The sequence below is a fragment of the Hoplias malabaricus genome, chromosome 18 (assembly GCF_029633855.1).
Source record: "Hoplias malabaricus isolate fHopMal1 chromosome 18, fHopMal1.hap1, whole genome shotgun sequence".
NCBI lineage: Eukaryota > Metazoa > Chordata > Actinopteri > Characiformes > Erythrinidae > Hoplias > Hoplias malabaricus.
The window spans coordinates 8,094,829-8,166,112 of NC_089817.1; the positions used below are offsets into that span (position 1 = coordinate 8,094,829).

The window sequence follows — 71,284 nt, forward strand, 5'->3', positions numbered from 1 at the left end:
CAGATACAGATAAAGATACACACAGATACAGATACACAGAATACACACAGATACACAGAATACACACAGATGCAAATAAGTGCAAATACACACAGATCCATAGATACAGTTAAACACAGACACAAACACACAGAGATACAGAATACACAGAGATACAAATACACGGAGATACAAATAAACAGAGATACTCATGTGTTTATACCTGCAGCTACTCTCCCATCATCCAAGCAGACACACATTCCATTAACCAGTTGCAGTTCTCATGAGAAACAGGCCTTGTTAAACACACTGGACGTTTCATGACCGTCTTCAGAAAATATATTTTTTTCACCTAGTCGTCTTCAGCAAAGTATCAGTTCTAGATAAATATCCTACATCAAACAGGAACAGCCCATAATACTGATAAGAGTAAAGTAATTAATGATCATAAATGTTATGTTATTATTATAATTATTGTTATTATGATTCCTATGAATCATATTATTAGTAACAGGAGAAGGAGGAAGAGATTTATGGTTTTGTTATTCATTAAACTCGGTGTTCAGACGAAGAACACCTGAAACTGATTTCTGACTGTGATAAGGTGAACCACATGCTCAATCTGATGAGTGAAATATTCATAGAGCTTGTCTATAGAAACCCTATGATATGAAACAATACACTCTATCCAACTCCAGTTTTAATAGTAGATTTAACCCCATAAACTGAAGCTGTATTATTCTGTTATTACATTTTAAGCACAAAACAAGTGCAAAAAAATGGCTTACTGTTACGCCATCGTGACTTTTATGGTACAGCATACAAAATATAATATACATCATTATACAGTGAGGAATTAAGACCCAAATATGAATATGAATATGTGTTACTAAATACTTGAGACATATTGTAGAGAAATGTATTGCCTCAGATTTCTTTACAGTGGTTGTAAGTGTATCTGAGGTCACAAACACAGCCATTTTATTTACTATCACTGGCCATTTTATTAAAAAACAGTGAACCTTCACTTCTTCCAAGTTTTTACAAGCTATGTTGATAATGGTAAAAGAAAGGTAGATTTTCTTGAGTGCTATCTCTGCCCTGCACATTTTAGAGCTTTTCCACTTCAAAACATCTGGCCTAATGAACTCATTCTCATGAGTTTATGATGGTGTTGTGGTTGTGTTAGGGTTAGGGTAAGGGTTAGTGTTAGGGTGCAGTCAAGGCTCCAAAATCAAGATAAAGGAAATGGACCATACATTTGTATAAGTGTATCCCAATTCACATGCAGTCCTATTCTCCAACTGCCCACATATTTCCCCTGCTCTACCGCACCTGAACCAACTCATTAACCCTAAAATTAGACCTCTATGACCTTAAAATAGGGATTTTAGAGCTGGGAAAACAGCAACCTGTGTGGGGCAGAGGTCCAGGGTTGGGAACCACTTCTGTAAACAGCCCAGCAACATGGCAGGGACACCTGGCTCCTCTGGTCATATAACTCTCACCATGTTCTGCTGACCACATGTTCTTCATGAGGCGTAATCTAGATCCAAGGTGAGACGAGGCCACTATTTGTTGTTTCACTGTCCAGATGTCTGAGTACAGCTGATTTGAAACGATGATAAAGGTGATTTCCCACTCCTTATATATACATTTGTATGCAAACGTTTGAACACACTTGGCTCAAGTTATAGTTTCTTGATTTCGTGAATGAATAAATTAGTCAACACAGCATCAACAAGCACATATTTTTGTGCCTTTAAAAACATTTTTTCCCTCCATGAGGGGGGGCACCATCTGTGCATCAATTAAACCTCTAAAACCTTGAAAAGTACTGGAAAGAAAAAAAAAGTAGATGAAACTAGGCGGCACGGTGGTGCAGCAGGTAGGTGTCGCAGTCACACAGCTCCAGGGACCTGGAGGTTGTAGGTTCAAATCCCGCTCCGGGTGACTGTATTTGAGGAGTTTGGTGTGTTCTCCCTGTGTCTGTGCGGGTTTCCTCTGGGTGGCCCTGTTTCCTCCCACAGTCCAAAAACACACGTTGGTAGGTGGATTGGCGACTCAAAAGTGTCCAAAGTTGTGAGTGTGTGTTGCCCTGTGAAGGACTCCCACCCCCTCCAGGGTGTGCCCAGTGATTCTGGGTAGGTTCTGGATCAACCACGACTTACAGCGGTTACAGACAATGAATGAAAGTAGATGAAACTCTACACACTCAGTACAAGCAGAGGTATACTCTAATACACTTACACCTCACAAGCTAAAGTGATTGGTTCTTTAGGTTTGTGACATCAAAAACCTATCTAATTTGGAAATGCAAATGCTCAACCAAGTGTCAGCTGCTTCATTTCACTCATGATGCACTTTTAGAGTAAGCAAATCCACATAAACCTGTTAAAGAGATTCAAAAGTTGCTTTTTACTGGAGGAGGTCTTTAAGACAAGAGCAATAACACATTATTGATCCAAAAAGGAACCTGCATCGTTAGTACTTAATTAGCTCATTTATTCTGTTTTTAGATACGTTTTGTCTAAACTGAAGAGCTAAAACTCAAAACCTGTACATGAAAAATACTCAATAAGTTACAAATTACAGTTATTTAAAACAATATTAAGTCATTAAAAGCAACTCTTTTGCCCACCTCACTAAAATCATGTTACACGTTGTTATACTGTATTTTTGGAATTTAGATAAGTGGTATATGTTTGAAAGAACTGGTTAAAATATGTGAAATACATAAATATACAGCTATCTCATGAGATATTTTGTGCTCACGGGCTTCTGGGCCCCTGCACACACAGTAAATAAATGAACAGGAAACGTGTGGGACGACTCTCGTTGATTGACAGGCGGTTTGACCAATGAAATGTCAGGAAGGCGGTGGCTGCTTGTGTCCTTAAACCCGAACTGTTACTACGAGGATACAAACTTGTGCCAGCTAAAACTATGGAGGGCAACCGCGTCAAAATGCCTGTATAACATCAGAAGAGAACTAAGGTAAGCTTTTACATTAACGCTGATAGAGATAGTTACACGTAAGCTTTAAAGATACAGAGAGACTGGTGAGAGCACAGGAGGTGGTTAAAGTGAGGAGGAAAAGTTCCCCAGGAGCGGCAACACGCTCGGCTCGTTCCCTCAGGGAAACTCTCTCCCTGTGGAAGACGACGGTGCTCTTATATCGTCGAAAAGTTAATACGCTGTTTCTTTACGACTCTTATAATGTCGTTTCCCCCTCACTCCTTTCGTCTTTACAATGTCTGTTTTGTATTAGCTTCAGGCGACCTTTCTGTTACAAATGAAGAAGAAAATAATCATTAACCGTCATTCAACGGTTAAGTCAGCGCCTCAGTTTAACGGCTCACTTCAAAGGTTTAAACTGAAGGGAAGCTGCAGACAATCCCAGGACTGAAGGGACATTTATTAACATTAATATCTTTTTTTCCAGTAATTGAACATATATTGTAATATTGCCTGTGTACATATGTGAATGTGTGCACACTGGATTAACTCTAGTTATCAGATTGTGTGTCAAATGGTTAGGGATAAGGAATGTGAAATGATTTAATGGTGTTTTTTTTCTCATTTTTTTCATTCTCAATTATATATTTATCTATTTCTTTCTCTCTCTCTGAATTACACACTAATATTGTGCGCTCATTGCCCATTTAACAACACCACTGGCTACATCTTGTTCAACAATTACATACTGTGTTCCATCTGTTGCTCTGCAAACTTTGGTAACCCCCTCCTATACTGTTCTTCAATGTTCAGGACTCTCCCAAAGACCACCACAGAGCAGGGATGATTTGTTTGGTGGGTCAGTCTCAGAGCTGCAGTGACAATAACGTGGTGGTGGCTGTTCTGGTGTGTGTGGATCAGACACAGTGCATGTGGAGTTTTTAAACCCCTCAGAAAATAGTCAACCAGCCAAAAATACCCATCCAGCAGTGTCCTGTATTCAGTGGTCCGTGGACTCTAATGAAGGGCTAGAGGACAACCAACACAAACTGCAGCAACAGACGAGCTAGTGTCTGTTACATTAAATCCACAAGGTGGACCAACATGTCAGATGTGGCTAGTGAGTGGGCACAGTATTTGAAAACTCAAGCAGCGCTGCTGTGTCTAATCCATGAAGCGCAAAACACACTCACATGTCATTTCAGTGTCACTGCAGCGCTGAGAGTGATCCAGAACCCAAATAATACTCTGGGGGTGTTGAGCATTTAAGAACAGATTGAAATGGGATTGACGTGTCTTTTAATATAATGGAGAATAATGTTTTATTTGAATATTGTGGCAGAATAATATATTTTATCGTACTCTATTTTACGTTTATTACTTTGTAGCTTCAATAGAGGAAATACTAGAAGTTATAAGAGTGATGAACTGAGCAGAATATTCTTCGATAGTGACAGAGAGTGTTAAATGGTAAAATATAATATTGATATTTATGAAATTCAGAAAAAAACATAATTACAAATATTCAAATTTTAAAAATCTGATTTGAAGTTTTGGTTCACAAAAACTTCTTAAGAACATTCTTAAAAACAAAGATGCTACAAAACGCTATGTGAGCGATGCCATTAAAAACCAGATTTGTTTTCCTAAATAACACTTATTAGCTGACGAGTTTAAATGGCTAAAGAACTTGAGTTGTTAGAAGGTTGAGTGAGGGACTTTTAAACTTTTAAAAGGTTCTTCACACTCTCAAATCTCTTAAACAGACGTGGTTCTTTATGGAACTTCTATGGCATTGCTCAGAGAATCTTTAAGAGTGTATATATTAAAAATTACAGTGTATTATTTATCTTTTAATAGCTTTAGTGCACTTAAAATGATGGCAAATCAAACAGAACATCTCTAGCACACAGTACGTTAGTCTACAAAATATAAGATAAAGCTGAGTAAAATCACAGCTGTATAAGCTGATAATGATATGTTGTTGCTCACCTCCACTAGATGCACTGAAACAGAGCAGTAATCCAGCTGGGAGCTGTGTGGTCTAAACGTGGACTGATATCAGAGCTGTGCCCTCATGGCTGGTTTGTTTACGTCTCCCCTGCATTATTTTTCTCAGCTTTACCTGCATAGGGGTTCTGTGCCAACAGCCAGACTATTGTTACAGCACCTCTGAGCGAGCTATTTACATAAGAGTTGGATTGTTTTTAAGCATTCAGGCCTCAGTAGAAATAGGCTTTATTCTTATAATCACTTGTAGAGCTTTTGGATTTAAGAACACAAAGTTTGTATTGAAGTTATATTGCCCACATATCCTGCCTCAGCATGTTTTGTTTGCTAGTTTGGGGGGGGGTGTGGGGGCCTTACAGTTTGTTTGTAGATATTGCCCATTTTTCATATTGTTTTTGCTTTTCTGAGCGCAACTGAGAAATGTTCTTGTGGAGAAGAGGGCTGTCAGTGGAAAATATATACATGGGGGGAACATTTATCCAGATGTGCATTCCTCAGCTCTAAAGTGGAAGACACATGGTCCATAAGCCAGTAAAAAAATGCAAACACAAGGCTTTTGGGTTTTTGGAAAACTTTGAATAAGAGCGAAACATACCTGCCAATTAATTTGCCGCAAGATGGAACTTAGCTAGTGGTTTGTTCTGTCTGAGCCTCTGGCTCTCATCCCAAGCCTCCTCTCAAGAACAGAATCCTTGTCAGTTAACTGACTTGCCAAGTTCAATTTCTCATGCACTGAACACATTCAGTTCTAGCTCATGTTTCAGTGCACTTTTTGGAGTGGCTGTAATCAGTTTTAAATTAAACTCAACTGTGCTCTGTCGGGAGAAAAAGACTTCGTTTAGGGGAATGTGCGGATTCTGCTGCCAAGTCAACGCCATGCTGTGTTCTGAGCACCTCTGAGATTAAAATTGTGTGAGGCCCAAGATGGGATCTACTGCACTAGTGTTGCTCAAGAAATTCATAATTACGGCATAATTACGAGGGCCAGCAGCTTTACAGTGTTCATGAAGTGTGATAAAGTTCACGTGGCTTCACCACTCATTACTTATTACTTATGCAAAGTGTTCTCCGAAGTGGTTTTGCTTCCTACGAAAAAAAATAATGATAACTAGAATGGAGACAACAGTGAGTCACTCTGAGTGCAGCTTCGTTAGGGGGTTGTTTATGAGTTTAGTGTCAGGGACTGGAAAGCTTTGCAGATGGGAGCGAAGGTAATTAGGCAAAATTGGGGGCTTCCACTTGAGCTCTTTGATGTCCACTTGCATGGTGAGTTATCAGGGCATGGCAATGTCAAGCTGCATTCAAGGAGTGATTTGCTATAACAGTATCAGCTTAATTAATGACCCAACCACACTCGGGTCCAGCACTTGTGTTTGTGTTTACCTTCATGTGCCGTATCAGATCCGCAGGTCTTTTTTCATGCTCTCACAAGAACACACATCGTGCACACAGAAATGTGGCTAAGCAAATACGTTTGAGAGTTGGTTTGGAGTCAGTCACAATATAATTGCAGCATTAGTATTTTTGGATACGCATACTATCATCTGAGAAAATCATGCTTCAAACTTGGTAATGTGATAATGTCATATTTCAGATGCTGAAAAAATAGAGGGAAAAGGCGAATAAAAGGACAGACGTACTGCATAAATTTCTGTCTCTCACAAAAAAATAAATTGGGTCGTGTAGTGTTATAAAATGGCTTAAACAGAGGATGGTCAGTTTCACCACATAATGTACGTCTAATCCCTGCCAGTATATTCCCCACTGCAGTTAGTGAACAGCAAATACCATGTGGTATATTTAATCTTCGAGTATGTTCGTGTATGTTTTAATTTCATAAAACCGATAACTACAATATATGAACATTTCTGTATGAATAAATTTGAACTACATCTAACTGGATTAACATTAAAGGGAGATAGAAGATTTCTAAATGAAATAAAATGGAGTGTATTTAGCATAGTTATCCAATATCACCAAAACCTTATGGAGTACGGCAGACACATATCAGTCAAATCTAAACATCTGTCCAGTGCTGCTAATTTTATATTTAGCAGCTATAAGCCAGATTGCCCTGGTGAGGTTTTTTTTTTCTTCTCATCTGGCTCTTCTCTGCCCACAGTAGAAAACGACTGAAGGATCACAGTCATGTGGCTTTGTAAGGGCTGATAGACTACACAGTGGTCAGCGGTGCAGTAAGTCTGTATGAGTAACTTGGCCTCACAAAACCCTGGCAAGGTATCCTCTCATGATTTTAATTGCTTGAAATTGAAAGTCCAGTCCCAGGTATGTCCCACTTGTAAGTGCTTCCGCTGTTTTCTTTCTTGATTGTAGGCCTAATTGCAGCCAGTCTTATAATGATGTTGTTCTTCAGTCCAAATCTTTGGCCGAACTTGGCCTTAAGGTGCAGCGTAATTAGAATGCTACATCCTATGGTATGCCTGTATGCCTTACTTGAAAAGCATTCATTTTGAGTGAAGTAGTATAACTAGATGGTGTTAAAATCCAGAATAGGTTTTGGCGGCTTCTTTCTCTAACCTGCTTGTTGAAATGTGTATTCTGGGTTGCTTGTTTACGATTTTCTTGTCCTAATTATCAATGAGTGTGTTTACATGCACTTAGTAATCTGATCGATGCATTTACATGCATTGGGAAATCAGATAATGGTGGAAAAAATGGGAGTTATGAGTCTGGAAATAATCTGATGTCTGTTAGCCACGGCCAGTAATATCACAGAAGAATGTGATCTAAACCACCTGCTTTTACCTGCAAATGTGGATTTTTTTTCCATGTGATTTCTGATTTTACACAGTGCTGCCCTTCTCACAGCTTTCTCTGCACTGCTACTGAGATCTTTTTAAAACGATCATCAATTACGGACAGACAAAGACAGACAGACACAAGTGATGACTGGTTGTAGGGAATGGTACTTAGAGGAATACTATGTAAGAAGTGGCTATTTTTGTCTCCTGAGCTCCCACTACCTGTTGTTGAGTATTCATCTTTTCAGCATTGTCGTAAAATCAAGTCACACACACACACACACGCGCACGCACACACACACACAAACCTTCTGAGCCGAGATATATTTACATCAATCACGGACGGCTCTCGAGGCGTCAACTGATGAACACAATTACACACTACCTCAGTGTTGAGCCTGGAGAATGTGTGATTGAATAAACGTTTGTTGACTACAAGATAAAACCCATATATCGCTCAAAATATACACTGGACCGTGTTATTACAAGCATATAATTTTATTTTGGTGGCACTCTAGGCATTATAACCACAAAACAACTGACAGAAAACCACTTATTATCAGAATTGATGTATAATGATTAAAAGTTTGCTAATCTGGCTAAAGTTAGCATGATAGTTAATCTGGTTACATTTCCGTGCCTGGATAAACCAAGAAATCTGAAAGTCACAGTATGGGTATACATGCACAGAGAAATCAGATTACTGACCTAAAACCAGGCTCTCTTAAACAGATTTCTTAATCTCATTTCTAGACCTCAGAAATTGCAGTATGTTGTTGATACTCAGATAGCCTCAGAAATCTAACTAAGGACGGATTATTAAGTGCATGCTAACACACTCAGTAATAATATCCTGATTCCAAAACGATAGCCTAATATTAGCCTACACTCTAAATTGAAATCAGAGTCCCCTACTTTGACTGCATCGCCCGCGTCAGACGTCGGAAGTCAGGCTGACTTGAATCCTTAACCTCAAAAAGATGAACCATATCCCTTTAAATTACACAGCATTTAAGACTTCTTGAGAGCTGTTTGTAAGTGTAGACAGGTAGATATTTTCAGCCTTGTCTGAGGCCTTCTTTGGCTTCTCCTTTGATCAACCCAAAGCCTTTTATCTCTAACAGATCTCTCTCTCTCTCTCTCTCTCCCGCAAGAGCACCAGAAGGAGTCACGAGTGGCCATAATCCCTTTAGGGACAGAGCACACCAAGGTGTGCCTAGCATAAACCTCATGTAGACTGGGCTAGTACTAAAGCTCAGCTCTGTTTGCAGAAGGTTCAGAGCTGCGCGCTCCAGACATTTCTGACGCTGAAGCTTTTCATGAGCCGTGCATGTTGGAACAGTGGTAATAGAATACTCCGGCTTTTCCCAGCACCTATGAGTCATGGGGGCAGAGTGCTTTATCTTCTGGAGTAAGCGCCCCTCTGTTATGGGAATCATATACAAAAGAGCTCCAGGCACCTGTAAGCTTTCACATGAGAGTACTACCCACTGAAAAGACTGTGTCTCATTTCTGACTTTGGAATATGGCTGGAATATTCAGCGCGGAAGTCTAGAATGGTAGACGGAGCATCGCGACCACAGTTCGCTCTTTCAGAGTGCTTTCAGGAATGTCAGTGATTATTCTTGTTTGTCTGCCAGAGATAGATGAGGATGTTACGTCCTATTCTGAGCTTCTCGCAATTCATTCCTGAGCCTTTTTCTCCTGATGACTCATTTGGTCCAGAGCCAAAAGTGAATGAGCCAGCAGAGCATGCTCCATATTACTTGTGCCAAATACATTACAAAGGCAAAAGGATTTTCAGCTAAACTTCAACAATCTGATCTTTGCCAGATGGCCTAGTCAAGTCTGACATTGATTTGAATCGGTCAAGTTTGGACGACATGTTTGTGTTGTCGACTTTCGCACTCTTCATGATGTGGTAGCATGTCGGAGTGAGCGTTACCATTGACTGCCTCTGTAATTACGCACGGCAGTAAAATGGCGCCATGTAAAATGCCAAGCTGCTGAGCCTGGTGTCTACTGGAGCTGGCTAGAGCTGTCACTGTCAGTGAGGCCCAGCTGCAGGTAGATTTTCAGTGATTCTTGTAGATCCAACAGTTGCTGATACTGCTGGGTCAAAAAAGGGTTCCAAATTTGGTGAAATTGTGACTCACTTTGGCCTCCAGCTTGATGTAAATCACCGCTGCTCCTGATGGATCAGCTAGCGCCGAACGATTGCGTTTCCATGAAAGGCTCTGCTGCCTTCCAGCTGCAAGTTTATGCCTTACAAGTTTGTAATCAAGTGTCCCGTCCAAGTCTTCAAGCATGGAACAAGGAAGTCAATCAGTCTGAGACACTTTTTCTTCTCTTCTTGTTTAATCCTGTGATGAGTAAAGAGAACTTAAGTGTTTGAGCACAGTCTACCTTCTCGCACAACTGGCTGAGGCTGCAACTATCCTGGGAAAGCAGCCAAAACTTAGTGAATAGCTGGCATCTGGTAGCCATCTTGTCCTGGCCAGTGCCTGAAGGAAATTCCAAGGTCTCTGGATGAGAAGCTGTGATAGCTTGAGTATAGAGGACTGCTTCACGGCTTTATCCCTTGCATGACCAGCCCGTATCATGTCCAGACTGATGTCTATGCTCAGAGTAAGCCCTGAAACATTGGCAATTCCTCTTTTGTTTCAGCTGCAACCTAAGAATGAATGAGTGCTTCAAGTCCATTGACCAGAAATCCAGAACCTTTGTCCCAGTGAATACAGCAGATGGTTTGACGCACATGGCAGATGTTCTAATGCAGCCTTTTGTCTGAGTTTGTCAGATTGTATAAATACTGCATTCAGGAGAGCCAAGGCCATACTCTATTTTCAGCCAGACTTAGCTGATCACTAGGGCATGCTCATATTGCAGGGGTATTGGACAGAGGCTTTGATTGTGCCACTTTAACCAGCCTTCCATTCGCACACTTGTTTATTTGCTCAGCGGTGTTGTTGCTCGAGCTATATTTAATTCTGCACTTCCTCAGGGACAGTTCTGGTGGCGGAGCTGCGTGAAGGGTATGCTGTCTCTGATATGTTAACTCAACAACCTTGGGATAGTGGTGACCATATCTTTTTTGTGTTGGCGGACCAGTTAGCCTAAGTTACACACAGCTGTCATACATTCAGTAAATTGGCCTTGGTTTATGATTTAGTTGCCACTCTTGCCAAGTTTCCCCCTGCTGTAGCCCAACCACAGCACTCCACATGTGTTATTAATCATGCATGCTATATGCAAAATGCAATCTGAGAGGAGCAGGAGTTCTTGAATCCACAAAACCTTCAGCTGTCTTTTCTCTTTCACTTTGGCTAAAATGTCGGCTGTTTAACTCTTGCCTAAGGCAAGTTAGTAATGTACGCCATATAATTTTGCTTTAGACCTTGCTGCCATGACAACAGAATTCCAGTCTTTCTTCTGCTAACTACTAACTCTTGCCAAGTCTTGCAAACTTTAATTATAGGCTTTACCATATCAAGTATTAATATGTGGATAAAGTGTAATCTATAAACAACAGCAAAAAAATCTGTTCTTCTTCATCTGGTTTTTCCAAAAACGGGATTCCTTTCTTATACCTGGAAAGATGAGCTTTAGCTCCTCTGCAAACCAAAACAGTGGTGTGTACTTGGGTGTAATTTCTGCAGGCATTGCAAGTCAATCAGGTGCAAGCCACACCGTTATCTGTACAGTGCTGGGTGGTCTTTGTTTGAGTTACAAGGAGAGAATGCTGGCTATAGCTCCCCCCCTTGTCTCCACATCCTGGATTGTTTAGCGAGCTTTGCCTATCCAAACAACGGGGAAGATTACTTACTCCTTTATTTTCTTTGAATCGCTCTAAATCTCTCTGTGTGAAGATGCGTTCAACGACTTTCTCTTTTTCCCTACAAAGACCTTCGGTGGCCCTACGCTGCAGGGGACTCTGGGAAACCAGCATCTTGTTTTCATCTAGTTCCTACAAGGGCCTAAGGAGGAGATCTAGTCATTTTTTCAGTGGATTTTGAAAGACTCCTTGAACAGGACTGCCCTGTGTTGGGAGACTTTTAAGGAATGAAAAGAGAGCTAATTTAAGAAGTAAAATCTTGAATTGCTTATCATAATTAATGCTAAGGTTAATCCCAAAGATGGCATTTATAGAGCTTTTATTCACTTAGCTTTTTTAAGCCCACACAGTGGTACAAAATCATGCAACAGTAATTACAGAGATAGATCCTGCGTTCTGAAACCAATAAACACACATGGACAGGTCATAGATTTCAGAGCCCTAATCAGGAACCTAGAACACCGCTTAAGCTATCCCAGAGGGCATTATAAACATACGCATATTCCCTGTTTTTGTAGAGGCTGTAGTTACAGGGATTCCAGTTTTGGGCTGTAAGGAATGTCTAAGTGAAGGGATTTAGTTTTAATTAAAGCTGTGCTAAGTCTCTTCCTTACAAAACATCCACTTAGAGTTTAGATCTGTATATTATACATAATCTGGCATATATTGTTTCCAGAGTTGATGGAGATACACCAGATATTTAACACGCTGCTATCTGAAGCGTTACAGTTCAGGAACATTATACTTTCCTATCTGTGCGGCTCATTTAGCAGGCTGAGGTCAGGGTAAATCAGCTTCCATCATCGGGCTTGTCATTTCATTACCTCCAACTTCTGACCTTTTGCAAGCTAATAACGCAGGTGCAAATGCCATCCGCTTTGATTTGTTTGTCCAGCAGTTCTGTTTAGTATGTGTGAATTGGTATGGGATTGACACACAAGAACCAAGACACACAAGAACCAAGACACACAACATGTTTTGTTTTACTGCAAGCAGTGTGTTGGGTGTTCCGCTAAGAGTGTCAAGCGCTTCTTTTTCCACTGGGTTGCATTGTACGCAGAGGAATGTGCCAAATTAGGGATGCTGTCTATTTTCAGAGTCCCTCCACACATTTTCCCTTGTAAAAAAGGATCTCATTGAGTGTTCGTACATGAGTCATGGGCGACTGTGCTTAGACTTGCCTGGCATTGAAAGGGTGCTAATAAGTGACTCTGCAAACCAATGGCAACCCCAGGCAGGGACGAACATGTCTAGATTAACAACCTTAATGTATTAATAAAAAAAAAGCAGATGTTATTTATATAATAAAACAAATACGTTTGCTGTTGAAAATGCTATTTCTTTGCTGTTTCACTTGAATTTAGACAATAAGAACATTTGGAAGTTTATCATTTGGGGAAAAAAGGAACTTTCAAAAGTATATTTAGATATTCAGTATAATTAGCGCATTTTCAATTTCCATGAGAAGGAGAAGTTTTGAAAACAATCTGAAGCCCTATTGGGGCAGAAAGTTTTCATGGAGAGCTAAGGTAATGCCGTTTTACCAAAGGATGTCAGTAATGATTATGGTTGCATAAGAAATCTTGGAGATATAATGAAGATGGGAGTGACTACTCTATTTATGTATTGCTGTCGCAAAAAAGTGTGGCTCATACACAGCAGAGCTACTGTTTTTAGACTGTCACAACTGTTTTGGGAACAACCCTCCTTCCAAAAATATTCAGTTCACAGTGACCTTAACTTCTAGTCCTTCAAAACAGACAATGGGCAGGAAAAAATAGAATAATATTTCACACAGTTATTATAACAGATATAAACTTTTTAGTGGTAAATGAATGAGTTGGGATCACATATGCATGCTACCATTGAGCACAAAACCTACCTATAGCTATCAAAGGTTTATCTCCAGATTGATCAATTAGGTTGTTTTGTGGTGCTTGGTTTAGCGGCTGAGCTAATCAGAAAATTTGAAAACGTGAAAAATTGCTTTTTCCTTGGGTTATTCCTCTACAAGTCCATTCCCATGGGATTACTCTAACCATGGGTTATTTTTTACTGCTTGTTTTACAGTAGATAAAAGACTCAGGAATCGTTCCTGAAACAGGAGCATACAAACTGGAAAAACAGACAGGATTAAAACTACTCCAGGAATAATTACTTTACACCATGTCCATAGGTAAAACTAATCCCATCCGAATAGAGCGTAAATCCACCCACTGCACTGCCGTAACATTTTGATCAACTCTGCAGAGCTTGTGTAAGTGTCACTGTTTAACTTTCTTAACAGAAGTTACAGATAACCGCGTCTGCACAGAGTGCATTCACTATAAAAGCTGTGACTTTGTCATTGTTATTGTTTGAGTGACCCTTTACTCCTTTAAGCTGAAGAATTGTCAATATTCAGTTTCTTGAGATGTGAAAAGCTGTCATGAAAACTAAACGTTACACCACGACTACTAAGAATGAAAAATCCTGCTGTGAGCTTAAACTGTGACTTACAGAGTGCTCACTCCTGTTGACTGTGTGTGCATGAAGAAATGGAATTTTAGATCATTAATCACCATAGTTTTGAAGTCTTTATCTCCACCAGGTCTCCTCCTGCAGGTCCTGCATAGCCACCAAGACACTTGTCCTTTTTAACTGAGCCTGACATTTTCATTTCTTCCTAAACAAACACTAACAAGCAGGAGCCAAAAGCTAACAGTGCATATCCTAGCAGTGGGTGGTGGCCACAGTGACCTTATATCAGTAAACCATAATGACACAGCCTTTTGTTGTCCTGAACCAGATAGGAACGTGTGGGCTACTAAACTTTCTAGAGCCATCCACGCAGAGTCTGGAGTTTAATGGAGTCTCAGAAATCTGGCAGAGACTCTGCATTCCTCAGCCTTCTCTGAGCTGTTTGTCCTACTCTAAGGCCTGACCCAACCCCCCCAAGGCCCCAGGTCCTATATTTTACATTCTCTCTCTTTGTCTTGCTCCTCCCTTTCTCATTCTTTCTGATTCTCTCTCTCTCCTTTTTCTTTCTTCCATTGTAATACATGGCATTTATAGATTGCTGTGGTTAGTATTAGCTGAGCTGCTGTTAGAAAGGTTAAAGTCTAACTGTGAAGAAACCCTGACAGAATTCCATGCAAATACTTTTGCTATAAAAGCAGTGCTATGACCAGCATTTTTTTTTTTTGCAAAACACTTCTACATTGCCTTTATATATATATATATATATAATCTACATATATGTATATATTTATATATATGAAGACAGAATTTGGCTATAATGCAGGGCTACAAACCTTCGTGTACAGCCGTGCGCTCAAAGTGAACGATGGTTTACTGAAATACCCTCTGTTCAGTGTCGGGATATTACTCTGATTTTGTTGGACGACCCTGCAGTCTATTTCTGGAGAATAGCCACTGAGCTTGTGGGCTTTGGGATGAGTCAGAATGTGTGGTAAACTTATCCACGTGCATGCATTCCAAAATCTGATACCATAGTGCTTGACACTCATCCGTCCTTCGCGGACATATATTTTCATTTCACTATTCATATGCAGGTCCCACATCTGGTTAGCATAAGTGATAGATATCTGTGTTCTTTTGGCATATTCAAATATGAGAACTCAGATGTGTGTTTGGGAGACTCCTACTCAATTTTTTTCATATATTTTTAACAGGAAGTTAGTAGCATGTATTTAAAACTTTCTGTTTTCAAAACTTCATTTGTAACTGTTCATGAATGTCAGTGTCTACAATCAGGAACTTGTAATGCAGTAAAACTGCCAATGTAGATCACTAGAAAGGTTCCATTCCTCCATTATTGGATAATAATGTAACACCACGTGTGCGTAGCAATATCCTGAGAGTTATCAAGACAAAGACAGTGGGTAGAAAGTGAGTATAGTGGAAGTTATGGAACTGCTTCAACTCAGGTCTCTGAGTGTGAAAATGACTAGAAGCTAGAGCTCTCATGAGCTGTGAGAACAGAGACAGAGTTAGGGTTCTTATTTTTTTTTCCTTCCAAAACTAGTTGTGTTTTTGTTTGCTTTGGGTTATTTTTTGTCAGAATTCAGACTTGGTTTGCGAAGACTTCCAGACATTGTTACACTCTCTGGCACCCTCTCAGAATCTGCCTAGACATACTTTGTCCCATTGTATTATATAATGAAAGTATCTGTGTTCATTTTTCAAAATGACCGTTCATTAAATTCCTAATGTTTACACATATGATTTAAATGAATTATTTAATATAAGCCTTTGCCATTGGCGGACATGTTTCGCTCTTCACTGCACAGACTTTTCACATTGGTTCAATTAAGATTTCCCTACAAACAGAATGTAATAACGGGCTGTGTGACCGCAGTAGCGCTTGACCTAATGGCTGATGGTGATTTGTGTCAGCTCCCACTTACTGTGCCAGAAGCACTTTTCAGCACCTTCGTGTGTTTGTGAAACCACACTGGAGCCCTGAATACAAATAACGCTTACACAACTCTTAAAACTCGAGTCCTCCCATGGACTGAATGTTAGAGGCTAGCTAATGGAGCTGCTGATCAGGTCTAGTTTGTACAGAGGATTAGCAGAGCCGTGTTTGTCTTCTCCAGCTGCTTTTTGTGCCTACCGGAAAGCTTAACAGGTGGGAGATGTTCCTGTTGCGTCTATTAAATTTGACCTTTGAACAGTATTCCTAGATCTTTCTGTTCTGTGCAACTGTGGTAAAAAAAGGTCATGTGGAAAAGCTATTCCTGGTTTGGCTGATTTTGTAAATAAAAAGTAATAGAATACATTCCCTTGATTAATAAAATATGAATAAATTAAATAAAAAAATATGGGATTGTTTTAGTTATACTTAAAAATAATTCTGTTTGTTTGATCAGTTTCACAGATTGGAACCATTTATAAAATATTCCCAAACTTGTACAAAGGACGTTTTATGTTGAGCTGCACAAATTAACAGTAATTCTCCATTAAAATTAACGTTGGAGTTGGAGGACTTGCTTCAGGTCCGAGCTCAGTGCATTAAACATGAACTTGTATTTTCTGTAGAGGTTGTGAGTTCTTCTCTTAGATCATTACTAAAATGTAGTCTGAGCATGGGTGTCCAGGTTTGCATACAACTGTACCAGTTGAGGTAAAACAAAAGAAAAGGTGTTAAGTGTTCATATTTGTGGTTTAGAGAAAAGCTGGTATGTTCCAAATTGGTGGGGTTTGGCATTCAAGCAGAAACCTGCTTGAGCTGGAGTCGCAGAGCTGCAGGTGCGTCCACTGTGGAATGTCGGGATTTGAAATGCAAACTTCCTTTGTGGAGGACTGAAGTGTTTCTGCATGCAAGCAGGAATATCAAAAACAGTAATTAAACATTGAACATCACGTCTTCAGTACATGTGAAGTTTTAAACGTTAAAGCTGAACAGGTCTTGTCTTGGCAGTAGGTAAATAGCTTAATGTCAGCGTGGTAATAAAACATTGCACCTCTGAAATTGTGACTTCATTAAAGGGTTAGTCAATATAACAACATGGTGGTGTGATTTAAATTACGTTACTGAATGTGTTTGAGAGTTTATTGTGAGTATTGTAAGAATGTCTAGACCATTTGAACCACTGCGTGTACATAGCTGTTAGGTTTCTTTATTTTCATATTGTGAGATGTTTTTTTTTTATTTTTTTTCATTTATTGAGCCTCCTTGATTCTTAAAAATAAAGGTGCTACAAAGGGTTCCTTAAGTGAAACCATAGAAGAACCATTTAGGTTCCATAGACAACCATTTTTGGTAATAACAAATTTTAAGTTAAAGTTTCTTTAAACCTTTAAACATTTCTTCACACTCCAACATCTCTCAACATCAATAAATAAGGTTCTTTATGGAACCAAAATTTTTTTTTTAGGGTGGCATGGTGGCACAAAAAGTAGTGTTGAAGTCACACAACTCCAGAGATCAGGGGTTTGAGTCCCGCTCCGGGTGACAATCTGTGACGAGTTTGGTGTGTTCTCCCGGTGTCCGTGTTGGTTTCCTCTTGGTGCTCCAACGGTCCAAAAACACGATTGGCAACTCTTAAATGTCCAAAGGTGTGAGTGAGTGTGTATCTCCTTGTGAAGGACTGGCGCCCCCTCCAGCCTTGTACCCAATAATTCCGGGTAGGCTCTGGACTCAACCATGAACTGGATAAGCGCTTACAGATAATGAATGAATGTTGTGGGGGTTTTTTTAATGGCATTGCTCAAAGAAACTTTTGAAGGCACATTCGTTTTCTGCAGAGTTTTCAAAATGTTGGTAAATGTGGTGTTCAGTTCTGAGCTTTGGCAGCTGGTTTGAACGCTGATATCCATGTACAGAGATGTGGTTTTGAGGGTTCTGAGGCTGGACACACCTTTCTGTTAAATTTGACAGACTCTTGAGAATGAAGCAGCTGGACAACCTCCAAATATCATAATGGACCAAAGAGTCACTGTTGGCTGTTAAATGCACTAAACAAATCAGGCTCTTTAGCTTTCATCGCTTTTCTAAAATTATTCACTTTTTTTTAACAATGAGGACATTTTGCACATTGTTGTATACTGTAGTGAAATTATAATGCTGTTTATTCAGTCCTCAAGATTCTTAGACTGTGGAGTTATCACCTCTCAGGACATTAGTGCTCTTAAAAGTGAGAGATTATATGGCGCCTCAGCTGTGCTGCAGAGGATTCCTGCTGAAATCAGTGATGGATTACAGTTTCACTCTGTGGTGTAGAGTAGTTCATATTATGCTGATCTAAGCAGAGCCTTTCCTTCACCACTCCTTTCTAATGGCACTGTTGCATTAAGCACATGGAAGCCATGGCCTTGCACTGACTCAACGTAAAGGTCCATCTAATCCTTAGCTGCCGAAATCAGATCCAGTGTTGTGTATTTTATAGTGTTTGATGGAGGTTTTGTAATAAAAGTTTAATAATGATAGCCATGGGGAGTTGACCCCTTGTGGTTAATATATTTGATGTGAGAAGTCTCCACCAAACTTAGTTTAAAGGGCTTTGTTAATGAAAATATAATGAAAACCATTTAGTGGGTTCTGACATGACAACAGCTGTAAAAAAAAAAAAGGTCAGATATTTATTAATAAGAATTGTAAGAATAAAATGTTACAGAGAAATACACATTTGTTAATATGGAAAATCTCAATAAGTCAACACCTATTCGCTTAAAGGCTAAGCACCAGCTCTATGAAAGTGTCAAACAAATAAATACAGTGGAATTTGAGTTCCTAACTTGTGTTTATTGATAGTCAGAAAACAGGTTATTTTTTGCCTTTAATGAAGCAATACTTTCAGAGCCTCTAGATCTTTGTGTGTAGCACAGCAGGACACTGATGTAAATTTAGAAGAGTACACCTTATCTGCAGAATGTCAGTATCAGTGTGGTCATAACATAGTTCTGAAGTACTATGTGAGAAATACAGATCTTTAAGGCCACTGTGGATGGCACTGCAGGAGAAAAGCCTCAGCCCTTCCACCTAAAGTGTTAAGTTCTATTGCACAATGTTGACAAATATCAAGCTCTGTTTCATTTATTTATTTAATATTATTAATACTCCATAAATGTAATTGAAATACTCCTTTTATTGGCTCTGTTTTGTCTCCTCCTTGTTCATTTATCAAATGTACTTAAACTGTTATTGGCTACCAGTAATCTACAGCTAAATATTCACCATACAATTGATTTTCTAGGAACAATGTAGTGCACGAAAATGTTCAGTTGACTCATAATTCTTTTCCAGAAGTGAAGCGCTCAGAAAAGGATGCTCTGTTTATTTTTTAGTTAGCTGTACATCTGTTTTAGATTCTTTGTTTTAGTTCTTATGTTTTTTGCCTGACAAAGAACATTACAGTCTTTCCAGTTGGCATTTAAAGTGTGTGTGTGTGGTTAATTACCTGGGGATGTTCTGTTTGTATAGCTTATAATTAAGTGCAATTTTCCCCATTGTATACATGTTTAAAGTAACCAGAGATTAGCATGATTTGTCCAAAGGAAATGGTTAAATAAATGCATGTGAAAGAGAACTTAAGAGCAGTGGTTTACATAATATTGGGTCTTTATTTAAATGATGATGATAAACAATATGTCCAAATATTTGTAGACTGTTCTTATTATTAGTGAATTTAGGAGCTTTGTGGTTCACCAATTATTAACACAACCACTCAGTTTTCCATACACACTTTGTATATGAAAATTGTCTTCATAGAGAATCATGAAATAATGGATGCTCTGGAGCAGCTGCACATGAGTCCAAAGTCTCCATGCTCGATGACATATGTTGGATTGATGGTTATAAAACCGCAAGGCACTGGACTGGGGAGAGATGTGACTGCATTCTCAAGAGTGAGGGAGCGTCCTCCGCCTCTCAACCTTGTGGGACAGGGCATGTTTTTGGAATGGCTTTTGTAACTCAATACCAATCATCCAGCATCACTTCTTGACTTCAGTTATGTTTATGTGGTTGAATGCCATTAATCCTCACAGAAGTGTTCAAACTTGCAGTCCAAATGTTTAGAAGCTGTAACTGCATCTTCAGGAGGTTTGTGAGATGCATTAATATGTTGGTTAATATGACTTCTATATTGCTCTATACTAATGTGTTTAACTCCAGAATCATTTTCATAATACCTAAACAACTCCACAGTATATAATGAGTGTGTGATTGGAGTTGATGACCACAGTGCACTGAATCATGGACCACTGCACCCTTTGGCATGTTGAGGTTGTCAGAACTCTGCACCAGACAGCACACACAGGTTGTTGGCAAAGCAACAAAAAAAACCCAATGGACTGGTGAGGTTTATTTGATAAACAAATATGTTTGAGAAGTAAATAAGTAAATGAATGCAGATGTGATGCACTGAGAAACAAAACAAACACTTTGTAATACTTTAACCCTGTTTAGATGTATTTTTTTGTGTCTCTAGACATGTCTAATGAAGAACATTGCATCCTGTTTGCCTAGTTCAGAGGACAGATCTGTCTCAGAACCACTCCACTGCAGCACTATCAAAGTGGCAAGAAAAGGACGTCAGAGTTTCCATTGTTTAGCTTAATGGTGTTTACCCATGTACAATATGTCCTGTCACCCATGGTACATTGTTTTTATTGATTTGGAAAGCCATTCACCATGTAATGTGCACAGCACTGACAGTGAGTTTACAGTGAGAGTGCTTGTAAACCTGGCCTCCTGTTTGTTTGGAGCTAATGATTCTGGCCGCTGTTTTTCAAAGCCGGTTTTATCCTGGAACTCTGCTGTTCATGCTCTCATCACAACAATGGCGTAATCTCATTTTTATGTTAATTAGAATAAGTTAGTCTCACTGGAATATCCCTGTTCAGAAATCTGTTGTGTTCACAGGCTTTTAGGCTTGAGGCCTGCAAAACGTCAAGGTCTTCAGATTCCGACCCTGAATCCAGTTGCTGGAGTAAACTGAACTAATTGTCCAATCATGCGTTATGGGTTCAGCTCTGTAGACATGGCCTGGTGCCTCATCGAAAGGCAGTTTATTTATATTTTAGGGCTGTCTGTAGTGATTATTTTGGTAAACTTGATGTTACAATTATTTTCATCGGCAACAACTGTTATTTGATCATTTGCATGGTTGTAATGCAAAGCTTAAGTTTCCATACGGGTCTCTCCTATATTAAAAAGCAGTTTTCTTGGATTTTTTTTTTCCAGATTATGCATTACACATTGAATGGCAACAATACATTAGAACAAGTCTTACTTTTTTAGACTAAGGGGGTGAATAACTGTGTCTTCCTAGAAACTGTGTACAAACAAAGAGTAAACAATAGTTCTTGTTTCAGTTTCTTTCTTTCAGTTAAACAGGAACAGGGGAAGGGTTTCCCTGAACATTTTAAGTTTTCTTAATATAGGTCATAAACTTGAACTTGAACATAGAGCCTGGTAAATCAGGAGCTGATCTGAGCAAACAGAACCTAAATATATAAAGGCAAACCTTACTCATGAGTAATTGTAATGAACTGAATGCTCAAGTAGGCCTGCAGTGAGGTAACATTTTTCAACAAATTTGCGTTCATTTTTAAGAGACCTATACGTATTCACATGTTTCCAATTTGGAAAGTTCTCGGGGGTCGTGTTTAGAATCATCAGAGCTAGTGTGGCTGTGCTGTTGACACTGTTGACACTGCAATTGCGGCCCGCTTCGCTTCCCTCGTCAAATACGCAACGCAATGGTGTTTATACTCCATGCTGTTTTTATAGAGAAAGGACAGGATAAGTACACACATCTGGTATGGATGTCTTGTTTGCGTTGTCACCGGGACCTCCTGCCTGTAATTATCATGCCTGTTGAATTGCTGACTACCAGGCAGGTAGAGCTTTGGGCAGGCAGTAGTCTTTTTACCTCATACAGGGTAACTTGGTGAAGCGCAGTCTCAAAGTTACCTGAAATTGCTTGTCCATTCTTATAGTCTATCATTATGTATGTGTTTGTTCTTTCAGATGCCTGGTTTAGTGTCAAGCCCTGGTGGTCTAATAGTCATTGGGATCCTTACTCTGTCCTTTGTTCACATCAACTCGGAGATATGGAGCAATGAAGGTAAGCCCAGAGAAATGGTATAGACAGGGAATTACAAAGGGGGATGTTACTAGTAGACACACATTTGGATATATACAGATAGGTGGTGAAAATTTAAATTAGAAAACAAAATACATGTTTCCAAGCAGGTATATGGTTTTGTACAATTAAAGGAACAATATGCAACATTTTGACCTTTATTAATGCATCTTCAAAATCATTGTGATGCTTCACTGAATTGTAACAGGGAGAACAGAGCCTCTGTCGTTGGTACTAAGGCCTGTCTACTTAGGGCTGTGCCATATCGTATCGTCCTAATTTTTAAAACCAATTAAAAGAATCTATATTGTCATAATAGTGATATTCTGAGCTTTAACACACACATATAAACTACACTGACTCAGCATAACAACTATTCTGTATGTGTTTTGTTATTTATTGTGAAGCATTAAGGTTACATTTTGTATTTTACAATTGTTTACATTTGCTGTTTATATGCTTACGCTGTATTTTCTGCATTTTAGCTGTGTGGTTTCCTGAAATTATACTATATTTGGGTATAAAAATATATTGCTGCTGTTGTTTACAAATTAAGCCACTGTTTACAGTTTTTTTTACTTCTTAATGTTTGAAACGGTTATATTTGTATTGAAGTAATGTTTTTTAACAAATACATTTTTAGATTATTATTATTGTTGTTATTAAAAATATTTAAGAATATTGCATGAAATATCTAACATTTCAGGGTAATATTAGCCTGAAATATCATCATAGTATTATTGGTCCGTATCACCCACCCCTACTGTCCACTTGTTTTTGTACACCAGAGGTCAAAGAGAAGAGTTCACACTTACCGTAACAAACCACATTAACAGTGCAATAGCACCAGGGTTTGCCTTAATCAAACCAAAACTGACAAGTATAAACATACCCCAAGTTGACCACTTTGATAGAGAGGTCATTACTGAGACATGGATTACAGGAAGTTAAGCAACAAAGACAGTTCAGCTGAATATTTCCTCAACAGGAAGAGTGAGTAAAATGAAATCTGCATTTAGATCTGTGGGGAAGTCCTCCATAAATATAACTGGAAGTTGTGGTCAAAAGGTAACATTCAGTGGTTTTGATGCATCTGCATTAGAGTAAAAATAAACTTTGAGTGAGTCAGTATCGGATGTGATCAGCAATCCAGGTACATCTATATATATATATATATATATATATATATATATATATATATATATATATAAAGAAGGATATTATAGTAGGATTCCCATGCCTTTCATGAGTTTAGAGGTGCAAAGATTTGACTGGTCTCCAGAGATGTGAACAAAAGTGATGTGATTTATAGACATAGACCATATTCTTCACAAGAGGGAAGAAAATGATATGGCCCTGATCCTTGTCCTGTGTAATGAAGGAGTCTGGTATTTTATTCTTTTATTGGGGGAATTACACTGATTTTTCCTTCAATTTGTCACTTGCTTCTGTGGTACAACATGCTGCACTAAATGGACAAAAAAAACATTAATATTTGATTCCTCGTACAAAACGGTGAACCCCATTGTTATTTCAGTGAAGTTACAAAACTGTAACTGTAACAGGCCTGTAACAGTATTTTATTCTATTTGACGAAAATAACTCACTTTTTCTTTTTTAACTGTATATTCTGCAGTCTTAGAAATGGACCGTAAATGCCCCAAGGTCTGAAATCAATGAGTAATGTTGTTAGCAGTTATTTGATTTTGCTTGCCTCAAACCAGCACCTGGAACTCCTCCGTATAGCTTCGTATCGAGTCCTGTCCTAACTAAAGCAGTTTGCCCGCCAGCTTTTTATCACCCTCGACTCACAAATGAAAAGCCAAGAGAAGCAGACTTCAAATTTACAACTTTAAAAATTCAGTTGAAAGAAGAACCAGTGATGCATTTATATTCTCATTTTGCCGAAACAATAAACATCTGTATTGAGAATCCGAGCATAGCGCCATCCCCCATGTGTTGTATGCAGCTCATACAATTAATTCAAGCTGTGTACCTATGTGTGTGTGTGTGTGTGTGTGTGTGTATCAACGTGTGTAAATGGCGGTAATTCTGTTGGCATAAATTGGAGAAATGTGAGAAATGTACTGGTTTTTTTTTTTAATAATATACTTGTGCCAATATTCCCTGAAAGCAGACATTGAGCACAACCATGTCAACAGTACAGTAAGACCCTGGGTGCTGGAGGCCAGCCACTCCCTCGAGTATACGAGTGCGTGAGTGTTATACGTGTGTATGTGAGAGAGGGCTGTGTGTGTATTTGCCTGTCTTTGTCCAGCGCTTGGCAGTAAATGCCTGTTATTCCACCCCTGATATAAATACTGTGGTCTGAAGGGGCAGTAAAGGACAGGAACATAAACACTCCCAATCTGCTTCTGCTCCAGCACACACAGTCAGACTTTGGCTTGCTATGAGATCCAGGACTTGGTTCCCTGATTTTAGGCCATGAGGTGCCATTACATATGGCACAGAAGGAAATGCTTTTGCCATCATCTGATGCAAATCGGCAATAAAATCCAAGCAAGCTTATTACTTTCTTTTCCTTCACTGCTTCTCTGTAACAAAAGCAGTTGGCTAGATCAAATAGAAAGTGTTTTTCCTTTTTTTCCTTTTGATAGCTGCTTAAGAAAAGACCACTTTCTATTTCATCTGGGAAGTAAGTCAATAATCATTAGATGTACATGGTTTTCCACTTGAGCAGCCAAGGCTTTTTGATGTGTGAAGATTCTTTCTTTAGATTTGGACTCTAAAATATGAGGCTAATGTTGCTAACAAGCAATGGGAGCATGTATCTAGCAGTTAGTTCTGCAAACCGCATATGTATTTTATCTCAATGTTGTCTCAGACCATTCAGAATTGTTAGAAGTCTCAAATTGTGTTGCTTATGTGGTTTTACAGACTGGTGTACTGTTATAAGAACAGACAAACATTTGTATAGTTTGGTTTTTTATAAATAACTAAGCTCTAAAGTGTCAGAAACTATGTACACAAGTTTATTTAAGATGCTTAACTCAATATGATGATTGGTAGAGTTAAATTGACCTATTACTTGTTTTGCTCCAGAAGAAAAACTAAGCGAGCTTCAGATTTGGATTCACTGTAGAGGGCCAAATCACTCCCCAGTTGTGAGATCGCTTTCCTAAATCATACACGTTTAATCACTGTTTGCTAATGGTGTTGACTTAAGCATTTACACTCTTTAGGAAGCCTTACTTAAGCTGTGGTAATCTGCCTAGCAAAGCTGCTCTCCCAGTGATTTACAGCTCAGTGTCCTGTGTCCTGTCCAGTTTCAGACGTCCAGTTTGGCAGCCTGGGCTCCAGCGTCACGCTGACTTGTGGAGGCGGTCATCACGGGTATGTCCTCCCTGTCTATAACACACACACACACACTGGACTGCTGTCTCTACGTGACAGAAGAGCTAAGCAGAGCTGAGCCTTCCAGTAAACACTGATAACAGCAAGCTTCACACCCCTCTCTGGAGGCACTGGCCAAGTTGCTGGAGCTGAGTCACACAGGTTCTATTCAACATTATATGGGGCATTGACTCCCCAGACTCTAAAGCTGGCAGCTCAGAGTAGTGTATGGAAAACCACCTGTTGGACCAAACTGATAGACTTGGCCAATAAAAGTTAGGGTCAAGGGAATACCCTCTGCCAAAGATATGATGGATATCACAAACAGATCGTTTATAGGTGGTGAAAAGTGAGGTTTTGCTTCAGATGCTGCTAATTTTCTTGCTACAAACCAGGCTTAAGTAAATCTTTCAGTGTAACTGATAAAGGTCATGACTGAAGTTTGGATGGGCCGGCAGGTCTCCTGTGCACTGGCGGCAGAATGGGAGCTCAGTGCACCCATACACCTCCAGCGAAACCCTCTTCTTGCCAAACACCACCCACTCTATGGAGGGAAATTACAGCTGCCACAATCAAAGAGGGGAGCTCCTGCAGACTATCAGACTCCGCCTTGGCTGTAAGTAAACAATCGGTCTTACTTCGTGCCAGAATTCTTATTATTAATAATTCCATATTGTTGCTTTAGTTTATTTAGATTGTAGCAAATTGATTCATTGATATATTGAGGAAATTAGATCTACGGATGTAAGGATGATCAAAGAGATTATATTACAGATTTTTATATTGGATTTCTTTTCCCTTGTGAGAAAACAACATTTAGGGTCTGAACGAATGCCTAACTCTCAAGAAACAATAGGAAAAAAACATGAAAGCAAACATATATATATTTGTTTACAAATAAAACAATGGTGCTGTTTCTCCCAGAATTTTTATTGTTAATTAAACAAACAATTGTTTAATTTGGTTCTAAGAAGAAGAAAATTCAACCAACATCAAAAACTCAACTCTGACTTGTTTACCTCGTATTACAGTGGTTTAGAAGCCATATTAACAAGATATTTTAAAAATGAAGGTTGGTTCAGTTATTTTATGAAATCTCAGGGTTTGTGCCTTTTTAATAAATTTATAATTCCTTCAGAAAGTGTTCATTCTTTTTTTTTTTACTCAATCACTATAAACATTGTTCTCCTGTATCTGTTTTTGGCAGATGTTGTTAAGTTAGGAAATTTAGTTGTAAAAATGGAAGCACTTGAGAGTTGTCCACTCAGAGTGGGGCATGGGTCAGAGGAGACAATAAGTGCGTAGTGGTACAATTCACAGCACTTCCTCTTACAGGAAATGACTACATCACAGCAATCCAGCTTCCTGTTCGGAAGGGCGATATTGCCCATATCCACATATACGCGAGTTCAGGCTTTCATGTCAGCCCCTGCTGTGTCCCCTCTGGGTTTCCAAGGAATTCTACGTACTGTAATGTTCTGCACTGTATTGTATTCTGTGTGTGGTTGTTTTTCCCCCCACCAGTGATAAAGAAGTTCTGATTGTGTCTTTCAGATCCTCCTGGTTATCTCAGTATTTCCTGCAGTGTGCCAAGTCACTTTGAAATCAAGTGCTCTTGGTCGCAGAGGGTGATAACAAATTTGCCCACCAAGTACTTCACCTCCTACAGGTTGGGCCATCTTCTGTCATTCATTTGTTTTAATGGATAACATAAAACCCACACTCAGAAATGTTTTTAGACAGAAAACACAAAGGAAACACTGTTCAAATTCATTTTCATCTTGTTCTTTTATTTTAAACCATGCATGTCTGATTACATCATTTCATCAAATGAATGAACTGCTGTGTCTCAGAGAATGAAGGAAAATGATCAACATCAAAATTTTTTAAATCCTAAAGTACCTAATGTGTTTGTGATTATTTTGTACCCTTAAATTCAGTGTGAACGATGAAAGGCCGCAGTCTTGTCAGCAGGAGCGCCTTGATGTCAATGAGTGCACCATAAGCAACCCTCAGTTTTGGACGCCCAAGTTTCTGGTGAACATCACAGAAGTCAACCCCCTGGGCTCCAATACCACCATCGCTTATGTGGATCCCCAGAAGTCTTGTAAGTCTTATTTTAAGCAAAGTTTTTCATGTATTCAGCTTTAAGATATAGTTAAAATGTGTTTTTAAACCAAATTAAAATGCTTACTGTTAAAAACAAAAATTAACAGCATGCCTCAAAAAATAACAGGTTAAAATCTGTTTATTTTAAAGATTAAATTTGCTAATTAATCACTGCTTTCAGTTTTTGTGTTTCTGCTGAACGTATGTAAAATAATGTACACAGCACAGTGTGGTTGCCTCTTGTTGGTTTAAATCTGTTAATTGCCATACGGTCCGCATTTAAAACTTTGCTAATTAGAATAAATACATATTATCTTTATTTACCTTGCTCTCTGCAAAGCACTGATTTGTTCCTGGTTTAGTCTTTCCTAACCCTCTCTCTCTGTGAACAGTAAAGCCAGACACTCCAGAAACTGTGACCTGTGTGGAGGTGATCGGTCAGCCTACCCAGCTGCTGGTCCAGTGGAACATCCCCAAGACCTGGCCGGCCGAACCATCCGCTTTTCCCTTAAGGTTCGAGCTACAGTACCGGCCAGTGGGGTCTAAACTATGGTCCAAGGTCAGTTCCTAGTTATTCAGTAGCACGGCTGTTTTTTAAAATAATTTGTCAATAAAAAATGAAAAAAAAATAAATAAGAAAAAAGAAAAATGACATTGTCAAAATTTAAGCCAAAGGAAATAACAGCTGTTTTCATTAAAACTAATAAAAATTGCAAAAACAATGAGTCAGCTTAATGCAGCTGGGTTTTGGGAGGACAGTTTAATAACCCACTGACCATTTCTTGCCCCTGTGACTATAGCAAAGTGACAAAAATACCTTGCTGGGCTAACGGCTCTCCACACATTCTCTTATCACATCGTCCATTGCCAGTGCTGCTCCCACACAAGCTCTTCTTCTCTGTGGGTTCTCAGTCATGTCCCAGCAGATATCCTTTGTCCACACCCCACACCCACTCATCACAGCACCACACACACATCCCAGAACTGCTGATGCTATCTCTCAGCCCCTGACAGCTTTGGCCTTTGAGCAAAACTATAGAATTTATTGCTATTTTCAAGCAGAAACACAAAGTCACTCATTGCTTTTAATCCACTCTTGATATTGCAGACTATTTTATATTTTTCAGTTTTTACTTTCATATAAATCTGTAGGACATAATTTTGGAGGCTTATGCAAACTTCCTAAAGATATCTATTATGACATTGTTAATTCTGCTTAGGGGCGGCACAGTGGTGCAGCAGGTTAGTGTCGCAGTCACACAGCTCCAGGGGCCTGGAGGTTGTGGGTTCGATCACCACTCCGGGTGACTGTCTGTGAGGAGTTGATGTGTTCTCCCAGTGTCTGCGTGGGTTTCCTCCGGGTGCTCCGGTTTCCTCCCACAGTCCAAAAACACGTTGCAGGTGGATTGGCGACTCAAAAGTGTCCATAGGTGTGAGTGTGTGAGTGAATGTGTATCTGTGTGTGTGTTGCCCTGTGAAGGACTGGCGCCCCCTCCAGGGTGTATTCCCGCCTTGCGCCCAATGATTCCAGGTAGGCTCTGGACCCACCGCGACCCTGAACTGGATACGTGCTTACAGATAATGAATGAATAATTCTGCTTAAAGTAAGGTTTCGATCTCCACAATGCTGTACAACTGATTGTTAATTTATTTTGGTGTTCAGAGTTGTCTCACAGATTTGTGTTAAATTTGGAGTTTGAAAATATCCGTCAGAAACGACTGATATCCACAAAAAAAATGAATGATTCTGAATGATTGTTTACATCTCAGCAATTGCTGCTATGGTCATTAAAAATAAAGGAATTCATATTGATTTATTTTTATACAGTTTTTCTGATTAAACAAAATTAAAACTAGGGTTCTTTATTTTTCTTCTATCTAAAACATTAATATAGTTATAACATTTATAGTTTATTTAGTTTCAGATTATTTGTGACAGTTGGTTAATGCTAAGAATATTTTCTTTAGGTGCTGTTTGCCTTTCAACACCTTTTTTTATTTATTTTTATGCCATATTTGGTTTTAAAAAGAATAAAATGGACCAGAATCTTATAGTAAAACTATCCTTATATAAGGTCTCAGGCTTCTAGAGCTCCTCACAGGATGGTTATGGGTATGCTGCCTGAAGTATTAATCATTTTAAATGGCTTCTTTCATGCCATTGTGAACAATTCTGACTTGGCTGGATTCTCCAGAATAGAATATTTCTGATCAAACCTCTCCAAATGGTTCTGTTTCTACAATAACTTGGGGCCTGTAATGTCACACATGATACCTTTTAATGTAAGTAGATGACAGCTCCAAACCTTTTTTTTTCTTTTCTTTTTTGTCAGGCCTGTTGTAGCTTGAAATTTACACACAAGAAAGTTGTGTATCAGACAAAATAGTAAATGTATCAGATGAAAGATCTCGCACTGTCACACAGGAGTTCAGATGCTGGAACTGGATGGTGCATCTGTGCCAAATTAAACATTCAGAATTGAAATCATGTAATGTGAGCATTTCCCTTGCGTGTAGATTTCCAGACCCATGCAGCGTGTCACTGGCCCTAACCATTCTTCTTTGTTGGGGAAACTAAAGCTAAAGCTCAGGGGGACTAAAAAGTTTGGAAAACATTGAAAGGGGTATTATTATGCCCTTATTAGCATACTGCAAAGCTTTAGGCATATCTTTAAAATATGTTGAACTAGGAATGTGGTTTTGTTATAATCCAGGAACTGGCCAGAAACAATAGAGGGAACTTCGCTGTCTTTGTGTACGTACGTGTGTTCATTGAGACTGTGTGTGTGGCTGTTTTGTGTCCAGCTGGAGACGGAGGACACCAGTGTGATGATCATGGACGCTCTGGTAGGCCACCTGCACCATATCCGAGTCCGAGCCCAGGACGCTTTCATTAACCACAGCCAGTGGAGCGAGTGGAGTCAGTTGGTACAGGCCCGGCCCTGGAGCGGTGAGCCACACACACACACACACACACACACACACAAACACAAAACAGAAAATCCACAAAATATTTGGAGTTGTCTTCTGTCCAATCTTCATTACGGAGTCACCCAATACTGATTGACACCCACAATTAGCATTTACTCAGACAACACTCACAGCAGGCAGTAACAGTGTGGTTCCTGGTGTATTTAATCGGTTGTTCCAAGGCTTTTAGCCTGTAATTCTATGTGGCGCCCTCTGTTGGTCCTCTTTTAAACCTTCCCTAATATATAAAGTCATTTCTCTCATTAAAAGTATTACATTTCTTAAAACTCGGCTTGGCTTACTTTGCTTACAAGTTTTGTAGCCTGCCAGGCTTAAATGCTGCAAACTATTACAAAAGTGTAAACTACTTCGTGTAGTAGTCCAAGCATCTCCTAACTCTTCTGCTCTTTCCAAGTACAGTACATGCATAATTTCAAATGTTGATTTGAAATACCACATCAGTACTAAACACGGATTCTTATAATTGAGTTTTAAACAAATATCTGTCGATGCTGTGACAGTGTGATTCTCATATCATGGGGACATTCCAAGTAAAACCAAGTGTAGTGGTATGTGTAACACAGTGGGCAACAGTGCTCCCCTGCATCAGACTGGTGTTTCATTTTTCGCTTAGCCTAAATATGCCTTTCTTTGTTAGTTATAGGGTTATTTGTTTGTTTTTCATGGGCTCTAACATATAATGGAAGCATACAGCCACTAATTAGCATTGTAGAAACTGCATACCTAAATCTTTCAATAGCCAATGTCAAATAGACTTGCTTATGTAGTCACTGGCACTGCAAATCTTTTTGAATTATTTTCTCTGTCTAATCAGCTCTAATTGGTTTTTGTCGTTTTAGACCCTCTACCAAACACTGAAGAGACCACAGAAGTATTTTACGATGGCCCAATATTCCCATCGACATTTCCAGTGAAGGCAACGGAAAGGTCTCCAGGTAAGATATCGCAAGCCAGTTCATTATATCTGGAACTGCCAAGAATGTTTGGAGATAAAAACAGAAACATGTACTCACTTCTCTTTCTCCTCTGGACTGGGCTCTCTTTCGCCCGATGAAAGCACTGAGGTTTGGCAGTGGAAGAGAGCACTAGTCAGGCTCAGATCGAACACGCGTTGTTAGATGTCTTTGAGATCTCATCCAGATAGACGTTTTTTTTTGTTTTTTTTTTCTCCCCCCCCACTTCTTCTTCTTTATCCAGATGGTCTGGCTTTTGGTGTGTGGAGGTTGGGCGTTCTCCATACTTACTCCATAGCTTCAACCAATCAGTGTACAGATCAGTCTTCGTAAATGCAGACCATGTGGCCGGCGCCGGAATGACTCACTCTGCTTTAATTAGCTAACCATTTCCAGGTTCTCTCGGCTAGTATACAAACCCACACTCCGCGTACTACAAACTACACTATCAGAATGCTCTGAGAAATTTAGAGAAATGTGCAGCCTCAGATGTTCAGTAGTGACACAATGACATAACTTTTTACTAAATAAATGAGCCAAGATTTCTGTGGCCAGCAAACATACAACGTGTGTTTGTACCTGTGCTGCCCTGGGGACTAATTAATCTCTTTTCACTGGTAATTATCTCCCAACCTGCAGGCTTGGAATCGCCAAAACATACAAATAATTTGCTTTTCGGTTATGGAAAGCAAGGTTGTTAATGTCTTTGAATGAGGCGGAATGTTCTCAGCATTGAGACTTGTTCCAGTTAGACCGTCTAGAAAAACTAACAAATACTTTTCTTATTTGCCGCTTGATGCAAACCTGCCCTCTTTATCAGTCTGAGATTTTGTTTATAGAATTGAAGGCAAAAAAGCTCAACTTTTGTGTTGGTCATTGTTAGTTTTTGAATGTCTGGATGTTTGTAATATTTTTTGTCGCTAAGGACCCTAACAATAATATTTGGTTTCCACTGGTTTGTTCCTGTTCAGACTCGTCGTTTGATGAAAAAGGAAGTCTAAGTTTGCTGATCACTCTCGGCATGTTTGCAGCAGTAATGGGGGCTTTGGTGTCCACTATCACGGTCCTCCTATGGTGAGCTCCTTTGCACTGCACACATTAACCATAATTACAGTGAACTAGTTCATATTCCAGAAAGATATAATTAATATGTACCTTCTCAAATCTTACTTGAGTAGAGTAAAGTAGAGTCGCAGTGGAAACTCCAGATCCCCTTTTTTGGATTCTTATGGTCTGAAGAAAAATGTCATTGTGGTGTGTACAAAACACTGAAAGCCGTGTGTTACTCGCTGTAGTCACAGAATAAGGATTAGGGCAAAGAGGTGACTGCTTGGCCACAGCTCAAGGCCGGATCTCCTCAGCTTATTTCACATAATCCTAATAAATTCCTCACTGTTTATATTTGCAGGGTAAGGAAAAGGAGGCGGGACAATGTGACGAAACAGGAACTGACCTCCATGGTGAAGATGAAGTCCTTGCCAATCTAAAGTAAGACACTGCAGTTCTTCTCTGCTCTTTCTCAAGAAATTTCCACTTTATGACATGGGGCTTGTCATAAAATAAGCAATGACACCTTCTGTCAAGTGACCATATAGGGAGAACACTGTCAGTTCTCACACATACTTGGCTTCCATGTGTCTTTTTATGAACAAAGCAGTAGGTCCAGATTTGTCTGAGTGTACTGCAGGAGACGAGTGTAAACAATCTGATTTATATCATGAATGTGTATACGTCTGCTCCATATTAATGTGGGAGCCTGTAATTGGCTCACCATGATCACATACTGAAATAATTATGAAAGATGAATCTCTCCCCTCATTTCCTGTGCTTAATATTTTTATCCTTCTCTGTCTCTCTCTTTTCTTCTTCCTTCTCTTTCTGGCTTGCTTTCTTTTCTCTTTTCCCTCCCCCGCCATCTTATTTTCTTAATTCTCTCTCTCTCTCTCTCTCTCTCTCTCAGATTTTCAGGTTGGCCCCTTTTTCTTTCAGCCCTCATAGGGCTTCATCATAGGGAATCATCACCACTGCCACAGCAGCGTGAACAGCCTACAATACCCACAATTCCATTTCTCTCCAGTCGCTGCTTAGGGCAATGGCTCCTTTCAGCGGAGTTTTGAGTCCCGTGAACTGTGAACCCTTCCAACTCTGCGATGTAGCACAGCCTAACAGAGCACCAAGTTTCTGGCTTGCTTTCTTTAACACGCAAAGCAGATTTACTAGTTTTGGACCACGAAGCCAGCATATTTTAAACCGAACATGTTTTCAATTCTCTGTCGGCTTCAGCTTTTCCATGCAGACTTGTGCCATTTGGCTGCGGGGGATACTTGGAATGCTGTGAAAAAGAAGCACGACTGTTAGGCAGTGCTGGGCAGCGTACCGGGCATTATGGATAACGTTGGCATTCTCTACGTTTCAATGCAAGGGACTTGAAGAGTTGTTTGCTCCCAAACATGAACATAGCTGCTAAACGTGGATGAGAAAAATTCATGCCGGCTGTCTGGACACTTCGCTGATGGAAGCTGAGCATTTTCAGGAGTCCCCCCCACATTGAGGTGGTGATTACTTCAGTTCTTTGTTTCTCTGACCTTTTTAAAGGGTTCTCCTCACTTAAAGCCTAGCCTCGTTTTGAAATCAGGCGGACACGTCTTCAAACAATCTTTTCATCTGGCTTGTTTCGAACCATAAGTTGCCTTTAAAAGTCAATGACGTCAGCAGTAATCTCTCTTAAAAATGCATTATCTATTATTTTAGTGTCTGTGGCTAGACCAACAATAATTACCCTTTAAGCCTCCATGGCAGAAAGTTGGCCTTCGGCAGATGAGAGAAAAAAGAGGGAGAGAGAGAGAGAAAAGGAAAAAAAACATTTGGTAGAATGCTCTGGAAGAATGCAGTTCATTGTGTTCATTTTCCCTCAAGAAACACAAGTGTCACAGAAACTGTGCTTTCACAGAGCATTGAAACAAAAAGTGAATGTAATTACTTGGTCTTACATTAGCAGCACATGTAAGATGGAGTTCAAGTTAAAGCCCCACTCAGGACTTATCCCAGCCACCCCAGCACTAGCACTGAGTTTAATGGTAAGCATGCTTAACGAGTATATTAACGAGTCTGTGGACCACACTGTATTTTTTTTTTTTTCCGTAGCTCAAACATCACTCTGTTTTTCACCTGTCTATGTCTGGTGTGCTTCAGTCAAGACTGATTTGCATTGAACATGCAAATAGAGCATTTCTAACTTTGCATTCCTTTTAGTCTCAAAATCACGTTATCTGTCAATCCAGCTGTACTGATTGGTCAGGAAATATATACAATACTGTGAACCCTCAGGGACCACCCATCATTCATTTCATTTCCAGTCTAAATGCACATTCAGTCATTCATTTAGACTTTTCTACTGTAAATATTTTTCTTATGGCGACAATTTGGTGGTCTACAAGTTTTTGAACAGTTGTTAGGTTGTTGTTCACCCACACACACACTTTACCATTCATTCACTCATTCATCTTTTGCGGAAGGAGAGAGGAAACCCATGCAGATACAGGGAGAACCATGAATAATGTGTACATGCCGGCCATATTAATTGGAAATGAAACGGATAAAGGAATGGTCTATGATTCCCACGGTGCTGTATATATTTGGTTAGCGCTGATCTGAAATCACCTGCAGCTACTGCTCTAGTCACGTCTGCATTCCCCTGATTGGCTCAAATACTTGCTAGGTGTTATAGATAAAAACAGTAGTGGTTCCTGATTGGGTCTTTAAATTTCAAGCCTTATACCGGACTTCTGATCTCTACTTTGAAGCTAAAGCATTTTCATATTATTGAATATTCAGTTGAAGCTCGTCTTCACAGTTATATTATAGATTTATTTTTATTGTACAAAGGTCTCTATAAAATACCGTTCCCAGTGACATAAAGCTTAAACCGTGCATGTGTGCTTTCTTTGTTGCTTGTTTTGTTTTGTTTTTGGGTTTTGTTTTTTTGTTTTTTTTTAGATATCCTGAATAAGCACAAATATGCTGTTCTTTGTTCGAAGGACAGACATATTGTGACATAGTATCAACTGAATCAGTAACTACATTGTATGTAAAATGTTTGTTGTTGTTTTGCTATCAGGACTACAGGCATTGTAATCTGACCCTGTTTAATGAGTTCAGCTTCAGTCCAATGATTTCAAAGCTACAATGTAAAACCACAAGATTGTGAACACCCCCGCCATACCTTCTGCACACTTTCTAATTTGTCAGATGTTCCGGGAGCAGATGTTGGAACAGCTTCTGTGTGGATTAGATCATGTTTAACCGAGTAAACATCAGTGAGGTTTGTGGATTAGGTCCGGATCCCACAAGCTACTTCAGCTCATCCCAGGTATCGTTGCTCTGTCACGTCTGAGAACACAGTTCCACTGCTCGGTGTTGAAGGCTTTGGAATGAAGGGTTGTGACCTTAAACTCACGTGTATCTGCTCCAGAGCGTCCAGCTGGACATTGCTGACCGTAGTGAGGAGACACGCTCTTAAAGAGAACCTCAACGTGATTAGTCGATCTGATTGAGTGCTGGTAAATTTCCGTTACGCTTTTTGAATATGTCTTTATGCTGTTGACTGAACATCTTATTCATATCCAACATTCATGCTGAATTATAAATTATTGCATTCCCTTCTTTATTACTCAAAATGGATTTGCGTGTCTTTAAATTTCATTTCTGCTGCCTTGACTCCAGCTACGTTGTTGGAACTGCTTTGATTCTGCAGTAGTTACATTAGCCTTTGGAAAAAGACACTTGGGATGCCTGTGCTTTGAAAGAAGACAGTCACTGATGACATGTTTTTTGTTGTTGTTGTTTTTGTTGATTTTCCCTCTCCCATAGTTTCAAAATCCTCAGCATTTCTTCACTATTCATACATCAGCACAGAGAATATCAATGACTGAACCTTGGCCTTATTTAGACTTTAGTGAACGTCTGCGATTGTGGGGCACTGCAGTTCTCTCGTTTCTTTACGTTCAGAAGCTCCACGTCTTTTGATGTTTTACTCATTTTTGAATTACCAGAGTTTAGTTTGTGTTGTGTGGTTTGAGTTGTTTCGAGTTGGTTATATCCACTTTAAGTGATCTGAAAGAGCAAAAATAAGCCAATATTACCCACCTGTGGAGCAGGAATAGAGCAATATCCTCATCTCGGCTCATGCTTTTCAACGTTAGCAAATGGTGTGGAAACATCTGAATTTCATAGTGTTTTTTGTTTACAATCATGAATGTCTCCGTTAAATAAAAATTGAGAAATAAAATAAAACATAATTATTGCTATGAAAAGCGATAGTTGAAGTCCCACAGTACAGAATTTTACACATTTTCCTTTTGTCCTTTTTTTTTCTGTAATTACACGTGTATGTTTTTACAATCAAACAAACTCGGATACAATTGCCTTACTGTGTGTGTTGTCTTGTGGGTAAACGTTGGGCTACTGTTGTCTGTTAAAGGGGGGTTGGAGAATACAAAGAAGTCCATGATAAATGTATGTAGAGTATATTTTGCTTTGTGTATGACATAAGCTGTTTTATTACTCTTCAGTTCATATTCTTGTGAAATAAAAGTTATTTTATCACAGCTGTGGTTCTGCTGAAATTCTGTTTTTTATGGTTACGATTATAAAGACATTCAGCAACGACCAGCTCAGTATGAAACAGAAAGTGCGTCTCTGAAACCAGCTCGGCCCGGCTTTAGTAACCGTATCAGCTGTTTATAGGAAACATTACAGAAGTGTCAAGGTTAAATTATGTGCACATTCAAAGATAACGGTGCCTCTGTGCGGCGATAGGGAAAACACTTCCACTGCTAAAGCTTTAAATTATGTGGCGGTGCTTCAAACTAAAATGGTCCTGTAAATCCCACACCGTAATGTTCTTCAGGGAATGCACCCTAAAGACTGTCATTATATTTTGTGATACGTTTTGGACCAGTACCCAGTCTTCAGTGTTTGGACCCAACTCAACTGGATCTCCAGAGTTAAGAGCAGGAATGATTTGGGTGGTGGATCAGACACAGCAGTGCTGCAGTGAGACAGATTTGGTGGTGGTGTGTTGTGCTGTTACGAGTGGATCAGACACAGCAGTGCTGCTGGAGTCCACTCATTCACCTTGTTTTGTCCACCTTCTGGAGCAGAGATGAGGGTTTGAGAAATGTAGGAACACTGTTGTAGAACACACCACCGCTACAGTAACTCTTCACCCAAATAACGTGCTTTGCGGCGGTCCAATGGAGTCCTGAGTATGCAGAGCAACAGATTACGGACTACAGTCTGTAATTGTTGAACTATAAAATGCTCCTGTATGGTCAGTGGCGCTGAGGGAATGGCCATTGAGTGCAGACATAAGGTCTTCTGAATAATTTGGCTGATTGGTGTCAAACTGTTTTTAAATGGCCCAGAAAAGTGGGGAGAGAACTCTTCCAGCGATGGCAGTATTATACGAACACCATTAATCTTTTTTTTTTAATTGTCAAGATTGAGCAGAAATGGTTTTGAGGGTCCTGCATTTGAAAATGATGAACTGAGGAGGTGGGTGCTGCAGTTTAGATTTGAGTTAAAGGAGCCCCAGGTTCATGCCCTGTTCCAATTCTTGCCCTAAGCCCTAAGGTACCCTTGGAAGTGCACCATTTAAGAAATCACACTTGAAATAAATTGAGACATGCTCCTAACTCCTTTAACTTTATAAGTCTACATTATCATTAATATGAACTAAATAGCACTTAAAATACATCTGAAATAAATTTCACGTACGCCCTCCAGTATTAAAAGCCAGAGTGAGCAGGGCACTCATGCCAGACTAATGAAGAAGTAATGGGACAGGGCTCTGTGCTGGTCAGTCCTTCCTCTAAAAGGCCTCGTGTTCTTTCCTGCCCCAAGAGAGAGGGGAATGTGGAGCAGTGCCAAAACAAGGAAACGCAGTCCAAGTTCATGTTGTTCTGTTTCTAGGAAACTCTTCCAACAATGGACTTCCTCACAACTGCTAAAAACGTAGACGAGTATAATTCAGACGTCTCATTTGAGTGGAACAATTTCAGTTACCCGACCCGAGTACGGACCAAATCATTTAAATGAACTGGGATTTGTCCTTTAACGGCAGATTTTATCAGCCCTGCTGATATTTGCATAAGCTAACATTTCACTAACGTTTCTTTGGGCTTGGAATTTGCAGAGGGTTCATATCCTTACAGCTCCGCAGTGAGTCAGAGGATAAAAAGCTCAGTCTCAATTTCCACACATTAAAGTTGTAATTAATTGTTGTAGGAAATACTCCTTCCTTCTGGTAATGTCCACTCAGATGTTCCACAACAAGTTCAGTGCTGAAGTAAAGCTTGGTATGTTGACTATTGACTATCAACAGCAACAAATGAGCTACTGTATTGGACTTACATCTACAATGTTTAAAAGCTCCAGCAGCACTGCTGTGTCTGATCCATTTGTACCATCACAACACCGGTGTTGAGAATGATCCACCACCCAAATCCTGCCTGCTGCGTGATGGTCCTGGCCATTGAGAAATGGACATTACGGCAGAGTGTCCTTTAAAGGCTTGGTTTCATTTTTATGTGAAACTATTTTTCAGTTTACTGCAAGCACAAAAGCGTTTGAATGGCAGCAGTATGATGCACATTGGCCAGTCTGAAATAACAGCTGCGCAGTTGTGCAACAACCGAGATTAAAAAAAAAAACCCTATGTAAAGCCTGTAGTCCAACAGGGGCGAGGGGTTGTCGGTTCGGCGCTCTGCTGGAAGCAGTGGTGACGCACTAATGACGACGAGCTCAGGGCTGTGTAAACACAACACATCTCAGTATAAACTCAAGGCTAAGACCCGATAAAGACCAGGAGAAGTGAGTTTAGTGAGGAGTTCCATTAACAGTGGCTTCAGACAGTGACAAAAGGAACAAAGTCTCGATGATTATTAACAAGAATGTAAAAGTCGTGATTACATTATTGAACCGTGAATTAACGAATTTAAGAAAATGTGAAAAAACACAACATAATCTGTGAATCTGTACAGCATCAATTACATAGTAACCATAAACTGAAAAACACAGTGAAAGAGGGGGTAGTCGGACAGTGTTTCACTCAGTTGTAGTCTTCTGGCGCCCCCTTTCGACGAAATAAATAACAATAATTAAAAATAACGAATGTATCTGGCTTTTCTTCCTGTTGTTTACATTTCGTTTGTTTCCAATGAATCAATCCAGTTCATCAAAACTAAATCAAACACAAGTAATAAATAAAAACCACACAGTTCTTCATGACGACTGAAAAGGTGCTTAGGTGTTTCATCTTAAAAATACACATGTAACGTCCGTATTTCAAAAAGGAGTTAAATTAGCAGTTCCCAGGCCCTAGAGGAATGTAATGTAGATCTGAGTGTTTTTATTATTATTATTTACAGTGACTGTAGAACAATAAGCACACAATGGGAAGCCGGATAAGAGCAAGTTTCAAATGTTTGAGAACGCTGACTAAGGCCAGGACTTTAAAATCCCTCCTCAGTGTCACAGTATAAGTTGATATTTTCGCCTAGAAAAAGAGTAACAACGTGACGTATTATAATTGCCTCGTTATATCCTTCACCTTCTTGACACTCTCTCTGTTCGGACAAAGCCCTGCGTCCACATTAATTAAGCTTTAACGTTTTAATGAAGAATTGACCAAAAGTATAAATTTACTAAAAACGTTGGGAGTTTTTTTTTTCCCTCTCCTTCTCTAAGGTTAATATTTTGGGGATGCAAGGTTTTATGTTATCCCTCTGTGTGTGTGTGTGTGTAAATCTGAAGCCCATCAAGACTGGAGATGCTGTACATCCCAGTAACTAATGATTTCCAACAGGATCTAAACATCTCCAAGAATTCCCTGGTCACGCTGTCCACTCGTTTCAAACCGAACTGCATCAAGTTCTCCTTCACAACCTGTAAAACATTCAACCCCTCCTCTCACACGTTACTGCACCCTCTTCACCAGTTTCCAGCAGCTGTTTGCTGAAGAACCAAGTCAAGACCAGCTCCATGATGTGAACGGTCAAAACCCCCGAGTCCAGGCTGATCTCATCTCCTCGTACTGGACTGAAACCACTAAGCCTCGTCTAACTGTGTTTCTTTCTTTCCAGGAATCAGCCATTACTGCCGTACTGCATCCCCTCCACCCGATATGTTTATCTTCTATTTCTCTCCTTTTTAGTGACGAGCACTGAACCTGTACGTACTGGTATCTCACTGTAAAGGTGTTTGGACCCAAACCCATTTGCAGCAGTGAGTATATATTCTCCGAGTAGCTGAAAAAGCACAGATAAAATGCCATAAATGTACATATGATTATGTAACATGAGCAACACGAGACTCGCCGTCTCCGAAATGAAAAGAGCAGAGAACTCTGTCGGCTTACATTTGAGCCTATTTCTGTCCAACAACACGCAACTCCTCCTAACGGACAAAAAGAACCAACAGCAACTGGACAGGTGCCTGCTCACTTGCTTCTTGGGTTTGTGCGTCTGTGCTGCATCTGGAGCCTCTTAACTGGTGTCCCTCAACATGAAGATCAAAGACGTGTCAATAATACCAAAGCAGGCTGCCGTGAGGCTGTAAAACCATACGCCGATTCATCAAAGACCATCATACCAGCCTCACCACAAGATATAAACCACCGATAAACATCTGGCACGTGATACAGTTCCCTAAAAAGACATAAAAGACCAGAACACTTCTGGAAGGAAGCCGTACGGACGGACGAATTCAGAAGTGAAAAGATCGTGACGGCTCTGATACAATCAAACGCCACAGCACTTTGAACGTTGAAAACGTTCAAAGTGCTGAAACGTACCGCTAAAGCAGTTATGAGTGGGCCTTCAAGTCCATTACAGAAGGTTTGTGGGTTACACAGGATACGCAGCCTTTAAAACTGTGTGTGTGTGTGTGTAAATATTTGTGTATATAAACCTCATAATCATGTTCTCATTTAAAATCCAAGCGAGAGCACAATGGTGACACAACAGAAACAATGTCACTGTGCGACGCTTACAGTGTAACAGTGTAATCTCTGCTCATTTACCTACATTTTGTTCAGAAAGACAATCACATCAGGGCCTTTTTCCCCCCAGTCAGCTGATAATAATCTCCCCTTTCCTGGAAACCTAAACAGCAAACAGACCTTTGCCAATTACTTTCACATTCTGACACACACTTTACAGAACACGATCACACACCGACAGCGTACGTCACTCTTCTCACACGAGCTTCACAAACAAACGAGAACTACGACTGTATCTACGAGTAATTAAGGAATTAAAAGTCAAACCGAATAGAGTTATTACAGGCAATAGGCTGTGTCTAAATAAAGGACCTAAAGACCTAACTTATAGCACTGATTTTATAGTGTCTTTCGTACAGATGTGTTTTTAAAACTGTAAATCATTAACACGACGCTGAGAATGTCTGAAATTAACAGCTGCAAACACAGGGCTATGTCAGTTACGTCTGGTTGGTTTCTTCTTGGCTAAAGGCTCCCCCTGCTGGAGAAATAACCATAAGTACACCCTTGTTTATACAACAATGTTATAAACAAACTTCATTAATAAAAATTAAAAACATCACAGCGATGTTCTGGATTTCAGCTTGTTGTCCATCTGGAAAAGTACGGATTTATACTGTTTTTATCGTTTCTATCAACTTAAGATGAACAGAGAATGTTGAAAAAGCCACTAAATTGACACTAAACCACTGATTTAACTGGGGAAATAATGATTTTAAATAGTTTATCATATTTATAGCAAGATAATTCTCTTTCCCAATGTTTGCCTTTGAGGCACTGTCACCGAGTCATCTGTCAATCACCACAAACATCTGATAGCATCGTACTACCCTCAATTTTGTTTCAATTGCTTCTGAGAAATGTCAAATTCTGAAATGTTTCCTACAAAATCAGAGACAAATTGAACAGAATCAAACATTAGACCCTATTTATAGTAAGCTAAAGTAAGCAACATGGAAATATTCACTAGCAAATCCACTAAGGCGTGTCTCACAGGTCTAAGCTAAATTAGTGAGTGCCCTGAGCTCTCCAGAATATAATAATGAGCAGAATGCCACACTGACTGAACACAGATAGCCAAGCTGCCAGTGGGTATTGGTGTCTGATGTGGCAGACCTCAGTGATTCCTAGCACAGCATCTCTGGACTTTGGTAACAGTGGACCTGTAGCCCAGGTTGTCTGTATGTTCTGAGTGAATGAGATCTCTCTGTTGAAGCGAGTGCTGGCCAACACAGACCCATCTGAAAAAAATGATTTGACAAAACCATCACATCAAGTGTAAGACGCATTAAAAGGCTTAATGCAACCACAAGGCAGTCTTTCTTACAATTATAAATAAACTAATTACACAAAGTCCAGTCAGGGAAGTCAATAAACCTGATCATACAGTTAAAATGACCATACACACAGGGGGCTAACTGAAGTAGTGAGGCATGGCTGAATTGAAAAGGGAACTAAGAAAGCCACACTAGTGTCAGCAGGCACAGACTACTCCAGTTCGGAAAGTGTCCTTGGGGAAGGTGATAAGAAAAAGAACCCAAACACGTCGCACAAGCCCAATAACATTAAAAAAGCGCCGCTTTAGACGTCGATGGCCACGCCGTGTTTGGTGGAGATCATGTCTCTGGTGCCTGTGAGATACATAAGCACAGAGCAGAGGTGTGGCAGGGTGGCAGTGATGGTGAGGTACAACCAGTAGGAGATGGGCGTCGTGTTGCCGAAGGGACAGAGCCACAAGCCGTGGCGAACGCCGTCCCGGATGTGGTGAGACGCCAGCGAAATGAAGAGCATCCAGGGCAAAGAACACCACGAGTCCTTCAGACGGCAGGCCCACATCAGCAGCTTCAGAGAGAAGCAGAACGCAGGGATCAGCGTGGAACAGTGCAGTGGAGGTCGCTGCGGCAGACTCAGAGCAGCCTGATCATGAGAAAATGAAAAAAATGCAGTTATACAGAGCAGTCCTAAGCATGTTACAGATGAAAGTGACTTACAGTGTTGAGTCTACAACAAGGACTCACTGATTTGGCCTGGTGTGGTTAACTAGCCTGGGAATCAAACCCCAGTCTTCTGTGCATACACCAGCAGTTACCCACTACATTATAACAACCACTGGCACAAAGGACATTGTGGTGCTCAGCTCCAGAGATACGGGCGTCCAGCGCTGCACATGTTCTGTGTCTTCCAATTACTGCCCTAATCAAATTCACCCCAAGCAATGCTGCTGGCTTGGATTAGGAATGAGGTAATGATGACTGATCACCAGCAGGCCAGAAAGACTCATCCTGGCTTTTGGTTATTGCTTTCCTGCTCTCGTCTTATAATTCATTCATTACGTATTCAAGGAAGACATCATTGTTCAATCATGCATTCATCTTCTGTAAGCGCTTCATTCTGATCAGGGTCGTGATGTGCTCAGAGCCAACCTGAAATCATCAGCAAAGCAGGGACACAATTCTGGAGCTTTCGTAATGCAACAGTGTCAGATTTAGGCAAAATGGCCACTTTTCATTCACAGTGGCTGTACAGAATCTTTATCTGCAGTCATATAATAGTAAAGAGTATACTTGTTAATACTGGTTTTGGGAAAGAGGGGTAGTGTTATATACCACTTAAAAATGCCATTTTTTCTGGGGCACACTTTAAACAACGGAGACCTAGTGTATCAGTGGCAAGATGGCAGTCAGAAAAAGCAAGCGACCAAAGAAATGTTAGAAATTTCCCCTTTAATAAACTGTGATAATGAGTGTATTATTAGTTTAATGTAGTTGTGATGCATTATGTCTCTTTACTTCATAAAAATCATTACAGGCTAAGCACCACTTAATGGACCTCCATGAATATTTCACATTATTTTAGTTACTGACATATATAAGTATGGATTAAAATGAAAATAGCAGCTTAATTTGCTTTAAAACTGACAATTTTATTAAATTGACGGAAAAACCCGAGCTCGCTACGGAAATTCTTGAACGCGACCGTGACGTCACTGGTGGACAACAGCTGAACAACGCCGCGGTAAAACACCGTTATGACTGACTGTTATGACAGTATCTAGCTAAATAACCAACATTATTCATGACAATAGCCTAGCAATAAGCTAAACTCAAATGTAGAGGTACCGTTATTCTTGTAAATGTGATCGAAGTCGAACTCGAATTCATCCGACACTATAAACCTCCGTAATGCAGCTACGTAGCCGAGTATAATCTGAGCCACCGAGTTTAGCGAGTCAAGCTAACGTTAACTAACACCAACTAAAACAGGCGAAGTAAGTGTCCTTACCCTGTTTACCTCCATGTTACAGAGGCTCTTGAACACCTTTCGTTGGTGTCCTTACATGCCCATATTGTTGGATAAGCGCCAGTGAAATGAGCTACAGATAACGGAGTGAGCGGATGGTCCTTTCCAAAGTGTCCGTTTAAAGTGGACAAATTTAGTCCATTTTCTGGATATTTTGGGATCTTTGGGCCATTTGTGCACAGATGTCCCACTGTAAATTGAATGATTGGAGCGAAAAACATCACACATTTTCGTCATTTTGCATTAAATTAAGTGCAACTTCTAGAGTTGTTGTCCACCATCTACGTCACAGGCAAGACGCCTATTAGAGTTTTCCGAACACCGGTTTTTTAAACCTTATTCCTTGAATTAGTAAGAAATAACATGTTTTCTGACTATCAATAAACACAAGTTAGGAACTCAAATTCCACTGTATTTATTTGTTTGACACTTTCATAGAGCTGGTGCTTAGCCTTTAAACATCACTAGTAATATACCAATATCTGGGTACTTTAGCTTGTAAACTTCCAGTGCCACGTTAAATGGTGAAAAAATGACATTCACCTGTGGCTACTCCAACATTTAAGGTGGAACTGGAAGTTTAGAATAGAAAGGCACAGTATTAGCTGCTGATTTCAGCTTCATATCAGAGTCAGAAGTGGGTGATACCACAGGATTGTTGAATCCTTCTAAAGGCATATGATGTCCTCAGTTTTAAAGTGTTAAAGTCCAGCAGCACTTCTCTGATACTGCAGCAGAGGTCAGCTGAAGCGCTGCTCTTTTTGTGTGCTAATAACTTATCAGGCTCTGACTGTAAACACTGGAACTGTATCTCATTTCCAGGAGAAGATTAACACTTGAACACAAGGGTTAGGCGTACAATTAAGTACTGGGATTCACTCTAAATCTACAAAAGTTAACTCAAATGGCACAGAGGTAGACTGGTGCTAAAGTGTTAAAGCAATCAGTTACTGAATGCAGATTGATTTTAAATGTCTTGCAAATGAGAGGAATTATTGATCACGTCCTTCCTTCACTGTTAGTCACAAAGCAATGAAGGGGATTAGATTAAGCCTTGCTTCCATAGACCTACTGACATTATCTGCAGTTCCATTATAAAGGAAAAGTAGGCTTACATCTTTGAGACTACACATAATTAACTGTCTGCAAACCACATTTCTGAATGCTAACACATTTCCAAGGGCTTTGTTTTGGCCTGTCACACCTTCACCCTCATCTGCTTTGAATGGCAGAGCATCTAGTCAATGTGACAGCATGCCCATTTACTAAGGGACTTAATGATGATTTCCTTTGTCCCTTTTCCAAGAGTAGGGAAGCACAGAGTGGTATTGTTAATGACTGAAAGCTAGGGTTAAACTTTAACACTGCATATATTATTACAACAGACATGGCCACACTTTTCTAAACCCAGAGTTCTTATTATGAACATGGGAATGTTGACAGCACAATATCAGATGAATATAAACTTCCTGAAACTAAAACTCCACTCGAACAGTGTACACACCAATTCAGAACACCTGCTCCAACGCATTCATCACCCTATGACCGAAAATAAAAGGACCTACTTTAAGAGACAGGGATCCGGCCATGTAGAAGTGATCTAGGTCGATGATAGAGGCGAGAAAGCCGGCCAAGACAACTTCATAGAAGTCACTCTTCTTCCTCAGCCCAATGACGATGGCCCAGGACCACAGTCCGATCACACCGTGCACGGAGTTGTCCAGCACAGCCCTGAGCCACACATGGTGCTGGATGAAGGGGGAGGTTAGGATGTGGTCAGCCAGGAAGCAGAACGCTCCAAGACCTGCACTGGCCAGCAGGGAGGCTGTGCTGAACGTCTGGAGCAGAGCCTGTGCTTTTTCCGTCTCCACAGCCAGGTTCAGAGGCACGGCCATGCCTAACGACGACGCGCCCAGCTTGGAGTGGAAACCCCGCATTGCTGGCTCCTACCACAGATGGAGGTCAGCAGCTGCTTCTGATGGAGAGCGAGCAAAGAAAATTAAAAACAGAGAACTGGTAAATCTATAAATAGATTATGACCTGGGGTTTACCTGGAAATTGGTAAATCAACTGTATTGATTTCACTTAAGATGGGCATCTAAAATCATGCTCAAACACTCTACTACCCCAATGATAACATCATTACATCACAGAGTGTGTGTGAGTGCTATTTCAGGGGAGCGTTGTTAAAGGACTGGATCACTATCATTATTTTCCCAACCTCTATTGAAAACCTCAACATATTAATGGAACTGAATCAGGACGGACTCATTCATTCATTGTCTGTAACCGTTTATCAGGGTCAGAGTTGGGCTGGGCAATTAATCACAAATTAATTTAATTTAATTAATGATGATTAAATTATCATTGATTTGCACTCATATCGCCCAGAACTTGTCCAGGACCTACCCAGAATCATTGGGGACAAGGCAAGAACACACCCTGGAGGGGGCGCCGGTCCTTCACAGGGTGACACACATTCAGTCACACCTACGGACACTTTTTGACTTGCCAATCCACCTACCAATGTGTTTTTGGACACCCACGCAGACACAGGGAGAACACACCAACCCCACATTCCTGGAGCTGTGTGACTGCGACACTACCTGCTGTGCCACCGTGCTGTCAGGATGGACTCCCTAACACTTAAAGTAAGCTTAATAGCTCACAGTTCAGCTGCAGACTGAGATCATCCTCTTAAAAAAAAAAATAATAAAAAAAATACACCCCCAAGTGTATTTACCAGATCGAGAGAACTCCACAGCCCACGACTGAAGGAGTCACACACAGCAGCTGCATACTCCAGAGCCTTGTGAATCACGGCAGGGGAGGACTCTATTTTCTCTTTTCTGTGTCTTCCACAGGCATACTATCCAGAGCTTATCTGTCCAGGGGAACATTTAGTCTTAGAACACTGATGGTGATCTGGACAGGGATTAAGCCTAGACCAGGACTAAACTGCAGCACCGTATCTTTTAGCCATTAAAACTCACATATAGTACAAGCTATAGATTGGGAAACCAGTCCATAACGTATACACCGAAGATCTAGGGTGGATAAGGTCCACTGAACGCAGAGGAAGTGACAAACAAAACCTAAAAGCCTACAGATGAGATGTGAGGATGTGTGAACGCTGTATGTGCAATGATGCAGAAAATGATGAGGGTGCTGGCGTTGCGCTTTAAAAATAGCTAAATCATCTGCCTGCCAAAGTGTAGGCTTATCTAAGATCTGAATACAAACCTACCATCAATATCAAAATCATATGATAATCCTGTAGCCTCTTTTCTGTTAAGGATGCTAAAATGAAGGTGTATTTTGGCAGTCAAATGTCCAAATATTCATTCATTCATTCATTATCTGTAACCCTTATCCAGTTCAGGGTCACGGTGGGTCCAGAGCCTACCTGGAATCATTGGGCGCAAGGTGGGAATACACCCTGGAGGGGACGCCAGTCCTTCACAGGGCAACACACACTCACACATTCACTCACACACTCACACTTATGGACACTTTTTGAGTCGCCAATCCACCTACCAACGTGTGTTTTTGGACTGTGGGAGGAAACCGGAGCACCCGGAGGAAACCCACGCGGACACAGGGAGAACACACCAACTCCTCACAGACAGTCACCCGGAGTGGGGTGTGACTGCAACACTAACCTGCTGCACCACCGTGCCGCATGTCCAAATATATCTTATATAAATTAAAATAAATAAATAGAGAGAGAGAGAGAGAGTAATGCTAACCATACAATACAATAATTTAAAAACACCCTTAAAATAGTTTTAAAATACAGGAGGTCCTCGGGTTACGTCAGTTCGGAGTTACGATGTTTCGTGGTTACGACACATCTCCTATTTACTGTATAAAGTCTTGTTTCGACTGAAGTGGTTTTGCGTCATAAACGTCATAACGTGAACTTCGTGTTTGTTGTGCGCAGCAGAAGAATACACGGTTACGCGGCTCGGGACCGAGGAGGATAGGTGTGAGGATAGGATAAGTGCGTACAGTATGTTATTTACGACAGTATGTACGTATGTTCCGACTTACACCAAACATCGGTTTACGACGCGACGTAGGAACGGACCAACGTCATAAGTCGAGGACCCCCTGTACTAATATGTCTGACACCCACTCACATCTAAAAGACAACAAGTTTTTAGACACAGACTTTTTACACATTTTACAAAGACCGGGGTCTTGCAGATTACCATCTGAGTCCAGAGTAGAAACTTGTATTTCACCCACCTAGCTGCCAGAGGCTGGGCAGCCTGAATCCTGAATCCACTAGTTCGTTAGAAACAGTGACCTCCAGAGGCCAAGCAGAAAAACCACAACAACAAAGACAGCCACTAAAACCCGGAGTGCCGTATTTTAAGTTTTCTCAGGCACAGAACTAACTTGTATTAATATTATTGTTATTTTTAAACATGTCTATCATTGTCTACCACTCATATGTAAATAGAGAAAATGAAATAATATCGCATATTGCACCTTTAAGTCCGAAGCCAAACATCCACAACAGCTGAAAGAACTAAATTAGTGGGCGATATTCTCATTTTAGGGCATTTTTCTTGCTCTGTTCTTCTAATACACCTTATCCCTACCTCAAAGGACTCTTTAATGATGGGGATGAAACTAGCTTCTATTGGAGTGATACTATATTCCAACTCGAATTTCCCTTCTCACGTTAATTAAAGGTGAAATACGCCTTAAATCACACAAATTAATTGAACTCCGTTGTCCATTTATTCCCCGTTTGTCCGTCACAGCGGTGGATATCGTTTGTTACAGAAGCTAGCAGCTAAACACACAGCTGTTTATTCTCTACAATGCTAACATGCTAACACTAAGCTATTCGCCGGTAAACACGCACTGCTTTACTGCTTCTAACACGTCACCAACTTCTTTAAACGGGTAAAATATAACGCTCCAAATCTTCAGTTAAATAACAGGACGTAATAAATGTTTTACTCACAACATCCTCTCCTCTGCTCCGACTCCAGCAGCACTACTGGATCCTAAAGAGCGCGGAGGAGGGGGGCGGAGCTTAGACACAGAGCGCTCCTCCCATTGGTTCGAGAGCTTGTCAATCACACGCCTTCGCCCATTAATTAGATCAATGGGGTAGATCCTTATTCTTTGGGTACAGCTGACATGCGCCTGTAGATATGAGTCAGAATTAATTTAACGCTATATGTCGCTTCTTTATTTCTCCCTCTTTATTCTTTGCTGTATTATTTTACCTGGTTTGTGATTCATGTGCTACAGCCTCCTCCATAATATTAGACAAAGGCAAGTGTGTTGGGCCTCTGTACATACAGTTCTAAATGTGTACTTTTGTCACACTGGGCATATGAGTGTCATAACATGGAGCGTCACTGCCACACAGCTCAAGGCCTGGGGTCCTGAGTCGGTGCTCATATTTATGATTGTATGATGCTGTGCAAGGTTGAGATGAGTCCAGAGCAGGAGCACAGTCTGGACACAATAGCAGTCCACCACACACTCAATCTGTGGGCGTGTTCACGCAGCCAGTGCACTAGTAGCCTGTATGTGTTGGACTGGGCAAGGAATCATCTGGAGGAAACCCCACAGATACACAGAGAACACAGCAGAACTCCGCACAGGAAATGAATAGAATAAAGGATTGAACCCAGGACCCCAGGACTCTGGAGCTGTGTGGCACCGATGCTACTTCACTTCTGTGGCCAAATATAGTCAAATAAACAAAGAGTGCTGCCATCTGCTGGCTGAAGGTTCCATAAAGCAAACTGAACTGATAACTAAACTGGAATGAGTGGGTTACTGTAAATAATCTGAGCTCATTTCTATGGTACTTTGTACACATTTCAAGCCACTGTACCACCCCAACCCAGTATATATATGTTTTAGTTTCTGCTTTAACAGGCGTAATAAATAAACAGCCTTGTGTAGCAACGGGGGAAACCCAAAGAAGATACACTGGCTAAGGTGTTATTGAAGAGTTCGTTTCAGTGCTCAGGCAAGCCATCAGGATAGTCAGGTCATTTCAGTGCAAGAGCCTCGGGGTAAGCTTTAGAGATCACCTCATCTTGTCCGATCTCTCAGTCCAGTCAGTGGATATAGGATCAGTGGAGCCTGTAACACTCCCTCAACACTGACGACAAACAAGGCACTAGTGACCAAAGTTTCAGCAACAGAGACTGGTTTCTGTAACTTAGGCCAAAATAAATCTCCTAAGCCAGGAGTGTGTTGCAAGTTTTTTTTTTTTTTTTTTCCCTCAAGCAACTCCAGGGCTTGATGTCCTCAGGCAGTCTTTAGGCCAGATTTCAGGACACGGATTAAACCTGGATTAAACTACTCTATCCACAGCCATTCTTCTGAAAAACACTTTTAAAGTTACAAGAAGACGTAACTAAAAGGGTTAATCTTAAAATGGCAGAAACAACAGTCATATTGATTGATTTATAATATACGCCAATCAGCCACAAGGTTAAGACCACTGACTGGTGAAGTTACAGCAGCACATGTGAACGTGTGGGATATATTCGGCAGCAGGTAAACAGTCAGCTCTTGATCTCAGAATGCAGTGGTTACAGCCGGTGAATTTATGACAGGGGCATGTGCGTCCGAGGCTCACTAATGGAATTGAAAAATAGCTCATCTGGATAAATTCAAAACAACAACTTAATGCAGCACGAACCGCTAGAAAATAAATGCTCTGAAAGAAAGTATTATAACAGTTTGAGTTATGTGTTCTCACGGTGTCTGCATGGGTTTCCTCTAGATGCTCTGGTCTTCTTCTGCCTTGATGGATGGCGCCGGTCCAGGGTGAGTACCTGCCTTGCACCTAATGACTCTTGGGAAACTTCAGACCCACCACCACTCTGATGAATTGGTTATAGACGATGTATTAATAAATAAACAACGCTTGTTGAAATCACATTTTACAGTAATTAATATGACAGCTCAGGCAGTGGTGTGAGTATACGGTGACTCACTTTAGGTTGTGTTTGTTATTCATTCATTCTTTATCTGTAAGCGCTTATCCAATTCAGGGTCGCGGTGGGTCCAGAGCCTACCTGGAATCATTGGGCGCAAGGTGGGAACACACCCTGGAGGGGGCGCCAGTCCTTCACAGGGCAACACACACTCACACCTTTGGACACTTTTGAGTCACCAATCCACCTACCAATGTGTGTTTTTGGACTGTGGGAGGAAACTGGAGCACCCAGAGGAAACCCACGCAGACACAGGGAGAACACACCACACTCCTCACAGACAGTCACACGGAGGACACCCATGCAGACACAGGGAGAACACACCAACTCCTCACAGACAGCCACCCGGAGGAAACCCACGCAGACACAGAGAGAACACACCACACTCCTCACAGACAGTCACCCGGAGGAAACCCACGCAGACACAGGGAGAACACATCACACTCCTCACAGGCAGTCACCCGGAGGAATCCCACGCAGACACAGGGAGAACACACCACACTCCTCACAGGCAGTCACCCGGAGGAATCCCACGCAGACACAGGGAGAACACACCACACTCCTCACAGACAGTCACCCGGAGGAAACCCACGCAGACACAGGGAGAACACATCACACTCCTCACAGGCAGTCACCCGGATGAATCCCACGCAGACACAGGGAGAACACACCACACTCCTCACAGACAGCCACCTGGAGGAAACCCACACAGACACAGGTAGAACACACCAACTCCTCACAGACAGTCACCCGGAGCGGGACTCAAACCCACAACCTCCAGGTCCCTGGAGCTGTGTGACTGCGACACTACCTGCTGCACCACCGTGCCGCCCTGTGTTTGTTATTAAATCATATATAAATTGAAGGTTTCCTTGAGCAGGAACTGTCGATTCGTTGTAATTACGCAATGATCACCCTTTCTACTCTGTACCTAATGAAATGAAACGGTTCTGATTTAGACCACACATGCCCACAGTGAAGAGGTGGTCTTTAATCTCCGATGTGTAAACAAGTTACTGAATATAAACTGCTGGGTGGGAGAGCTCTGACTGTCGATTTAGATATTTGTGAAGCATTAGATAACTCTGACTGAGGGCAGTGCCCTGCAGCTGACGTTGTGGTGTGTCAGCACGGCTCAGTCTTTGTGTGATCATCCTCATGCTTGTTCTGCCAGTGCTTTTTGTTTACAGCGGAGGTGTGTCACTGCGCAGCACATTCCACATTGTGTTTGAACGTGGTCTGTGTGAAAGGCAGCTAGATTTGCATGAGTCATTAAAGTATTCTTGCAAACAGGTCATCAGAAATGTCAGGGTGATGTTAGCTGACCACAGAGCTTTGGGGGAAAGAGGTTGGACGCAGGTTTCGTTGAATTATTTTCACCATTATTTATAATTTAAAAAAGACCATATGGTGTCTGTTGATATGTAGGGTATGTACAGGTTCCTATGTTGGTTTACATGGCTGTGTTTAATCTAGATTGGACAAAAATGTCCAAGTGACTTGTCATTCGTGCTAAGAACCCCATAGAGTTCTCTCCCCTTCACCTGTGTTTAACAGCAGCTAGGCTTCACACAAATCAACAAAGCTGTCTGCGTGTGGACGTCAGGCCACAGGCTTAAGGCAGTTACAAGATTAACATTTTCTTTTTCTTGTGCTCAGACCCACACACACACACACACACACACACACACAGAGTCTGGCGTTCTATAAAGCTAAAACACTCCACCCACCCTGCCAGGAAGGGTGTGAGCTATCAGCCTGGCTTTACATTCTCCAGCTAAAAGAACTCCCTCACGCTCTCTTTTTCATTTCTGTGTCACACTCTCTCTCTTGCTCCTGCCTCAGAGACACACTGCTGGAATCATGGGTCTGTACCTAATCCTGCTGTTTGGTTTCCTGTCTATGGTCCAGATGAACCAAGCGCAACAGCCTGTGGAAGAGGAACCCGTTATAGCAAGTGAGTAGAGTTTATAATATATTTAGTGAACTATATTGTTTTTGTTAAAGACAGCACTCATCCCAATCTTTATGTTCAATTTATTGCCATTCTGACATTACGACACTGTCCATGTAGTGATACGTGTATAAGATACAAGTGCTGCCAGACTTAAGTGACTTTAAAATATAATCGTGTTCTATGTGCTTCTGTGAAAACCTGAGGATACATTTCTCTTTTTTATGAAGTTGTTCTTTAGAGACGCTCGGGTTTATTCTGACAGCAACAATATTTAATAAATATAGAAACATTCATATAACACCTATATAAGACTAGGGACCTGTGTGTTTCAGTGTTGATATTTTATGTATAACACATCTATAATTAACCATTGTAATATTTATTTTATTAAAACATCTTGATTGATATTATCTTAAAACTCTTATGTAAAGTAAAATATATCAACTTTTGAACCAATTTCATGAGTTACACCTGTATAACATTGTAACATTTGGAAATTCGTCTGTCCAATTCAATACGTATCTCCATTTTTGTCCATTCTTATTGATATTCATCATTTGAACTCAGAAGAATGGTGAATTTCTTTAGCTTACTGTCATCACTGTCTGTGATGACACAGATCTGATGTAAACAAACAGGGTAGATTTCAAAGAGATCAGAGGGATGAGAAAAAAAGGAACAATTAGTGTCTACATCCCGAAGGAAAGATTTAAGTGTCTGTTGAAGATGACCTGTTGTTATTGATGTGTTATATCATTTAAAGCTGTCTTTTCTGACCCCTGACCTGTGTGTTCTGTCCTGTTGCTCTGCCAGGAAATGTAGAACCCCTGGGGGGCTGGACCGAAGCTCACCCTGAAAGAACAGATGTCCAAGAAGCTGCTAAAAAAGCAGTGGAGAAATTTAACATGAAATCTAAGGCCAAGAAATACTTCAAGCTCATGGACGTCACGTCCGCAAAAACACAGGTAGAAAGAGCTTGGTGTGTTCTCTCTGTGTCTGTGTGGGTATCCTCCAGGTGCTCTGGTTTACTCGCACCACCCTAAACCCTGTTAGTAGGTGTATTGACTGTGGGGAAATATCCAGTGACTGTCTGTGTGAGTGCACGATGCTCTGCGATGGACCAGCCCTCAGGGTGTGGTGTAGCTGAAGTGTGGTGAGCACGCTGGTTCTGATTGGCTGCAGTTGCATCATCCTGGTGGAAAGTGCAAAGTAGTCCCTATAAAAATACAGTTTTGATTTACCACATTACTCTTTATCGATATTATATACAGGGAATTTGTGTAATGGTAAAGTAGGTTTATTTGTTGTCATCAGAGTACTCTGTTACCCCTTTTTTCCATTTGTTACACTATAAATAAGGAAAAAATTAACTATAAAATATACATGTCCATACTGTGGCCATTTACCGTCCTGTCTCTTTGTGCCTGCAGATCACCAACATGGTAAACTTCAAGATTGAAGCAACCATTGCCAAAACAAAGTGTCTGAAGACGGAGCCAGCGAATATAGAATCCTGTGAATTGGGAAAAAAGGTATTTTTCTAATCCTCACCCTCATCATTTCTGTTTTGCGTTATTTTCTATTCATAGTCTGATGTCAGTCACATCTTTTTAACATTTCCGAACCTTCTCTTATCCTCTTTAGCGCCTGAAGTGTGACTTTGAGGTTGAATACAACCCAAGGAGCGATCAGTACGTTGTGAAAACGGTCTCCTGCAATCAATGATCCTGTTGTTAAATGTGTGGCTGAGTGTAAACAGAGTGTACATAGCTATAATATTGTGCAAAAGTCAGAGAGGACACTTCATTTATTTAATTTTCAGTTCAAATGCCTATAGGGTAGTACTTTTATGAGACATTTCTGAAGACAATCTGTTGTTTCCAGCACTGGAGTTATATGTAAATTATAAAAATGATATTTATTTTAAAATTATATATAAAAATCTAAAGAACATGGATTTCCTACCAGCAATATGACACCTGGAGCACCAAAACTGTTCGCCATCAGACAAAGCTCTGAGAGACAGCTGCACTATGTTTAGATACAAAATAATCCACCAGTGTTTTTGTCCATCCTTCCACTGTGAAAAAACAACTCTACACCGGGGTCGGAAAAGGTGTGCTGCGACTGTAGAGAAAAGGGAACAGACAGATCTTCTCACCCAAATGGACGGACACCCTAAGGCCTATCCCTCAACATCGCTGAGAGTGTCTGGGATTATTTAGATCACGAGAAGCAGAACATGCAACCAACTTCTAAGACTGAGCGCGCTGCTTCTCTGACGGTCATATTAACAGTCATTATGACTGGACGGCAGTCTGACTTTTGCACAGTACTGTAGACAGACCCATTATAAAGGGTTTTTTAAATGTGTAACAGCTGGAGTGGAGGAACCTCCTCTCGCTTAGATGATGTTTAACTGTTTCAAGGAGTGATTTTCTTGAGACTTTATCGATGTACTGAATCCAAATGTCTCCCTCTGGAAGGGAAATGATATTTTGGTACTACTAAACTGCAACAAATGGTAACAGCTACATTTTGTAAGATCTGGAAATGAATTTGTAAATTATGAAAAATAAAAGACAGATGCCTTTCGACTGTGTTGTTATTTTTAAGCATCCAACTATACGTGGACATGGGAGTAAACGGCTCAAAGCATTGGTGATTATAGCTTTAGTTCAGCTGGAAAATTCTGTGTAGAGTAATGATGATGAAAGGCCTTTCAGAGAAATCTGGCTTTTGTGTACTGGAGCAGACAGGGAGTATAACTGCCAAAGTGTTGTGGTGACGCACCAGCTGGACCCCCATTAGTCATTTACAGCCATGACACTGTTTTTTTCCAATCGTTTCCAAGCAACACTTTCTTTAGTTCTGTTTCAGGCTGGGATTCAAACTTTCTTTCCTCGTCTTACATCATTTTACAGCACTGTCAGAACCCAGTGTTTAATACAACACATGTTGGTAATTCATTACAATCACAGAAACGTTCGATTTACAATATTTAAATTAAAACAGTACAGTTACAACTCTCTAAAACTCGATGCAACTCTATAAAATATTCTTAGTGTCTAGTAATTAATCACAGGGTGGAGCCGACTGGAAAAAACACACCAATCTTCCACAATGGTTTCATTTATACAGTCGTCTCAGTCTTTGACGTCAGCTTTGAGTTCAGGAAGTGTGACAGGAGAATGTGCTGCTGCCTGTACCTGTATAACATAGGACAAGAGGCAATCATTATTGGTTTATTGTATAAGGGGCACTCACCATGTGCTCAGCATGGATATATATATAAACCTAAGCTCATTTTGAGCACTATTTTGTTTCAATCACATCAAAAACAGAAAGCACTCTGAGTAACACAAGTGTGTTGAGGAAACCTGAGCATTGTGGAGTCCTGTGGAGTCCACCCTACAGCCCCGACTCAGCCCTGAGATTTGTGCCTGTTTTCAAATTTAAGAACCTCTAGGAACCTCCAAGGTCTGTGAGGAGGGACCTGGAGGTTGTGGGTTCGATTCCTGCTCCGGGGGACTGTCTGTGAGGAGTTTGGTGTGTTCTCCCTGTGTCTGCGTGGGTTTCCTCTGGGTGACTGTCTTTGAGGAGTGCGGTGTGTTCTCCCTGTGTCTGTGTGGGTTTCCTCCGGGTGACTGTCTGTGAGGAGTGTGGTGTGTTCTCCCTGTGTCTGTGTGGGTTTCCTCTGGGTGACTGTCTGTGAGGAGTGTGGTGTGTTCTCCCTGTGTCTGCGTGGGTTTCCTCTGGGTGACTGTCTGTGAGGAGTGTGGTGTGTTCTCCCTGTGTCTGCGTGGGTTTCCTCCGGGTGACTGTCTGTAAGGAGTTTGGTGTGTTCTCCCTGTGTCTGCGTGGGTTTCCTCCAGGTGACTGTCGGTGAGGAGTTTGGTGTGTTCTCCCTGTGTCTGCATGGGTTTCCTCCGGGTGACTGTCTGTGAGGAGTGCGGTGTGTTCTCCCTGTGTCTGTGTGGGTTTCCTCCGGGTGACTGTCTGTGAGGAGTTTGGTGTGTTCTCTCTGTGTCCACGTGGGTTTCCTCCGGGTGACTGTCTGTGAGGAGTTTGGTGTGTTCTCCCTGTGTCTGTGTGGGTTTCCTCCAGGTGCTCTGGTTTCCTCCCACAGTCCAAAAACTCCCGTTGGTAGGTGGATTAGTGACTCAAAAGTGTCCATAGGTGTGAATGTGTGAGTAAATGTGTGAATGTGTGTCGCCCTGTGAAGAACTGGCGCCCCCTCCAGGGTGTGTTCCTGTCTTGTGCTCCGGAACACCACCGCGACTGGATAAGCGCTTACAGACAATGAATGAATGAATGATGCTAATTGCTAAGTCTAACAAATGTATAGGAGACAATGGTGATTACACAGAAAACTAAAATTATTTTTTATTTAATGGCCCTTCATGTACATATCATATAAATTTTTGTATATTTTTTTAGATATTAAAAGGAAATGAGGTCCAGCTGCTACATTTTCTCTCAGCAGAAGGTCCATACCTCACTGAATAGATTTGGTCTGAATAGAATCTTACAGCCTACAACCTACAGTCACCAAATTATATCCATCCTGCAGTGAACACTAAACATCCCCCTTGCTCTCAGTAGTAAACTGAATTTACTAAAAAGAAAAGCTGTCTAGATACTTTTGGATGTAGCGTATATTTGGAACATTCCTTCTTCGGCATGACTTACTTTAAGACGATGCGCTCTACCTCCTGCTTCTCCTCGTCTTGTAGCTTGAGTAGAACTCGCTGCAGAATGTGTAGCTCCAAATTCACATACTGTGCTACCTAATAAAGAAATGAACACAGGGGTTAGTTAGGTTTATGGGGAGAGAAAATACCGTAAAAGACTTTATAGAAAAAGACCTACATCCATGCTAACTTCTTGTTCATCTGTGTCCATAAGGAAGATTCTCATGATGCTCTCTGAGGGCCCCTGAAGAAAGCGCTCCCAGAGTGGAAGGTCAGAGCTGCTGAGTTTTCTTCTTTCTATAAGAAATGTATGCAATTAATTACAGGTTTGGTTCCTGAAAACATTTGAATTCCACAGCTCATTCCACACCTGGCTCTTTGTTACTTTGTATAGTTTAAGCTAGGTGTTCAAGCTTTGGGCCTTGTATTTTTATCTTTATCACTCCAGTGCAAAACGAATGAGGCAAACCTCAGGCAACAAAGATGTCTTTACTTTTTGTAAAGGGGAAAACTAGACAATACATTTGTATGTATCCGCAGATGCTTTAAAGCAGTCCACTGGACATTTCTAGTGCTTCTGTATATTACTAACACTATCAGAGAATGAGTCTTCAAAACAGCTTATCTTTCTTCAGAAAACCACCCCCCTCTTTCAGCTCCATATTAAAACACAACTACGGAAATATCTGCAAGTGTGTGTCCTTATGATAAGACCTGATATAAAGCCAGTGGATACTTTACTGGCTTCTTTTGGAAAAGGAACCTCCAGAACTGGAAGTGCAAAGTCATATGTTACTGATAAACTGAAACTGCCCTCCAGTACACCATGTCTCTGTGACAACTTTCCTGGCCTAGTATGATGTCAGGCAGTGGGTACAAACACACAGGAGATGATGTTCCCTGGAACCTCTGCATACGGCAACTGAAAAGCTCCCCTAATCCAGTGGGTAAGGTGCTGATTAAACAAAACGCAGCCTTGAGCTGGTCTGCATAAACAGATGGAAACTTATTCACTTCTCCATTCCAGTACAAACAAGCAGAGTGTGCTGAGGACGCAAACCGAGCAGCTGCCAGTCCAATAAAAATAATATATATTTTTTTATTTTAACCTTTGCTGGCACGGTAATTAAGGTATTGCATTGTTAATAAAAATAACAATTACTATTATTATAGAAAATAAGTATTTATTATTGTTATTATTAGAAGTAATAGTAGCAGTTACAGTTTAACTTGTATACGGTGTTTAATTAGTTATATGAGAATGTTTAAAATAACAATAATAAGAAGTATTAGTATTAAAAATAATATATTTAATGATATTAATAACCATTCATTCATTCATTCATCCATTATCTGTAACCCTTATCCAGTTCAGGGTTGCGGTGGGTCCAGAGCCTACCTGGAATCACCTGGAGGGGGCGCCAGTCCTTCACAGGGCAACACACACACACACACTCATTCACTCACACCTACGGACACTTTTGAGTCACCAATCCACCTACCAACGTGTGTTTTTAGACTGTGGGAGGAAACCAGAGCACCCGGAGGAAACCCACACAGACACAGGGAGAGCACACCAACTCCTCACAGACAGTCACCTGAAGGAAACCCACGCAGACACAGGGAGAACACACCACACTCCTCACAGACAGTCACCCGGAGGAAACCCACACAGACACAGGGAGAACACACCACACTCCTCACAGACAGTCACCCGGAGGAAACCCACACGGACACAGGGAGAACACACCACACTCCTCACAGACAGTCACCCGGAGGAAACCCACGCGGACACAGAGAGAACACACCACACTCCTCACAGACAGTCACCCGGAGCGGGAGTCTCCCCCACAACCTCCAGGTCCCTGGAGCTGTGTGACTGTGACACTACCTGCTGCACCACCACGCCGCCCTATTAATAACCATATTTATAATAATAAAATAAACGAGAGTGAATGGTGAAAGCACATTCTTGTCCCACACTGATCCCACACTTCCTCCCATCCATCACGCTCAGTGTTTATTTAGCAAGTGTGTTGAAGCCTTTAGGTAAACAGCAGCACGGCACAATTATAATGTCACCTTTAAGACACATACCTCCACTCTGATGAATGCAATACAAGGCAAATTCACTTGGGTCATTTTCTATCTGCAACAAAATGTAAATACAGGACATATTTAAAAGCTTATGCAGCAGAATCACAGAATAAATAAATATAATATAGATATAATAATAATAACTTGTGTGATGTGAAATTTATGAATGCATACCTTTAAGTCATACCTTAAATTTTTGCAAGAGCTGACTGATGACCTCATGTGTCCTCATTTTGCTGTTGATTCGGACGTTTGTAGTTGCTCCGTAGGATGGCGTAAAGATTGAGGTCTAAAAAGGTAAACGATGATAAGATTTTACCTCCATCCTTGTACTACGTAGAGCTGGACAATAATCCAATATCAAAACATACTGCAGTATAACGTTTCAGTAACAATTATATGATTATTAAACACATTTCCAATATTTCAATATTATTTTTTACAACATCCGTCACTGACTGACGTTCACTACAGAGCGCTTTTGTCAGTTCAGCGCACACCACTTAATATTTTGTTTAAATATATTACTATTTACAAAGCCAATAGGTTTATGCTTGATTGTGATGTCATGTTTCTTGTTTGTTATTGGAAGTTTGTTCATACTCGGGTGACCAGATCTGAGATGGTGAAAAAGAGGGGGACTACTGACGTGCAGACTGACCAATTAAATGTTTACAGAGAAGGTTATCGACCAATAACGGTAGCTCTACAGTCAGACCGTCCAATTAGAAGAAGTTAGGCTACTTCACCACGCCCCTTTCTCACTCAAGTGAACCAATCGGAGTAGGAGAGGGCGGGACTAGTTTGTGAACGAAGTGCTTCTCGAAATTCTATGTAAGCTCTAGAAAAACAAAATCCCGGACGTTTGTGAAATTCAGCCCGGGCATTTTTTTAAGTCTAAAAAAGAGGACATGTCCGGGTAAAAGAGTACGTCTGGTCACCCTAGATCATCCTGATATCGGAATTACACTTTATCAACCAAAATTAAGAAATATATTGTGATTTATAGACCAGTTATTTCCAGCTCTGCACTCTGATTGGATGAGGAGCGTTCTAAAGCGTGCTTTGTTTTGCAATAACAACACGGGTTTATCCACAACCACTGTATCAGTCCGCTGAACACCGCTGCTTAAAAACTCTCTACGCTGCAGCTCAGCTGTCATTACCACATTTTTCACCGCTAAATTAGCTTCAGTTCAGGTTTCACACCAATAAACTGTCCTTAGTTTACTTGAAGAAATACTTTTTTTTCATTCATTCATTCATTATCTGTAACCACTTATCCAATACAGGGTCGCAGTGGGTCCAGAGCCTACCTGGAATCATTGGGCGCAAGGCGGGAATACACCCTGGAGGGGGCGCCAGTCCTTCACAGGGCAACACAGACACACACACACATTCACTCACACACTCACACCTACGGACAATTTTTAGTCGCCCATCCACCTACCAATGTGTGTTTTTGGACTGTGGGAGGAAACCGGAGCACCCGGAGGAAACCCATGCAGACACAGGGAGAACACACCACACTCCTCACAAACAGTCACCCGGAGGAAACCCATACAGACACAGGGAGAACACACCACACTCCTCACAAACAGTCACCCGGAGGAAACCCATGCAGACACAGGGAGAACACACCACACTCCTCACAGACAGTCACCCGGAGGAAACCCACACAGACACAGAGAGAACACACCACACTCCTCACAGACAGTCACCCGGAGCGGGAATCGAACCCACAACCTCCAGGTCCCTGGAGCTGTGTGACTGCGACACTACCTGGCTGTGCCACCGTGCCGCCCCTCAAGAAATACTAATACTGATAAAGATCACATAGTTTACTCGGCAGGTTAGTGATACAGTAGTGGTGAGCTGAGGCTGATCCAGCCTGGGCAGTGAGTGCAGTGCAGTGGAGTTCGTTACTGCGACATACCAACAAGCTACTTGTTGAGAAACTATAGTGTAGAGGAAGGGTTGACACCACTTTCACAGCTCTGTTTATATATTTCACAATTTATTGCCCGAACTGTTGTATAAAAAACAACAGAACACTCGAGGTCATGTGTTATCAAGAAATAACAGCACGGCTGAGATAGACTACAGCACTCGCCTTCAGCTCGTGCTTGTGCCGCATCACAGACGTGCTGTTATTTCATGATAACACACTCCCTCTCGTGTTCGTGCTTAAATACATTTTGGCCACATTTTCCAGGCCTAATTCTACATTGCTAATGTCTTCACATTAGAACAGTCTCTCTGTGCTGCACATTTCGCACAGTCTGCCTTATTTCAGCATTAAGATTATTCAACCACAGGTTTTATTTCATGGAATGGAGGAAACTAAGTGAAAATAATATGTCAGAAAGGGATGCACAGAAGGATGAAACCTTCCTGAGGTTAGAATATTAGAGTAAACACTAAAATGTGTACTCCAGAAGAAATGTTGGATTAGAATACAATACTAAAGCTTTAGTAAGAATCCTGCTTTATATGCCACAAGTGGACTGAAGCACATGGTCAATATCCCAATCACTGTCTCAGTCACTGATTTCTCAGCAGTTCTCCCACCTTGTAATTATAGAAGTGGCCATTAATGGAAAAGCGATGCTGTTTGTCTCTCTGCATCTCCTCCATTGTCTTGCTCTTTACTCTCTTTGTCACTAGAGAGGCATCGCTCCTGGTGCGAAACAGACTGGAAGTCTCCTCTATAATGGGCTTGGGCCGTGAAGCTCTGCACGTCCTGCTGTCAAACTCACTGTAGTCTACATACGAGAAGGGTAAATGGAAGCGTCAGTCATTATACAGACATTATATATATATATATATATATATACAGGGTGGGTCATTTATATGATACACATTAATAAAATGGGAATGGTTGGTGATACTAACTTTTTTTGTGGTACATTAGTATATAGGAGGGGGGAAACTTTTCAAGATGGCTGGTGACCATGGCGGCCATTTTGAAGTTGGCCATTTTGGATCCAACTTTTGTTTTTTTCAATGGGAAGAGGGTCATGTGACACATCAAACTTATTGGGAATTTCACAAGAAAAACAATGGTTAGCTTTACATTAAAATATTAGTTTTTAATTAGTTTTTAATTATATTAAAACATTAGTTTTAATGTAACTTTATTCTTTCATGAGTTATTTATATAGGTTATTATTAATATATATATATTTCCCAGGTGATGCCCTTCCACTATTATATGTAAAAGATCTACTATTAATTTTTGTCTTAACTTTATGACCAGATTTATTGAACTATTATTAAATGTTTTCTGTACCAAACCAAAGATCCAAAGCACAAAATTGCAGTGTGGCTACAGTGGTTTGCTCCTAACATGTAAAAGAAATCTAACCTGTAGTACTACTGTCCAGGGTGTCTGCACCATCTTGAATCATTTCTTCCAGTTCAGCAATATGATAAAGATCATCAAATTCTCCCCAGCGAGTCATACCTCTGAATGGATAAATGCATCAATAAATAAAATGCACATACATTATTGGTTCCATATTCAAGAGCAAAAGAGACTGAAGAATATAAAACAAGAAAAATAAAGCAGAATCTCCTCATGTTGAAAATACCACAGCATGAACAGTAACCTTTTGTTTCCGAGAGGGCTGACGGGGTCTGGAGAGACGCCTGGAGACGACGAGTTGTCAGAATGTTTCTCATCCTGAATTTTGAGCCGAATCGGTCTCTTCATTCCCCAGGAGACCGCGAGATAGCCCTCCAGTATCACTTGTCCTTGGACATTCTGAATGGATAAAGCATCAAACAATCAAGCAATTCCACACGGGACAAGAGCATGGCGGATTTTAGAGCATCACGGTATTCTGTATTGGTCAGAATTTAAAGGTCAAAGATGGGACACGTTCTCATTGCCTCATGGCCCAGATAACATCAGCTTCCGTTTTGCTGAATTTGAATGTGATGTAAGTTTGTTTTCCTGTGCTACGACTCCTTGATCTTTATTCAGCTCCATCCAATGAACGTTATTCACTTACGAAACACCACAATAACTGCATCAGTTCAGTTTTTAGAATGTGCACTTAAACCTTTGAACCTAGGTCATTCGTCTTGCTAAACGAGAGTGACACTGAATTAGCTTGAGTGCTCCAAGCCAAGTTCCCCAAAATGATATGCAAAAACAAGACTAACCACTCTTTATAGGAACAATATGTAATATATTTACAGCTTCACTGCAGAAACTGAACTATGTAACCCTTGAAAGGGAAGGAATCCCCACCCACCCCCACCCCCACCCCCAAAATTGATTACATTACAGTGCTGTAAAAATGAATAACACTAAGAGTTGTTACCCTCATAACTCCTTAAAAACCCAGGTGTATTACTTGTTGATAGGGAGAATAGATACTTCTGTACAATGTCAATGCAAAAATGTTTTAGATGACTACTACTATACTATGGTACCAAATGTACAGAAAGGACCACAGCCGTAATATGTACTGGAGAAAACTAACTTTAACTAACTACAGGGTGGGCCATTTATATTGATACACCTTAATAAAATGGGAATGGTTGGTGATATTAACTTCCTGTTTGTGACACATTAGTATATGGGAGGGGGGAAAACTTTTCAAGATGGTTGGTGATATAGGCGGCCATTTTAAAGTCGGCCCCCAGCTGGAGGGGGCGCCAGTCCTTCACAGGGCGACACACACTCACACCTATGGACACTTTTGAGTCGCCAATCCACCTACCAACGTGTGTTTTTGGACCGTGGGAGGAAACCGGAGCACCCGGAGGAAACCCACGCAGACACGGGGAGAACACACCACACTCCTCACAGACAGTCACCCGGAGCGGGACTCCAACCCACAACCTCCAGGTCCCTGGAGCTGTGTGACTGCGACCAGCAACCAAACAGACCCACCCCCTGCTCAGAATCCTTCTGAAATCCATCCATGTCACTCCACTGCTGTGCTCTATTCACTGGCTTCCTGTAGCTGCCCTCATTAAAACTGTCATGCTTGCCTACAAAGCCAAGAACGGACCAGCCCCTCCCTACCTTATAGCAATGGTCAAGCGTCTGGCTGCACCATGAGCCCTTCAAGCTTCAAATACAGCTCGACTTGACCCGCCATCTGTCAAGACACATGGAGGACCAGCGACAACACTCTTCTCAGTCCAGGCGCCCAGATGGTGTAAAGAACTTCCACAGGCTGTCCGAACGGCAGACTCTCCTACGCAGGAGTTCAAACGCAGACTGAAGACCCATCTCTTTGTGACCCACTTTAGTTTTACTTTCTAGGTTTGAGCACTGACTAGACGCTGCGTAATGCACTTACTACGTTTCTTTTTTCAAGGTATCAGCACTGGCCCTTGTTCTGGCAGCATCTGAGCTCAGGGGGAGTTTGGACTCTAACCTATTTGCACTAGCTTTGATACACATTCTGTCTGAACACTAAGCACTTTTGTGAGTTGAGAGAGAGATAGAGATAGAGAGAGAGAGAAACCACTTCTATTACTTCCATTTTGATTAATGTAAAACACTTTTATTCTCAGTTGTTTTGGAGCGTTTCTATTGGTCGGTTCAACTTAAGATTCAAGTTTTTGTTCCTGCAACTACAATACTGTATTAAACAAACTACACCTAAACCACACGAAATAGCCGCTTAAAGAATAACTGTGAATACAGTTTGGGGCGTGCATACCTCAATGACATTTAACTGGAGATGAGTCTTGTCTTTCAGGAAGCAGTTGAAGGTGTTTAGCAAAGAGGAAAATCTTGCCCTGTGAGCATAAACAAGGAAGACAATTCCATTGTATTAAACCAAGAACAACAACCCAGCAAGTAGGTCTTTAATCCAAATCTGGGGACCTTCTGTTCAGCACAGTCACTTCCACAGGGCTTGATAACTAGCTGATGAGCTGAATCAGTAGGTTTGGGACATGGGGGAAGCAAAACTGTGCTGAACAAAGGGTTTGGACTGAAACAAAACAAGCAAACAAACAACCTTGAAAGCGTCCTCCCATCCCCAATGTGGACGACGGTTCGTGACTGACCCACAGACATTTCCAAACCAAACAGATCTGCAAAGACAATGAGTTGATGGTTTATTATTTTCTGTAGCCACTCAAAACTGAAAACTGAAACTTCTCTCCTCCTTAATGAACTCCATTGAGTGGTGGAGTTATTATTTCTCCAATCAATCACTCCATGCTGCGCTCATCAGGACGCTCCACACCGGCGGTGTGTTGATTCAGCTAACAGCTTAACAGCTCCACAGCTGTGTCCAAACCTGCTCCTTCAGAATGGGAATCTCTGGTATTTGACTTGCGGCTCCTCACATGGGCCGTGCTGGTGTGTGAGGAACTCGGCTTTTACACTTCAGTGCATTTGAATGGACTGCGGAGAAACACTGTACCTCTGACTGTTTACTGTTCCTTTGCTTTCACTTTGTTACGAGTGGCTCGCTCATCAAAAGACTATCTGCTCTTCTTTGAGAGTTTGCATTCAAGACTATACATGCTTTGTCTACAGCAGGGGTCCAATCAAAGTTCTAGGTTTAATGCGCATGTGCTATCGGACCCACCACAACCCTGATCAGAACGAAGTGGTTATATAAGAGGAATGAATGACTATACGACAGGTTTGCTAAGACAGAGAATACACATTTAACCGCAGATGCATTCTTCTAACATTAATCCTTTAACTAAAGATCTCCCATCCACTGTAAGGTTCTTCTGTAAACCTAAACTGGTCCTTCAACGTGTTGCTCCTGAAAAACCATTCCCGAAAGCCTGTCCTTTTAGAAGCGAAACATCTTTAACAAGGTTGCCCCACAAGTCCAGCCGCTTTGTTTTTGAGTGCTTTGTTTTGAATTTTTGAATTCAATTCTATTCAAAAGACAAGCTTCACATCAAACTACTGCGGTTTGTGGCCTTCAGGTGCTTTCAATGGCCCGAGCTTTTGATAAAAGAGCTAAAGAAATATCCCATCCACTCTACTTTCTCTAGAAAACCCACCCCCAAGGGATTTTTAACCCTCTATATACTCTATAAAGGGAATTTCTGCAGCTGCTTCACAGAATACTAATACATTCAGTGGTTACGTAAACAAAGTCTGATATATGAAACACGTATTGTTAATGGCTTTACAATAAAGTTGTGAGTTCATGATGAGCTTCTGGTTGCTCTGTGTTGACAAGGGTCCACCTGAGGGACTTTTAAAAGAACTGTTAATGTTTAGAAGGGCAGTGACCAACGTCATAATTAAAAGACCTCTGCAGCCACTGCATAAATTTCATATAATCAACTCCTTTTTGACCTTTTTAATTCAAAAGTAAAGGTAATGTATCCACACGTCAATGAATCATGCCCCAAAACAATCCCACCCCCCCACACTAGCTCCCACCCCCTACCATGTAATTAAATGTAATCATCTTTAACGTATCAATTAGTGCAGCTGAATATTCACCTTCAAATCAATGACCGCAGAAGTCAATGAATAATAAGCCTCAACCTTCGCAAATGAATAACACGCCTACAGAGGTTAATGCACAAGGCTCGTATTTAACATCGCGTCCCACAGCGTCATCAACACTTCCAGGCTTAAGCCTCAAGTCAGAATTTTCCTCACTGCTTCAAACAGGCTGGATAAAGCCTTTGAACATAACACCACCACCACCACGGGTTTGTTGCAGATGGTCATAAACACAAGGCCGCAGCAGTTCACTCACCTGTCCCCAGCTCAGATCTGGTGTCGGACGTTCATTCTGAGTCCGGTCCCATCGCTCCAGCACCTCCAGCAGGGTAACTCCTGCCCAGCAGCCCAGACACGGTAAGAGGAGAGCAGGTACAAGCACAGGCTCGAGTCCCTGTAAAGCGCTAATAACCAGAGGATTCAGTCAGCGTTGTGCTGTAATAAGATCTGACTCAACTCATGCATTCTGGGAGTGTTTGGCAAGTTGTGGACTTTTGAACACACCCTTAGATACATGCCTCTCACCTTGCTCTGTGATAGGAGGTTAACCCTTTCTGGCCCAGGCAGGAGAAGTCTGAATTAGAACAAAACAGCCCTTTTCCTTCAGTTTTCCCCAAAGGTCCAAATATTAATGGATGTGTGGTGTTATGAATCAAAAATAAGCATAATTCATTCTTACATTCCACTTTCGGAGTTCCAGAAAAGGGTCCTCTGGGAGTAGACAGGTTTATTGTGTTACTGTGTCTTTAATACTAAGCATTTAAATGATGTTTGGACTGCCCTGTGTTTAAGCTACACTTTTATAGGCTGACACCATTTATAATGCGTTTAGGATGTTTTCTTTTACAGCTTAGTTTTTATATTTGGGCTGAATACAGTGGCAATCGAAAAGAATGTGGTGAAACGTATAGTCTCTGCCCTTTAAATATACTCTGCCTTAATAATGATGAAATAAAGAAACATATTAGAAGCCAAGGCCCACATCACACTGTTAAATTTACATATAAGTTTATTAACAATTAATGCAAAATGCTCACAATCCTTTTTATTATTTAATGACACCAAAATGCTTTTAACACAATATCATTTTTTACCATTGTCCATTAAACATTAACCTTTTCCCCACTATGACTAACAAATTCATGTAACACCACCATGATATCAGCACGGCAACCTCCACTTACACACTATGTTGCCCTTTAAATGTCCTGATCACTATCTGTCGCTGTATTTATGTGCTAACATTCTCCCCCTTTATGTTGCTTTAAGCAGCTGGTGTTTATGTGCATGGTCCGATGCTTTTAAATCTAATGAGGATATTGACATGAAAGAAGCCAGCACAAACACACATTCTCTTTGAACTGTGTTTTTTGTGCAGACAGATAAACAAGTCTGTAATGAATTAGCGTACTACACAGGTTCCTCTGCTGTTTTTGAAGTGGCTTCTATATCTCCATCATTACATTAAATCTCTCTGCTTTCTTTCATAGATGACAGAGAACATTACTCTCCTATCTCTCTCTCTCTCTCTCTCTCTCTCTCTCGTTTCTAGAAAACCTTTCCATGAAAGTAGTTATTGCCTATTTACAGAGCTATATGCGGATATTTAGTCACAATTCAATTTTCTCTTTCTCTCTGGTCAACTATTAACCTCTACAATCATTTCTGTTTACCTAAATTGAATATTCATAAGTTATTTCTAGAAACAAACAAACAAAAATCACTGATGACGCCACAGTGGTGCACCTTCACATTCATTACATTAATGTATTAAAATGCAATTACTCCATGCTGCTACCTGTACTTATCCCTCCACCACTTGTCTGCAGCTCCAAAACTGTTTAGCTTTGTTTTGGGATTGGTCCTTTAGATTTATGACATAAGAAACCCAGGCATCCTGATTCAATAATCTTTGGAACATTGCAGTTCCATCCCAGTAAACAGGACGTTCAAAATAGGTCTAAATGTAGTCTGTCCGTCAAGGACATATTTTAAACGTCAATGGACGTCCAAAATCCATCTTAATAAGTTAGTTGTCAAGTGGTGACCAATCGATAACGTCAGTGGACGTCCAACTGCGTTTTATACAAGTCATTTATTCCGGGACCAATTAATAACATCAATGGACGTCCAAAATAGGTCTAATAGTCGTCTTTTCAATGTCTGTGTTTGGACGTCTTTTCAACTTTCATTTTCAACCTTAAGAAAACGTTGATTAGACGGCAGTCATTACGTTATTTCAACGCTGAATCAACGGCTAATTGTTTACTGGGATTAGTTTGAACACACATGCAATATATATATCACAAAGATATAGAACATCAACACTGTGCTTTGCAGTATTTCTTTGAAGATTCTCCAGATCTCATGAAATGGCCAACTGTATCATGCTGAAGCTTCTAACAATCAGTTTAAGTGTTTTTCTTTTGTTCTCCCTTAAATGCAACGTAGCTTTCACAATATGTTTTCCCTTCCACACCCAAAAGGCGCATTGAAGGTGCTGAACAAATTTTACACTCCATCTTAAATGTAGCAGAGAGCTTCGTGTTTAGCGGAACTGTTTCTCTGACTTCTACAAACTCACCGGAAACACACCTGTTTCCTTCTTCCAATTTCCGTTCGACATTCGAGCAGCTCAGAGTTTTCAGTTCCACCTTAAATGGGCTGCAGGTTTACATTCTCAAAGAGTCGTAGGTACCACACAACTTAAAGGGGCAGGTGACTTGAGTTTTTTTTTATTTACATATTTTACAATAATTTAACAGTGATTGGTTCAAGCTCCCTCCTGACGTAGGGCTGATACGTCATGTTCTACGAAATAATTACGTGTGGTAAAATATTGGACAAATGTATCAGGCAATAATAATAATAATAATAATAAGAAGAAGAAGAAGAAGAAGAAGAAGAAGAAAAAGTAAACAGTTTTAAATAACGTACTAATGTATTTGCAGTCTAACGTATATTTTGCTTGTCCTATTAGTCTTTGCATTACTCATATCTCAGGGTATAATATATAAAAAATCCGTTGTGTGTTTGGGTTAATCATGTTATTCATGTCATCCAGCAATTTCAGATATTTAGGTCAGTTATAATATTTGTATAATAAATATTCACTGTGAAAAAAATACTACTGAATCAAAATGATCTTCATCCTCATTTCCTCTTAACATTTTTGAACAGGTTGT

At 40.7% G+C, this 71,284-nt stretch overlaps 4 protein-coding genes across 9 annotated transcripts; 2 read left to right on the forward strand and 2 right to left on the reverse strand.

Annotated features, from left to right (window-relative positions):
• Positions 1-2,856: 2,856 nt before the first annotated feature.
• Positions 2,857-36,934, forward strand: il11ra (interleukin 11 receptor subunit alpha). Of its 2 annotated transcripts, none has more exons than XM_066650289.1 (12): positions 2,857-2,976; positions 22,025-22,121; positions 25,427-25,493; positions 25,952-26,109; positions 27,048-27,162; positions 27,434-27,600; positions 27,995-28,161; positions 30,408-30,552; positions 31,433-31,528; positions 32,518-32,620; positions 32,955-33,034; positions 33,507-36,934. In XM_066650289.1, the coding sequence occupies exons 2-11, from the start codon at positions 22,025-22,027 to the stop codon at positions 33,031-33,033; spliced, it is 1,194 nt and encodes a 397-aa protein (XP_066506386.1). In that variant the 5' UTR covers positions 2,857-2,976; the 3' UTR covers position 33,034; positions 33,507-36,934. The 2 variants fall into 2 exon arrangements, with proteins under 2 accessions (XP_066506386.1, XP_066506387.1); XM_066650290.1 differs by lacking the exon at positions 2,857-2,976 and adding an exon at positions 16,083-16,177.
• Positions 36,935-37,207: 273 nt separating this feature from the next.
• Positions 37,208-50,025, reverse strand: tmem267 (transmembrane protein 267). Of its 3 annotated transcripts, XM_066650293.1 has the most exons (5): positions 49,888-49,922; positions 47,650-47,790; positions 46,472-46,881; positions 43,300-43,523; positions 37,208-42,847 (listed from the first exon to the last, which is right to left on the reverse strand). In XM_066650293.1, coding segments are annotated over exons 3-5 (597 nt in total). In that variant the 5' UTR covers positions 46,844-46,881; positions 47,650-47,790; positions 49,888-49,922; the 3' UTR covers positions 37,208-42,846. The 3 variants fall into 3 exon arrangements, with proteins under 3 accessions (XP_066506390.1, XP_066506388.1, XP_066506389.1); XM_066650291.1 differs by having other exon boundaries at positions 37,208-43,523; XM_066650292.1 differs by lacking the exon at positions 47,650-47,790 and having other exon boundaries at positions 37,208-43,523; positions 49,888-50,025.
• Positions 50,026-53,645: 3,620 nt separating this feature from the next.
• On the forward strand, positions 53,646-55,630 carry si:busm1-57f23.1 (uncharacterized protein LOC368621 homolog). The gene is made up of 4 exons (XM_066650777.1): positions 53,646-53,849; positions 54,663-54,814; positions 55,280-55,381; positions 55,494-55,630. Exons 1-4 carry the CDS (start codon positions 53,756-53,758, stop codon positions 55,572-55,574), a joined length of 429 nt encoding a protein of 142 aa, XP_066506874.1. The 5' UTR covers positions 53,646-53,755; the 3' UTR covers positions 55,575-55,630.
• A 1,288-nt stretch (positions 55,631-56,918) lies between these two features.
• Positions 56,919-70,762, reverse strand: rassf6 (Ras association domain family member 6). 3 transcript variants are annotated; one of them, XM_066650775.1, is made up of 12 exons: positions 70,684-70,762; positions 68,356-68,503; positions 66,631-66,706; positions 66,328-66,406; positions 64,252-64,406; positions 64,008-64,108; positions 63,212-63,405; positions 60,828-60,929; positions 60,641-60,692; positions 58,718-58,840; positions 58,542-58,635; positions 56,919-57,058 (listed from the first exon to the last, which is right to left on the reverse strand). In XM_066650775.1, exons 3-12 carry the CDS (start codon positions 66,687-66,689, stop codon positions 56,983-56,985), a joined length of 1,035 nt encoding a protein of 344 aa, XP_066506872.1. In that variant the 5' UTR covers positions 66,690-66,706; positions 68,356-68,503; positions 70,684-70,762; the 3' UTR covers positions 56,919-56,982. The 3 variants fall into 3 exon arrangements, with proteins under 3 accessions (XP_066506872.1, XP_066506871.1, XP_066506873.1); XM_066650774.1 differs by lacking the exon at positions 70,684-70,762 and having other exon boundaries at positions 68,356-68,551; XM_066650776.1 differs by lacking the exons at positions 66,631-66,706; positions 70,684-70,762 and having other exon boundaries at positions 68,356-68,551.
• Positions 70,763-71,284: the final 522 nt, after the last annotated feature.

Bases quoted from the DNA above. Each gene is read 5' to 3' on its own strand.
- rassf6 (XM_066650775.1), bottom strand. From the start codon at position 66,689: ATGTCTGTGGGTCAGTCACGAACCGTCGTCCACATTGGGGATGGGAGG. The intron at 64,109-64,251 runs GTTACTGTTCAT...TTATCCATTCAG, and splicing joins AGCCCTCTCGGAAACAAAAG to AGGTATGACTCGCTGGGGAG. The intron at 58,841-60,640 runs GTATGTGTCTTA...CATTTCTTATAG, and splicing joins TTGCATTCATCAGAGTGGAG to AAAGAAGAAAACTCAGCAGC.
- il11ra (XM_066650289.1), top strand. From the start codon at position 22,025: ATGCCTGGTTTAGTGTCAAGCCCTGGTGGTCTAATAGTCATTGGGATC. The intron at 27,163-27,433 runs GTTGGGCCATCT...CCTTAAATTCAG, and splicing joins AAGTACTTCACCTCCTACAG to TGTGAACGATGAAAGGCCGC. The intron at 30,553-31,432 runs GTGAGCCACACA...TTGTCGTTTTAG, and splicing joins ACAGGCCCGGCCCTGGAGCG to ACCCTCTACCAAACACTGAA.
- si:busm1-57f23.1 (XM_066650777.1), top strand. From the start codon at position 53,756: ATGGGTCTGTACCTAATCCTGCTGTTTGGTTTCCTGTCTATGGTCCAG. The intron at 53,850-54,662 runs GTGAGTAGAGTT...TTGCTCTGCCAG, and splicing joins AGAGGAACCCGTTATAGCAA to GAAATGTAGAACCCCTGGGG. The intron at 54,815-55,279 runs GTAGAAAGAGCT...TTGTGCCTGCAG, and splicing joins TCACGTCCGCAAAAACACAG to ATCACCAACATGGTAAACTT.
- tmem267 (XM_066650292.1), bottom strand. From the start codon at position 46,843: ATGCGGGGTTTCCACTCCAAGCTGGGCGCGTCGTCGTTAGGCATGGCC. The intron at 43,524-46,471 runs GTAGGTCCTTTT...TCTCATGATCAG, and splicing joins CCGGATCCCTGTCTCTTAAA to GCTGCTCTGAGTCTGCCGCA.